Source organism: Cibotium barometz, chromosome 27 (genome assembly GCF_041138505.1).
Source record: "Cibotium barometz isolate CiBa-2024 chromosome 27, ASM4113850v1, whole genome shotgun sequence".
NCBI classification, from domain to species: Eukaryota; Viridiplantae; Streptophyta; class Polypodiopsida; order Cyatheales; family Cibotiaceae; genus Cibotium; species Cibotium barometz.
This window is the reverse complement of record NC_141072.1, coordinates 45666422-45738510: the sequence shown is the minus strand read 5'-3', so window position 1 is coordinate 45738510 and position 72089 is coordinate 45666422. Positions and strand designations below refer to the sequence as shown.

At 44.0% G+C, this 72089-nt stretch overlaps 1 protein-coding gene across 1 annotated transcript; it reads left to right on the top strand.

Moving 5' to 3' along the window:
• The first annotated feature begins 16055 nt into the window (after nt 1-16055).
• On the top strand, nt 16056-50864 carry LOC147623443 (bifunctional nitrilase/nitrile hydratase NIT4A-like). Its single transcript, XM_086821604.1, has 6 exons — nt 16056-16154; nt 17237-17403; nt 24652-24831; nt 49441-49734; nt 49848-50129; nt 50319-50864. The coding sequence occupies exons 2-6, from the start codon at nt 17247-17249 to the stop codon at nt 50504-50506; spliced, it is 1101 nt and encodes a 366-aa protein (XP_086677730.1). The 5' UTR covers nt 16056-16154; nt 17237-17246; the 3' UTR covers nt 50507-50864.
• The last annotated feature ends 21225 nt before the right edge of the window (nt 50865-72089 follow it).

The following is a 72089-nucleotide window of genomic DNA, read 5'->3' as shown; positions in this document are numbered from 1 at the left end:
TTCTTCCTTTCCCTAATGCAAATGACCCACTAATGCATTCAAAAACTACCAAAACGCTCCACTACCAACACCAACATGAGAAGCCATAGTGTATGGTTCATTAAGCATACACCAACATGAGAAGCCATAGTGTATGGTTCATTAAGCATATGCAATAGAATTGATTGTTGAGTGTGCTACTCTCTCTCTCTCTCTCTCTCTCTCTCTCTCTCTCTCTCTCTCTGAGTTTTTGGTGTGGTTCAACCCACCTTAGTTATGCTTAATATATGTTTCTAATCACCACCATGATCAATCCCATACTAGGATTCTCAACAGAATTACATGTCGTCGTCTTCTCAGGAGACAATTCTGTAGATCTGACCTAACCGACACAATTTAGCTAACTAGATTGGTGGCAAGATTACAGAGATGAAGCTACAATCACGACTCGTCTATCTACCACCGACGACAAGCTTCACCTACCTAGATCAGTATAAAAGCCTATCTTGTATATGCAGCTTTCTAGAAATATAATCCTACATTATTTCTCCTTCCTCTAACTCTTGATTTGTGCTATGGGGTTCCATCTAGCTGTACTTGGCAAGAATCCCACAATGAATGTTTGTCTTAAGACCTCATAGCTAGCCTTTTCAAGTGGGTTCAGAGATTTAAAGCACTAGCTTGCTTTGCCTTCAAGGGAAAGGCTAAATGATGTGATCATCAATCTTTCCCATGGCTTTGCAAACTTGATAGTTCCATCAAATTTGGGTATCATATTTGAGATATAGATTGGCTTTGTTTTGCCAAACTCCAGCCTCTAGGTGCTATGTTTGTGGTAAGCGCTTTTCCCATTTCAAATACCATCCTAAGCATGTCTCTACATACTCACATGGCAGTGGAACATAAGGGAGTGGTTGCACAAATCCCTTTGTTTTAGGGTTTGGACTTCAAAAATTCATCTTGATTATTCACATGTACAGAGATTCCATGGTGGGATAATGTCATCGGGGTAGCCATAAATGGAACCTCATGTGGGCAACCTCACTACAATATAATCACATCTTGTGCTTATATAATAGAGAAAATGAACCTACAACAATCAGCAACATAGCCATTGTGGAATTCCCTTGCTAGCTTCTTGTACCTAAACTACACTCTTCTCATAGAGGGGTTAGGCACAAGTCTGCACAAGGGAATAGTGACAAAGAAGTGGATCTCTTCACCTTCAATGTATACACAGAGGTTGTGCTTGCCACTCATAAGCACTTATGCAAAATTACTTAAAAATTGGATAACAATTACCTTTACTTGATTTAGACTATCCTGCAAGAGTTGTAGTCGTAGAGACGAGTTACATGTGTGACCATGTAGTGGTCTTCATTCTCACCTTCCTTTTCAGATCCCTCTACCACCTTTTCTAGTTCCCTTGTTTCTTTCATGGATTTCAAAAGAAGCACCTTTTTTTTTAAGACTTAGAAGATCGACTTGGATTTCTTTGTGGAGGTACCCAATTGTCATCTTCTTCTTCTTCTTGCATTGTTTTTATCCTCTTCTTCATGCTTGTTACTTCATGGCTTGCTTGTCTGGTAGTAGTGCTCTTTAAGCGTTGTCCATGCTTTGGATATTTAATTACATGTTAGATTTCTATTGAGTGTGGATTAATGCAAATACAATGACATATACAAGATAAATTAATTTAAGTAAAATATGAAATGACATAATTACCAAGGAAACAACAGATATAAAACACTTACATAATCTCTTGCTGGCCATAGAATAATGTAGCCTTTGCTTTGATTTAATGTGGAGACATCACCATCTTCAAGAGGAAAAGAAAGTGGTACTTCTCCCACTTTGACATCTTCAATCGATACGCCAATGTACCCAAATGACAAAGGAACTCCATGTATAGTATCGATAGTGGAGTTTACATGCAACATGGTATTTTCATACTGTTGAACGTTAAAAATACCCGTGTCCCTTTTTCGAGTTAAGGAGGAACCATATCTGAGAGAAAAGAAGGAGAATAAAGCAAGAGATGTGAAACAAGAGGGAGAAAAGTAAGAGATTGATAAATAAAATGGAAAGAAAGGAGTTTGGAAGAGAAAAGAAAGAGAACAAGAAAACAAAGTAAACAATAATAGGGAGATCAAGAAAAGAGAAGGATATAAATAAAGAAAGTGATATATAAAAACAAAGGAAGAAAGAGTTATAAATAGAGAAACAAGACAAATTTTTAGAGTTTTTGAAAAAAGAAAAGGAAAAAGAAAAAGATATAAATAAGAAAACAAGACAAACTTTTATGATTGCTTATATAGACAAAAGACAGAGGAGAGAAAGAGATTAGAAATGAAAGAAAGAGATAAGAAATAGAAAAGACAAGAGGAGAGAGAGAGAGAGAGAGAGAGAGAGAGAGAGAGAGAGAGAGAGAGAGAGAGAGAGAGAGAGAGAGGAGGCGAAGGAGAGACAAAAGAGGGGAGGTGAGAGAGAGAGAGAGGGGGGAGGCGAAAGAATGAAAGAGAGAGGGGGAGGCAAAGGAGAGGGAGGGAGAGGCGAAGGAGTGAGAGAGAGAGAGAGGGGAGGAGAGGAGGTGAGAGAGAGAGAGACATGGAGGTGAAAGAGCGAAAGAGAGAGGGGGAGGTGAAGGAGAGGGAGGGAGAGGCAAAGGAGAAAGAGGGAGGAGAAGGGAGAGGCATGCCCTTACTTAAGGGTGGTCGCCCTTAGTGAGAAGGGCGACTACACTTCTCATTGGGCTTCTCACACTAAGGGCGACTGAGAAGGAAGTAAGGGCATTCCCCTCTCCTTCTCCCTTTTGCCTCCTCTCTTCACTTAGGGCAACTAGCCCTCCCTTCCTCACTAAGGGTGATTAAGGTCATCCTTACAAAGGGCGACCTTAATTTAAAGGTCATTTTTATTAAGAGTAATTTTAATTTTAATAAGGTTGTTTTAAGAGTAATTTTAATGATGTTAAAATTTTATTTAAAATTTCAATAATTAAAGTTATTTAAATTAAATATAAAGGAATAAAATAATAATATTTATAATTGAGTTAATTTGTATATGGGAGTTAGTTATGTAAACATTTATTATCAAATATTATCATTGAAAACAAATTTTAGACTTTGTGTATTAAAGACATTATTTATAATGAGTGAAGAATTTTTTTATGATTGTTAGAAATAATATATTTTTATGAAAAATGTATCTATTTTTTAAAAGTTATTTTAATGTGTATGGATTTAGTGTTTAAAACTCAAAATTATTTTTATTAGTTTGTTGTGGATTTGTGAGTTATTTTGAATTATTCTAATAATAGGAGAGTCAACCAACACTACAACAAGCACACCAAAGCAAGTCATTATTGATCTTCTAATAGAAGATTCTGCTATAGGCACACCCTATTAGAAGAGTGTGGTCAAATACTTATTATATGAGGAATCTCATGCAGGTGTTCTTCGTAGAATGATATTAGTATGCACGCATATTGAGAAGGTGGAAGAGATTCCTCAAAATTACAATGGCAATGTGGCTTTTTGAGTTATCGAAAGTACGTGATCCTTTAGCCTTTCCAATGCAAGGAATGGAGCAAGCACATGCTAGCCATTTTGGGTAAAACCTATGGAGAGTCACGTAAAGTTTCCTAGAGTAGTCCAAAAAAATTCTTATGGAGGATTGTTTGAGTGCACTCATGCCTTGTGTGGAATCAGGACTACAAACGACACACTGAATATAACATCATGGATTGGTAATCTTATTATCTTAGCTCAATTTCAATAAACCTTGATTACTAAGAGTAATTATTGAGACTTTTCATTTGTTAAAATAATAGGCAAGCTCACATAGAAGCTACCCTCATCAGTGGGCTTATTATCTTAGCTCAATTTCAATAAACCTTGATTACTAAGAGTAATTATTGAGACTTTTCATTTGTTAAAATAATAGGCAAGCTCACATAGAAGCTACCCTCAGTGGGCTTAACATCGGATGGATATGGCTATTTGGCTTGTTTCTACTGTAAGACCAGACTTGTATGTAGAAGCATGTGTGGTGCTACAGTGTACTATTGTGTGCTTGATGACCCACATATGATCAGATAGATTATACATCAAGGGAAACATTTACATGAGGTGCAAAGGGGCACATTAAGACAAGCATTGCAAAAGATAAGAGAACTTGTACAAGAGGAAGTTTCAGAGGTGGCTACAAGTGGTCCAAGGAAGATACAAATGGATATCACCAAAAACAACTTGTATTGGATGCAATTGTTAGGAAGCATATGAAGGATGATCAAATATTAGCAACATGGAGTTGTCACTATTATTGGAACACATGCATCCCCTAATTCAATGTCAAAGGTAATTTTAACTCCATAATGCTTCTAGAATCTTAATGGTACAGTGCAAGGTGCAGAGTCCAGTATCCTAAATTTAAAGAGAATGCACTTTTGAGTTCTTCCATGATAGTCGTTTTCTTGGGCAAGCTTTGGGCAAGTCAGAGCGGTGTTACGTGTTTAAAATGTCAACCCCAGAGGGCCCGCATCGGGTTTAGACCTAATGAGCCGTATGCGTCAAACAGGAGACCGTGATTTGAGAAGGGCCTGGGTTTTTTTTTTCACGTCAGGCATGTGCAGGGATGGACAACAATGGCTACACATGTATATGATCCAAGGTACAACTTAGTCTCATAAAATTTCTTAAAAAAATAAACTTCTTTATAGCTAGTTTACAACTGTTATATGATGGCATGCAACTTGTAAGAGCTTATGATAGTTGAAATGAAACAAGAAGACACAGTGGCACAAGTTCTATTATGGGAGATGATTAATAATGTTGTGGTGCGCAAAGGCTCTTCTAAACCAGATTTTTTTTTTGGATGAGGCTAGAGCCAATTGGAGTAAGGACAATCTATAATAATGGACTAGAGAATATATCGGAAGGTCATGAGCAATTGTGTGTTTTTCATTAGAAACAAAGCTTGAACATCCATACAGTTCTATATGTAGTCAGGAATTTTCAAGAAGAGCACAAGCAACTATGCCATTTAATGGCGTTGTGCTGCATTGAGTGAAGAAGAGGCACTTTTGAAATACAGACACATTAGATCATGGTGGATGAATGATAAACCAGCCATAGATTGTTGGCTTAGTTGGCGGCATACTAGATATCCCTATTGGAGGAAGCACCTTGTAGGGGTATAATTTCTTGGTTTTGAAAACACATAGCTTGCATTTAGATTCTCAATTGTTAAGTTAACCTTTTGTTATTGAATATGGTTGGAGCTTATAACTTGGATTCTCATCAGTTAACTTATTGTCGTGTTAGGATATGGATGATGCATCACACGTACCAGCTACCAATCTATCAAAAACTAAACATGCAAGTTGGTTATTAGTAGGAGAGGGTTTCAAGGGAAAAATCTCCTCATATGATGGTGTTGTTTCAAATTTCATGCATTCATGCAAGGTAAATATCACGGAGCAGGCCCTACAATAACAAAGTTGATGGAGAAGGCTAAAACATCAAAAGCTCCAAGCCCGTCAACCACTAGCAGATTGGTGGGGGGAGAAATGAGAGTTGCACACCAATGCATGTGCAACCAAACTATATTGGTGATAACATTATAGTTAGCCAGTGTCGAAAACCCACAGTTATAAACCTTGAGAATGACAACTATCCGGAGTATGTTATAGAAAAGGTAGGAGATTAAATTTTCCACCCACTGTTCCTACAGGTACACAAGGTGGTTAGCACAATGCATAGGGATTTGCAACCGAAATAGAGGTGCAATAAATTATAGAGAATGACATACATAACTCAATGTGGGCTATACATTGAACACCTCAACATAACAAGGTCACTTGCCAGGGATGGTTAGGTGGACAAGATGGCAAGTGTAAGAAGAGCATCAAGAACTACATGAAAGGTGTTCTAGCTCCATCTTTCTATGGTATGAGAGAGTGGTTAAGGGGCCAGAGGCATTAGTTCATGTGGTTTTGTAACAACAATGTGGATCATACTTGGAGAGTGTGTAATACTATCGGCGGTTGTATGGCCAGTTGGACGAGGTACAAACCTTAGTCGAGATGAGATCCAAGTATTTGAGGCTCGTGGATTTGTGTTGCAAAAGGGACTACACCAAGAAGTAAATGATGGAGCCCATTGGTCAACAAAGTATAGAAGTGGCATATCGGATATGGCAGCCAAGAGAATAGATTCAGCAATTTCAAATACAGCTACGCTCTTTGAGAATTTGGTCATTGAGGTTGGGAAAATGGAAGTGTTTGTAATTGAGACCGAGGAATCACTATTGTGTAGTAAAAAATACAAGGTGACTATGGGATATAATCCATCATGTACATGTCTCAATTTTCAAATCAGGGTAGGGACTGGTAGACCATATTGTGCATGCAAGCAACTTTATTTTGTTTATTTGTGTATTTTTGGGTTAGATGTGAACCATAATATGTTTATACATCAACCTACTCTAAAAAAGAAGGACCTAATGAGAATGTTTAGCAGTAGGAGAACAATCTGAAAAGGACCTTTAGGTTGCTGACATTATATTGTTATTTTGAAAATGTCCTTCATTTTGCGATGATAAAATGTCCTTTATATCATGGTTCTTCCAACTCTCTATAAAGGTCTACTTACTTTTCATTTTTTTAATGTCTTGGTAGGATAATCAATATGGTTGTATGTCGATGGTGATTGGAATATCTTCATTTATTATTTTAAGGTCTTCTCAATGTTGATGTCTATATCGTTTTATACATTATCAATTATTGGAATTAATTTTCTTTAATATAACATTTATTCATACAATTACTTTTCCTACATAAACCACTTATCCTACATGTAACCACTTAGGAAATATACATGTAACCACTTTTTGCTTTTAGCATGATGTACCTATATATATGACCCATTGGCTCTTACTCTAACCCTCACTCCCATATCTCATTGCCTCCCTCTCTCTCTCTCTCTCCCTATTTATCCTTCTTTACTTCACTCTCGCTCACCCTCATTCTCTACCTCACCTACTCTCATTCTCACCCTTATCTTCTCCCTCATCCTCTATCTTTGTGGATTTCATCATGTCTTCATTAAATGCCCACAACTCTACTCTCAAGGATACCCTTGAAGCTATTTGCAAGGATTTGTGCAAGAAGTCGGATAGATGTGCGTAAGAACATCTCAAAATTACAATAAAGGCACATAATCTTTGGAGCAAGCTTCTAGTAGATGAGCCCATCGATTCCAGAGATCTATATGTCTAGAATATGAAGATTGGAACCGCCATCGACACTTGGCAAAGTTACGGCTACATTGTTGAAGAGAAGGAGGAGCTTCTTTTTGAGAGGAATTGAAGAATAAAGTAGCCCATAAAAGCACATAGGTGTAGGAACCCTTATGTAGTTATGTCAGGTTATCTTTAGTGTTTAAGGATGTAGCTCTTACAAGTACTTAGTTGTAGGAACCCTTATGTAGTTACGTGAGGCTGTCATGTCTTTGGTAAACAGTATGCAAGGATGTAACAATCTTTCTGAAACAAAGTCTTCTTTGAACTATAATTCGCCTTATCATTCTTATTATTTGTCTTGTCAAATTTTACATTGTTTGTTGTTTTTAAGAAATAATATGTGATCCTGATGTAATTTCTTTTGGGGAATAAAATTATCTTTTGCCCACAATTGGTTGAAATATTAACCTTTTCAATTGTACATTATTCATTGTTTTTTATGACATGAAGTCACATGTAAAGGCATGCAATGACATGTCACATGCAAAGGCATCTGATGACATGCAATGACATGCGTAGGCACATAATGATGTGCAATACTCCTAAAGTGCATGCAATGACATGAAATCACATGCAACACTATGCATTATAAATTAGTACTATACAATGACATGCATATGTAATAACATCCCAATGCTATGACATGCCATAAAATGCAATGTATTGTAATGGCTCATACATGCATTGGCATGCGGGATAGAGTAAGTAGAGAGAGATAGTAAGACGAGGAGAAATATAGAGGGAGGATTGGAGAGTGACAGAAAATAGTGGGAAAGTGACAGGGAGAGAAAAAGGAAGAGGGTGGGAGAGGGAGAAAAAAATGTCGGGTGATAAGGAGAGAGAGGGAAGGACAGAGAGTGAGATGGAGGGTGGGACAAGGAGGAAGAGTGAGAGAGAGGGAAGGAGAGATTATGTATAGGGAGAGAGAGGGCAAGGAAGGAGTGAGGGTAGAGGGTGGGAGGAAGGAGAGAGAGAGAGAGGGAAGAGAGTGGGAGAGGGAGAGGGAAGATGGTGGGAGAGGGAGAGGGAGAGGGAAGATGGTGGGAGAGAGAGAGAGAGAGAGAGAGAGAGAGGGAGGAGGGGTGGGAAAGGGGGAAACATTGTGTGAGAGAGAAGGAGAGATCATGCATAGGGAGGATGAGAGAGGGATAGGGAAAGGAAGGAGAGAGAGAAGAGGGTGGGAGAGGTAGAAGGAGAGGGAGAAAGAAAAAACAAGGTTGGGAGAGAGAGAGGGAAGGAGAAAGAAAAAACAAGGTTGGGAGAGAGAGAGGGAAGGAGAGATTATGCATAGTAAGGGAGAGGGATAGAAAGGGAGAGGCAGGGAGAGATTATGCATAGGGAGGGTGGGAGAGGGAGAGGAAGAGGAAGAGGGCAAGGAAGGAGAGAGGGAAGGGGGAGGGCCGGAGAGGGAGAAGGGGAGAGAGAGAGAGGGAGAGAGAAAGGGAAGAGGCTGGGAGAGAGAGAGAGAGAGAGAGAGAGAGAGGGAAGGAGGGTGAGTGAGAGGGAGGGTGGATAAGGGAGAGGGAGTGAGAGGGGGAGATGGAGAGAGGGAAGAGTGTGGGAGATTGATATATAGATAGATAGATAGATAGAGAGAGAGAGAGAGAGAGAGAGAGAGAGAGAGAGGTGCTAAGTAGAGAGGAGAAAGTGGGTTGGGCCTTCTAGGTGGTGGAGGTTGTAGGAGGTAGTGGTGGGTTGGGTTGGAGGTAGTGGTGGAGGGATTGGAGAGAGGATGTCCACATTTTTAAGAGACAAGAGTTGCTAGTAAAAGCTCCCTCCATCAAGCTTTCTCAAAAAACACACTTGGTAATGACCACAAAAAATAGTCTAGAATAAAAGCTTACGCTTGTCGACATGGGTGCTATCCATAACCTAATGTCCCACATGACGTGTGTGTGCTGCAACAACCATTGTTGACATCCATAAAAGTAAGGGTGGAAGGAGTAAACGCATTCAAAACCCCATGCAAATAACCCCTTGGAAGGGAGATTCTATGTTATGCATGTGTAGGTACCGTACGTGAAGAAGTGCTTCTCAAACAAGGATGGATTGGGGCACAATCGCAATGCTAAAAAGACTTGGACTCACTAAGTCTACTACTACCTATAGCTAGTTGCGGATGGGTAACTATCCTAATGACAACTGAGGAGCCCATTTCATGCTAAAAAGACTTGGACGACTCACTAAATCTATTGCTACCTACAACTAGCTGCAGGATGGGTAACTATCCTAATGACAGCCGAGGAGCTCATTTCTTGTCAAACTTCAATACCAAAAAACCATTCTCCCATCAAACAAGTGCTCCAATATATCAAACATCCAAAGGTACACCCCACACTCTAGCCAAGCCGCTTTAAAAGAGGCCTATTCTATACTTCACTGTAGGGATAAGTGACCAAGATCCATTAAAGCCTCGCCTAAGTAGGATTGACCTCCTTAGCCATCGAGTATCACCCTGACACAAGTGACCTCGCCAAAAACTAAACTAACCAACATCAATATTGCTAACATTTCTAACTCTATAGAATCAAGACTGCCAGTGCCACACATCAGTCTCCCTAGAAACACCAATGTTTCCATGGTAAGGGTGACAAATGGTGGGTACCAAAAATAATGCTCTGGGCACAAGGTTACTATGAAGGGCAAAGGAAAATCTGGGTACCCAAGAGGAAGGTCTAACATACACTACTAAAAGACATGTCACCAACAATAGGACCACGTAGCAAAACACCAAATCCCAACCCCAAACCAAAAACATGGTTTATCAAAATAGAGTTGTTGGAAGCCCAAGGGTACTATGCTAGACAAAAACAACTTTGGCTACCCAAAGCAACGCAATCACCTATCAAGATAACCCCGACAAAAATACACCACCCAAACATGGCAGAGACTAGACACTTTTCTAGTAGCCCGAGGTTATTATAAAGGTAACAGAAGCATTCGGGTCCCTAAAGTCATACCAACGTTTCCCCCAACCTGTTCAACAACAAAAAGAACCAAGGAGATATGGCAATGGTAACACAAAGCTACCAACACCATGGAAACCCCATGTGCAACCCTAGTAAAGGGTAAGGAAAAAATTGACCCATTCGTGAAGCCCCACCATGACCATCTTCAAACACACCATGAATAGGATATTCCCTCCAAGTCAAACTTAGAAGTGTATACAATTGATGGTCCTGGACCAACCATTTCCCTATTGTAATCGACATCCCTCTCAAGTCTCACTATGCCAGGGCCAAAAATTGATACCTCACCCTTGCTAGATGATGAGGGATACCAATAAAAAAACTAATGAAAAATGTCAAAGAAAGCAGAAAAAAGAGGCAAGGAAAACAGTTGAGTAGGGACAAAGAAGAAAGCAGTTGAGTAGGGGCAAAGAAGAAAGCAGTTGAGTAAGAGCAAAGAAGAAAACAGAAAGATAAGAAAGCAGAGAGATGGAGGCTTGCTGTAAGGAAGCCAATTCTATTGCAAGAACGCAGCAACGAAGAAAACAAAAAGATAAGAAAGTAGAGAGATGGAGGCTTGCTGCTGCAAAGAAGCCAATACTATTTATGTAAAAAGGTTCTCGAATCACTAGCCTTCTAGATACATCTCAGGATGGGGGGGCCGTGTGGCAGGTGAAAACCTAGTCTATGGTACAACCCATTGCCCTGATTGCTAGTGATTAGAACACCATCAATAAAGGCATTTCATAACGCATGGCCTGACACCGTACCTGCATATACACTAAAGGCCTGAACAAAAAAAAAAACATGCGCAAGTATGTTAACACCTACGCATGCACATTTCCATATTCACATATGTGCATACACGTTTCCACGTTTTTACAGCTACGCACACATGTTCACTTTTGGGCCGCATGTATGTTTCCACATTCACATCTCTACATGCACGTTTAGACCTACAAATGTACATATGCTGTTTTACATGTGCATGTTCAGACCTACAAATGTACATATGCCATTTTACATCTACGCATGCATGTTCACTTCTGTGCCACATGTATGTTTACACATTCACATCTCTGCATGCACATTCAGACCTACAAATGTACGTATGCCATTTTACATGTGCACGTTCCCAATAATGGTATGGAAACATACATATGTGTTTTGTGTATGCACGCATGTTCCCAAGAATGGTCCTGTGAACATATGTACCCACCTGCATACATACGTTCCTAGGCAAAAAACTATATGAATAGGGGGCCCTCCTCTCATTTCCACTATTCACTCTCCAACTAGCCAAATTCTTGCCAATTTTCTCTAAAATCCTCCCAGCCCTCTACCTCCTCCACTGTCATCATGGCAACTATAGTAGGGGCATTAGGAGACATCCTCGGATACAGTCCTACTCGCACACCCGCCAAGAAGAGGAAGGCTACAAAGGTAGCCAAGCTCTTGGAGTACCAGGTAGATGCCACACTAACTTCTCTCTCTCCATTGGGAGTGGAGCTACTTTGGGAAGTTAGAGACCACATGATCCATAACAAAATCCAGTCCAAGAAGAAGGTGGAGTACAAGCTCACCTATCACACATAGGAGTGCTCCTAGGTTGCCAAAAGACTAGAAGTCATGGAACACGTGGATAGACTCGGACTTGGCGGGATAGCCACTCTTTAGGCTCGGAGAGGACAAGACCTCACCACCTGATTTAGATTCATTTCCTCTTATGACACCCACCTCAATACTGGCATAGTTTGTGATTCTATAGGTGCTGACTTAACCTTGGCCCTCACTATGGATATTGTTTGAGAATCCTTACACCTACCTCGAGCTACAGAGCCCTACCAGAAACTGAGCAGAGCACAAGATCAAGGACATCATCAGAGGCCCAGTCTCAATAAGGATGGGGTCAAATGGGAGGATATGTCTTGACCTGACCTACTTACCCTAGCCTGCATCCTCACTAAGCTAACCATCCTCTGATGGTTGGACAGATAGGTATGATAGGTGTAACCTCTTCTTCCTAGCCCATCCCAGATAGGGTTTGCAAGTGAAGTGGGCTGACCATTTCCATCATGAACTCCATAGCATATGTGGAAACCCGGATGGAGGGGCCATGGTCTTCATGAAGGTCCGTTATTATGCTACAAGATGGGAAGAGCTCCCCGAACTATACAGCCACTAGAGTTTGCCCCACCCCCGAGCAAGCCTCTTCTGTAGTAAGACCCCATAGCCCCCTCGTCTAAAGATTCTCCTACACCAAAGAAGTAAAGGCTAGATTAGAAGACAAAGGCCTTTGCAATTTTTTTGGATACAAACCAGATGGACACATGCACAGAGCATGTGGAAATCGGCACGTGGTAGCCAGGCCCCCGAAGAGCAAGCAATGTTTGGTGGCCCACCCCACAGATCATTCCATAAGGTTGAGAAAGTACGCCAGGTGAGCAGTTCATTTTGAGGGTAATATATTCCCTAGTACATAAGAGGCGCAGAATTTATTGAGACACACATGTGAATCCAAGATGGAAATCTCACCTCTGCCCTGAAAGCTTCTCCCATGCCATTCTAAACTCACCTTTGCTAAAAGCTTCTCCCAGGCCATATAAAACTCTTAGGCCGCCTTGTGAATTTTAATGTTGCCTTCTCCGCTATGATCCAAAACTTTGCTAGACACATGTATGACTTCATGATGCACCAAAAGGAGTAGGTGGATGCAGCCCAGTAAGCACTCCTCCTCGCGCATGCCAACATTGCCCAATTGGAAACTCAACATTGTTGGGCACATGTACGACTTCACGACCCACCAAAAGGAGTAGGTGGATGCGGCCCAGTAAGCACTCCTCGGTGTATGCCAACATTGCTCAATTGGAAACTCAAAAGAACGACACCACTGGAGGTACACTGAGGTTGAGGGGACTAGAGCAACTAGAGTACAAACCTAGGAGGAACTCAGCCTACATACCGTAACACTCCGTAGGGCTGAGAGACCATGGCATGCAATAGGTAACATCAACAGCTTGTGGGGACAAGGTCCACCACTAGATGTCCAAGCATCATAAAGATTTTTAGAGGGCCATCAACGCAAAGGACTTGGCCATCACTCAACTAGAACAACATATTGCAGAGCTGAAAGCTAGGCCCCAACAAGAGCACATCGCCTCTTAAACAGAGAGGAAGGTCGACAACCTGATGGATGCGACTACCAACCTACCCAAACTTGCCATCCCCCCCCCCAAACCACCCTCTAGCCTCCTCAAACTATAGCACCAGACCCTCCATCACAACATTTGCATCAATAAGGAGATTTCCCACCACCACCTTTTTCCACAATCCTCTCCAAAGTCCCTTACGCTTCCCACACCACCCTCACCATGCTCTTCTTCCCCAGAACACGATCTCCTTCACTTAGCCCTCCACCATCTTCTGTTTCCCTCACCATGTCCTTTGCCTAAACCTTTAGTCATGGTGCCAGGTCCTTAACTTTTTCGATCGCTTGGATGAGGGCGACTACATCAAGCTCTTTGTTCCGGTTGAGCTCTGCCCATACCCCACATCCATGGATATCATCAGTAGGGAAAATCAATGGATGCACACACATGGTTGGCATGTTGTGTATGAGGCCTACCACCATCTCATCACAGAGGTCAACACTGTCTATGCGCCCATCATCAGCATCCTCGTCCTGTATCATAGAATTTGGAAGCACCTGTTGTAACTACATCAAGCTCTTTGTTCCCGTTGAGCTCTGCCCATACCCTGCATCCATGGATATCATCAGTAGGGAAAATCAATGGATGCACACACATGGTTGGCATGTTGTGTATGAGGCCTACCACCATCTCATCACAGAGGTCAACACTGTCTATGCGCCCATCATCAGCATCCTCGTCCTATATCATAGAATTTGGAAGCACCTGTAACTTATGAGCACCAGCAAACGCCACCTGTTCTCGACATTGTGCATGTGGCCCACCCCCACGACATCTTCGATGAGAATAGGAGGTGCACATTATACCGGTAACATAAAATTACACTAGGAAATTAGCATAAAAATTTGGGCAGCCAGGCATTGTACGAATGAGTCTTGTATATAAGATATTTTAACAAGTGAGAAAACACATAATCCCATTCTTACAATTGAGGTTGAGTTTTCTTAATCTTGTGATTGAAGTTGTTTGTATGCTCTCTCTTCTTCTTCTTTTATTACATGCATTCTTAGGGATTGTGTGGGCAAGTAATGGTGTTGATGTATGTTCTCTTCTCCCTCTCTCCTTCTCTTGACTACTCTCTCATGCTTTCCATAACTCTCTCTCTCTCTCTCTCTCTCTCTCTCTCTCTCTCTCTCTCTCTTTGCTCCCCATACATTTGCAAAGCTCCTTTGTGGTGACAATGAAGGAGACAAGGTTGAGGACCCTAGCTCTCCACAAGAGAGGGTTACTCTACCAAGAGTGATAGCTAGTAAGACCCTTGCAATCACTAATCTCTCACATAAAGTGAGCAAGACAATACATCATTTTACAGTTCAATGAGCATTCATTGCTCTTTGAGACCTACACATAGTCCATGTGTCTTGTGACTTTCATATAATGTGTTATCCCTCACATAATAAATACTACCCACTTCCAGTTTCCCTCAACAACTTACATATACTAATGTCCAAACAACGAACCATGGAATTTAGGGACCTTCACACACATGCATCCAAATTCAAGGAGTATACTCTCATTTAGTCACGCAATGTTCGCCATCACAAATTTTAACAGCCCCCCTTGGCGATGGAGCTCCCTGTCGTCACGCTATGGGCATGCTCATCCCTATATTCCAAATTCTTGGCTTGAGCAAATTGGACGAGTTGCTTTAAGTTCCGGACCTTCCCCAAACCTTGACCACCCTCAAACACAACATGACCTCTTATATCTACGGTGGGAGCAAATTGGACATGAAGGATCGGAGCCGTATCATAATTTGAGAGCAATTCTTTAAAAAAATATAATCTAGTGTAATTTTACGAGATAAAATTAAAGAAAATAGGGTTCCTAGTCTTTTTTAATTGTTTTAAATACATGAAAATGCGATTCAATATATGGTCTTGAGTCACCTGGATGAGATGAAAAAAGCAATCCTATGCTAAGGGAGTTTTACAAATATGGCTTGCCCTTGATTGTTTTTGCTAACAGCCTAGAAAAGGAGGAGATTCTCCCCCGCCCATCACTTATGGATGGGGAGTCTTCCCCTGTCCATTGCTCGGATACCGAGAAAAATAGTTGATAGCTTGTAAACACCCAATAGGGCACCAAAATGTTGTTTTGCATTTTCATTAAATATATTATGTGAGATTTTTAAGAATAAGAGTATTTTTCTAAGGTTTCATTTTAGTATGTAATTATTAATGCTTGAAAAAGTGAATGAAATGATGACCCTCCTTGCCCTTTCTATTTGCATGCATTCACTAATATTCTTTCTATTTAAGGTCTCACAATTCTCTATAAAAAGCCTAGAAGGTCTCATTCTAAAAATAGAGGGAGGGAGAGAGAGAGGAGGAGAGGGACGAGGTGGCGGACCAAGATTGTATTAATTAAATGCGACACCAAGATTGTATTAATTAAATGCGACGTCAGTGGCATTTAATTAATACATATACACATATAAAAAATTAGCCAAAGAATAATAACAAGAATTGTCTGAATATACATATCAAAAGCTAAAGAATAATATCACTTAAATCGTCAAAAATGTGAAGAAAAAAACACTAAAACTTAATTTAAAGTTATGTATTATTTTTTGAGAGAACATTATAAAATACTTTTACTTATAGCCAAACAAAGTATTATTTTTTGAGAGAACATTATAAAATACTTCTACTTAGAATCGTAGAGGCTCTTTGTATGAACTTCAAGGGACACTCAGTCGGTTCCGACAGGAAAACAGGTGATCACTCCACCACACAGCAGTTTGTATTGTTTTAATTCTATAGAAGCGTGGTTTGCTTTGTTTTGATTCCTTAGAACCCACAGCATAATTACACAAATCCTCGGATATTTTACCTCTAATCAAGCATTTAAACATGTAAGTTAGCTTGTTAACTTCATAAAAATTCCGCCAAGGAAAAGATAAGGTTACATTCCACGGCTTCAAGCATCAAACATTAAGGAGGCGGTGCCATCTTCAAGACCTGCCGAAGTCAGGATACATTCCACTTGCACAGAGGTTGGACAGTGCATGGGAGATTATTGCTAGCATTGCAGCTTGGCACATTTGAAAGGCTAGATGCACTGAGGCAATTGAGAGCCCTTCGGTATATGATACACAGTGCATTTGCAGGATTTGGAGTGATATCATCCACATCCTCATGTCCACTTGGGCCAGAATCCCTGTGAAGTGCGGCCAGTTTATGAAAGAGTGGGATCATGGCATCTTTTTCACTACCACTCATATGGGACCTTGTTGGTAGCACAAGGCACCTAATTGGTTGAGATTCCCCCTTCTTTGGTTTGAAATCTCTCTTTTTTCATATTAATAGAAATCTCTTTTCTTGGTGGGGGGGGGGTAGGGACATTTTGGGTGCCTATTGACTATAAAGTTGTCTTCTTCATATTAAAAAAAAAAGATAGGGGTTGGGGGTTCAACCTCATAACTTTTTGTCATTATGATATATATTTGCCTAGAGATACTCCCACATGATAATCTTGAACAGACCCTAAGTATGTGTGATGTATGCCTTTGTGCTTGTATGTATGTGTGCATGTGTATACTTGCACACTTTAACCAAACCCCTGCAAGCACTCGTAGACATATTTTGAATGAGACAGCCACTAGGAAAAACATAGACATATGTATACTTCCATATCTGTATGAATGAAGATTATTGTGCAAGCTTGGTAGTTTGGTGAAGATCAGGGCAAATGTTGGCATTCGTGATTTGTCTGTTTATGTGTCTTGAACATATTTTCCATAAGTAATCAGTATCTTTGAGCTGATTGTTCCCCTGTTGTGCGTGTTCTTGTTTACAGTTGAAGGTCAATGCAGACTAGTGCGGAGGGCTCCATAGTAACAACGGCTATGACAGACATTCCAGTGATGGCAGATATAGACATGACTGGTTTTGCACCAACTCGCAGCATTCGCGCGACAGTTGTACAGGCATCAACTATATTTTATGATACGCCTGCCACACTAGGTACACACTTGTATACCTCATTTCCCTTTTACATCAGCAGCAGCTTTTAAGAGCTTAATTTCCCCTGTAGGCATGTGGTACATGAGGTCATTACTTAAACTTAGCAAGTATCTTTAAACTCAAGAACAGACATTTTGTTAGTCAAACCAATTGAAAGATGCTCTCTCTCTCTCTCTCTCTCTCTCTCTCACACACACACACACACACACACACACACACACGAAACGCTCTTAGGGTGTTGGTTGCTGCTAATTAATCTTATACAGAGCAGTGCATCTGTGACACTGCACATCTAGCGCCCACCACTTTACAGATGAGATAAGTCTTTTACTGTCATAGCCCAGCCAGCAGATCACATTTGGTGGGTCCCAAAAACCACTTACGGCCATCCACCTTTCAATGCATTTGCTTATATTATGGAATTGAGATATGTACAATACAGATTTTTGACCATGACCTTTTGATGTCTCCTTCCTTTCCTTTCAATGCATTTGCTTATATTATGGAATTGAGATATGTACAATACAGATCTTTGACCATGACCTTTTGATGTTGTTAGAAGTCATCTCCTGTCTTTACCGAGACACTAGGGCCTCTGTTGTGGGTGTGCCCGCCCTTGTAGGTGGTGTTCTCATTTTCCTCACTCCCCGTATTTTTTCCCATATTTTTCCCATTTTTTCTGTGGCTTGGGGGGCAGTCCTATGGTGGCAGGTGGACCTCTGATGGTGGCTGACTGCATCTGTTCATGTTGGAGGTGGCCAACTGTCTTGGACAGGTCGTGGACCTTTTTTAGATGCTGGCCGACTTGGGATATCTGGCGGACTAGTGATTTCTGCTGGTCGTGGGATATATGGTCCAGTCGGCTGCCTTTGGAGCTGGCGGACTGCCACTTGGGGGCCATATAAAATGGCCTCACAGCCCCTTGCCATTCTTATCTTGTATTCGGGATCTTCTTTGTGTATATAGAGCAGAGTTACACGCCTCTATCTCTCTCCTTCTTTTGTGCTGTTTTTCTGCACTGTGTTTGCTCTTGTGTTCCCAGATTTGGTCATTTGGGGATTGAACGAACCCTTGGATACACTGGTCAAAAATGCCAAGCCAGTGTCCATGGCACAAGCTGTCAGAATGGCGAAGAACTTTGCCAAAGCCTTCATCGTAAAAGTCCCACCAAAGCTAACTCCCTCATCCTTAAAGAGATTTCAGACACCGAGAAGTTCTTCCAACTTTCTGCCTCCAAAGAGACACCAAGGTCCTAACCAGAATGTGGAGATGGGAAGCTTCAGAAATGAAGGAAGACCTTTCCCCCGAAGTACATTCTCAGGAACTTCGGATCTCTCCAGAATGCAAAGGGAAGACCTTCGAAGCGATAACAGACGCTTCCGATGTCAGGGACTTGGGCACCAGCTCAAGGATTGCCCATCTCCTTTTGTGGGGGGCCATCATCTCCGCTGCGTATTCTGACATGGTATCAGAGCCCTAGGCTCTTGATAGTTCTTGGGAGTTGTGTGAGCAAGAGGGGGACTGTTGTGTTGCTGATTGGTGGAGTGTTTGTGTTGGATAAATGTAATCCCAACTCCTTAGTCCAATTTAAATGTGGTTGATAGGCTAGTGGTCAGTGGTTGGTGTGTAAAGCCTACAAATGGTTGGTGCATGTTGTTCATGCAACTCATGCAACTAAAAATAGGGTAGAGGAGTCTCTAAATAAGGTACAAGTCGTGATCAAGTGATTATGTAAGTTTGGTTCATGTCTAATCACAATTAGTGTCTTCTTGTGTTAATCTCATATCAATTTTCTGCATATATCAGATTTTTGTCCCTCATATTCATGATGTCTTGTACAATCTTTGAACCACCTTGAGTATATTTTGATCAATCTTCATAGCTTAGTTATCATATCCAACATTTGGTATCAGAGCTTGACTCAATTAGGTTTAGTTGATTAGCAAAAATCTTAATCAATTTCTTAATCACCATAGCCAGTTTTTCTCTGTTTGAACCACATGCTGTAGTTTGCTTCCATGTGTGCACCTGAGTTGATTATACCCCAAGATCTTGATATAGGCTCTTAGCTTTGCTCCCACGCTTGCTACAGAAGCTCATCGCTCAATTTTGACGCAGTCGTGCGAATTTCTCATCGCCATCAGCGTAGCCCGTTTCTTGTTCAGTGCAGCAATTCGCCTTCGTCGCTTCGAATTGAGCCAATTCCTTTGAGGTGATGTAAGTCCATTATGTGAAGATTCAGCACACAAAATTTGGAGGCATATGGTCCACTGTAGCAGCTGCACGCATCGTTTTTTCAGTCGCCTCTTTTCTGCAGTTTCTGTTCCAACTACATGGTGATACCTATTTTGATTTATATTGATGATATTTTTACTATTTGGGCTTAAATCATCTATGTGAGCAAGTTCTCAACATTAATCATCATATTTCATCATCATGAGTTCCGAATTTTCCGACAAATTCAACAGAACTGATATCATACCTGGCAAAATCGAGGTGAAGGGCTACCTCATGAAGAAAAATCTGTGGAGTATGGTCAAGCCACTTACTGAAGATGAAGCAGGTATTTCTGCTGCAATTACAAGAGCTACAACGGCTGCACTTCAAGCAAAAGATGAACAAGCAGTTGGTATTATCATTACTGCTTTAGAAGATGATTTTATTCATTATATTGATGATGTTGAGTCAGCTATGGAAGCTTGGGAATTATTAGAACGTACTTTTGGTGCAAAGGCAAAGCATTCCAAGATCAGTTTGAAGATGCAACTCTTTGATCTAACCATGGAGAGTAATGAAAATGTAGCAGCTTTGATTAACAGGTTGAAGAGCTTAATGACACAGTTGGTTTATGTTAAATCTCCTCTTCCTGAAGAAGATGCTATTGCTATCCTGCTTAAAAGCTTACCTTCAAGCTTTAGACAAATTGTGACGGTACTTAAAGAGAAGGAGCCAGTCCTTTCTTTGGAAAGTATCATAAATTCTTTGTAGGAAGAAGACAAGAAGATTACAAAGGATGTGATAGATCCTTATGCATATACTGTTACTATGACATCGGCAAAGAAGAAGTGTACTATTTGTGGTCGTACAAATCATCTTACTAAGGATTGTTTCTCCAAACATCCTTGTGAGTATTGTGGAAAGACGAATCATCCATCCTCAAAGTGCTACCAAAAAGATCAAAAGCAAGCAAAGGCACATGTGGTTGAAGAAGTCAACCAACAAGAAGAAACAAATCTTTGTTCTAGTCTCAGTATAAAAGATGTAGATGAGGAGTATGCTTTTTAGATTATGTCATGTATGTGGTTGAGTCAAGACTTATGTTGTTCCAACTTGACGAGTTGTAGAGGAGAGTATACTACTCTATGTTGTTGTTCAGGGGGGACTCTTACTCATTGTGTCAAGGAGGTTTGTTAGACTTGATTCATGTTTTGTAAGAAGTTGGTCTTAAGGGGGGATTGTTGGATAAATGTAATCCCAACTCCTTAGTCCAATTTAAATGTGGTTGATAGGCTAGTGGTCAGTGGTTGGTGTGTAAAGCCTACAAATGGTTGGTGCATGTTGTTCATGCAACTCATGCAACTAAAATAGGGTAGAGGAGTCTCTAAATAAGGTACAAGTCGTGATCAAGTGATTATGTAAGTTTGGTTCATGTCTAATCACAATTAGTATCTTCTTGTGTTAATCTCATATCAATTTTTTGCATATATCAGATTTTTGTCCCTCATATTCATGATGTCTTGTACAATCTTTGAACCACCTTGAGTATGTTTTGATCAATCTTCATAGCTTAGTTATCATATCCAACAGTTTGGGACTGTTTGGGAAGAGGAGAAGCAAGAGGACGGCAGGCTGATTTGCTGGACAGCCACTTGCAGGTGTAAGTTCTTCTTTGCTCCCACCCACGTACCCTTTCTTGAGAGTACATCCCCGCAATTACAGATTTGTTAGAGATGGCCGAGAGGCATGTGAAGATCCCTACACTCCCCACGTTCCCGGTGGACCGTCAGTTGGACGGGAACAACTACGGCATATGGAAGGTTATGATGGAATCTGTTCTGGAGTCTTACGACCTTGCTGATTTCATCGTTGTTGGGGTTCCACGGCCGGAAGTAGAGGAAGGGGAGTTACCGTCGATTCGTAAGGACCGGGACGCACAGGCACAGTTGTGGGATCGTGTCAACGCTAGGGTCCGTTCATTTATCTTCCTCAACTGCACACCGCAGGTAATCAATCATATCAAGTATATGACGTTGGCCAGAGGTATATGGCAGCATTTGGCTTCTCTTTATAATGGGGTATCGCTCATGAAGAGGATTTCCTTGGAAGTACAGATGCGGGTTATGAGCCCTGCAAAGTCGTCAAGACGATGCGGGAGCATATTAACAAGCTGCAGGCTCTTCAGCAGGAAGTTCTCCAGGCCGGGAAGGAGATATCATTGGAGGACATGGCCATAACGATGCTGTCGCATTTGCCCTCTCAGTACTCAGCATTCTACTCGTCTTTGATTACCAGTGGTGGCAGGCTCAGTACCATTACTTGGGAGAAGCTTGTGCCTATGGTCTTGGACCAGGAGGAAAGATTCTCGAATCCTCCTCAGGGTGGAAGTTCGGAGGCCTTTACTGGCCAACGGTCGAAAGGCCGCAACACGGGCAAAGGGAAGGCAGGCTCTTCAGCAGGAAGTTCTCCAGGCCGGGAAGGAGATATCATCGGAGGACATGGCCATAACGATGCTGTCGCATTTGCCCTCTCAGTACTCAGCATTCTACTCGTCTTTGATTACCAGTGGCAGGCTCAGTACCATTACTTGGGAGAAGCTTGTGCCTATGGTCTTGGACTAGGAGGAAAGATTCTCGAACCCTCCTCAGGGTGGAAGTTCGGAGGCCTTTACTGGCCAACGGTCGAAAGGCCGCAACACGGGCAAAGGGAAGGCTTCATCGGAGAAGTCTTCTGAGAAGAAGTCCGACACTGACCACATTCTTACTGGGGATACATCCACTATCCCAGTTCACAGTGAGGGCAGGTTGGAGATAGTTTCCGATGTGGCAGAGGGGGGAAGCATTCCTCCCAGGTGTTGTATGTTCCGTCACTTGGTTTTCATCTGTTGTCAGTGCAGCAGGTTTGTAAGACAGGTGTACGGGTGGAGTTTGATGAGCATTTTGTTGCTCTCCGGGACAAGGCAACAGGCCAGATAGTTTGGGAAGGCGGAATGGAGAATGGAGTTTACAAGCTTTCAGCACTCTCTCTCCCAAGTCCTCAAGTTTGTGATGAGTGGCAGTCTGGTAATGGCCACTTAAGTGTGGTTACGCTGCAGGTGCAGGCTTTCCAGGACCAAATGGTGGATAGCTTGCCAGTTGATGGCAGCAGTTGGCAGGAACTTTCCAGTACTGATGTTGGTGGTTCCTTGTGTTCGTCAGTCAGAGGAAACTTTACAGGTGACCTATGCTCTGATGTCTTGTAGCATTCGGGACAAAGAAACTCCTGTAGATGAGGATGTTCTTTTCATGGGGGCCTCTTGGAAAGCGAGGCAGGTGGCAGTTGATTACTTGCAGAAGGAGGTGGATGTTGCGCACTCTCCAGGCTTTGTGGTTCCGGATTCAAAGGGGGTGGTTTGACAGGTTTCAGAAGGCCTTTCGTGGTCTTCATCAGCGGGTTTCCAGGACTTGGCTTTTCACCGTAACAGGTGTTGATCCTTGTGAGCAGTGTGATGCCTCTTTGACTCGGAAGCAAAATGGTTCATTGCTTTGGTTGATGGATACCAGATTGGACGGGAGCTTCCTGATGAGGCAGTTGAGCTCATGGTTGCAGATGACTCTTTGGGAGGCAGGATTGCGTATCTTTTGGCTTCTGCGGCATGCGAAGGATCATGGACTCTTTTACATAGAAAGGGGATTGATGGATGGAGTCCGACTCCATGGTTGGAGTGACTCAGATTGGGGAGGAGATCCAGATACGAGGAGATCTACTTCAGGCCCAGGAGGAGTTTTATGGAGCAGTTTGAGGCGGTCATCTTTTGCCTTGTCGTTGATAGAGGCAGAGTACCGGGCTGCTTGTGATGCTGCTTGTGAGGTGGTAAGATTGAAGAGGTTGCATGGCAGGATTGGGCTTCCACCGGAGGAACCCACGGTCATCCAAAGGCACTTTGTTCGTGAACAGTTCGTTGCCGATGACATCTTGCTAGAGTTTTGTTCGACGGAGGACAATACAGTGGACCTCTTCACTCACGAAGTCGCTATCTCAAGATTTGCTCAGGCGGCACCCCAGCTCCCTGTGGTTGGTTTCACAGCCAGGAGCTGAGAGGGGGTGTTAGAAGTCATCTCCTGTCTTTACTGAGACACCAGGGCCTTGGTTGTGGGTGTGCCCGCCCTTGTAGGTGTTGTTCTCATTTTTCCTCACTCCCCGTATTTTTCCCCATATTTTTCCCATTTTTTATGTGGCTTGGGGGGCAGTCCTGTGGTGGCAGGTGGACCTCTGATGCTGGCCGACTGCATCTGTTTATGCTGGAGGTGGCTGACTGTCTTGGACAGGTCGTGGACCTTTTTCAGATGCTGGCCGACTTGGGATATTTGGCTGACTGGTGATTTCTGCTGGTCGTAGGATATATGGTCCAGTCTGCTGCCTTTGGAGCTGGCCGACTGCCACTTGGGGGCCATATAAAATGGCCCCACAGCCCCTTGCCATTCTTATCTTGTATTTGGGATCTTCTTTGTGTATATAGAGCAGAGTTACACGCCTCTATCTCTCTCCTTCTTTTGTGCTGTTTTTCTGCACTGTGTTTGCTCTCGTGTTCCCATCATCTCCGCTTTGTATTCTGACAGATGTCTCCTTCTTTTCCTTGACTATAGCCTATGGTATACCCAAACTCACCAATAGCGACCCCCGGTTGAAGTGGAGTCCCACATTGTTTGTCTTTGATGCCCCTACATGCTTCTGTTGATACCAGGGGCCTGCCCCTTGAGTTGGTTGTCAGCTGCCTGAATTGGAAGTGGAGGGGCCTGTTTATAGGAAAATCCTAACACTAGTCGGCCAGTCAGTCATTGTTGATTTGATATGTGAAGTCTCTTCTTTTGTAGACTTCTAAATTCGGTCCCAACCTACTAACGTGTCCTAATGTGGACACTATGCATGATGGACTTAATGCTCTAAAGGTTTATGATAAGACACTTGCAAAGTCAAGATTGCACCCATGCTCTTATTAGGTTTTGGAAAGTAACCTAAACTTTTGTCCCACGTATGCTTATTTGAATGCAGAGAAAGCAGAGAGGCTAATTGCAGAAGCTGCGGCTCTTGGGTCACAGCTTGTCGTGTTTCCAGAGGCTTTCATCGGTGGATACCCTCGAGGAGCTACGTTTGGTGCTGTGATTGGGAACCGATCTTTGAAGGGCCGTGAAGATTTCAGAAAGTACCATGCATCAGCTATTGATGTGCCAGGTTTGTTATTTCTATCTTATGCAAATAGAGTATTGTGGAAATTAGGCAAAGATGTCAATTTTTGGTTTTGCATGAAAACTGCATACATGCCACCCAGATGGAACGATTTAACTTACCATGTGTGGACTACACGGTTTGCAGATTCCTGATTAATAGCATTTCTCTATTTGCTCTTTTTTCTGTGAAAAGCTTGGTTCTTTAATTAGAGGGAATTAGTGGTCTAGCTATCTTTGTAATCAGAAAATGTGAAGAAATACCCCCTTTGAGTTCAGGAACAGTGGACAGGGGACTGTCGTTCAGTCAATGTTCTAAGGGCACATGCCCAAGATGGAAACTTGCTGCTGGCCTTGTGGTAGGGGTGCAGCCAGTCTCATTGGTGCAAGGAAGGTGAGCTGTGATTCAAATATGCCTTTGTGTGTGTGTGTGTGTGTTTGTTTGTTTTGGGGGTGGGGGGGGAGACAAGCTACTTTTAACCCTTTATTCATTGGTATCAGAGAGAGAGTTTGATGCAGAGCTAGAGCCCATCACATCCTTTGTAGACGTATTGGTTTTTCTCTGACAATAATGTGTGCCCACCAGCAACCAGCACTGTGGACATGAGAGTAGAAAAGCGGGAAAAAGAGAGACTATAGGTCATGACACCCTGATGCCTTATTCGTAGTAAAACCACTATCACACATCATTCTAGCAAAGTTTGCAAGCGTCTGCTATACCCCAACATGCCTAGGGCTAGGGCTAGGGACATGTACTAACCTAGGATTAGGGTTAGGATTAACCCAAGATTACGGTGAAGGGCCTAGTTGAGGCATGGGGACCTGGATGGTCAAATGATCCTTGGGCGTGGTCTGCGGAGACCTTACATTGGTATTAGAGCATGGACCTGACAAGTGCTAGAACCCGAGGCATGGAGGATGTACATGTTATGTACCTAGAGCTAATCCTTGGATTTATAAAGGTGCGCCCATATTTTAAAATGGAAAACCATTATATTCATATACATATATTTAAAGCTTGGACTGCCACCTATTTAATAGAGCACATAGTCCTTCTTCAATCAGCAAACCTTGGAGTTTCCTTACGTTTGGCATGGGACAAAACAATGAGGAGCAGACAACACACCTCTCTTCTTGTACACGGAGCTTGGGAAACCTTTGGTAAGTGATTTCACGTGATAGTCTCAAGCTTTTTACCTATGGTTGACACTTTTCTTCCCTTGCTTTTTTGAAACTTCAGAATCAGCACATGTTCATCTCCATGTTTTTTTGGCAGTTACAGACGCCATTGCTTTGTTCTCTTCCATCTCTTATACCCATGGCGACACCCCAGCCCAACCAGGCTAGTGAGATAGCTAATCTTTGCAAGGAGATTATTGCCTTGCATCGGCAGATCACTATTCTGCAGAGGTGGCTTTCAGGGGAGAGGAAGGAGAGAACCCAAGAAGTGGGTAATGCATGGTTAAATTGGTGGAATCTCGATATTGAGTTCCATCCTCTCCGGGATGCTCGGAGGATTCAGATGGTACAGGGCCTCCTGAAAGGGAAAACCTTGTCGGGGTGGAGAGAGCTTCGGAAGAACAAGCCTACTGCTTGGGCTAGTTTCGAGCAGATGTTCAGGGATGAGTTCTCTAGGCGGAGGATGAGTATGATGTGGTATCCAAGTTTACAAAGCTGGATATGAAGACCATGTCCTTTGACATCTTTTTGCACAAGTTTAGAGAGTTGCAGGCGAAAGCGACACATATGGATGCAGTCACCATGCTTGGTTATTTTATGTGGGGATTGTCTCCCGATCGATCGGGATTGTCTCCCGATCGATCTGTAGGTGAGGAACAATAATTGCAAAACACTTGAGGATGCTATCCGTTTTGAAAAGATTTATGAAGAAACAAATGCCGACAAGAGTAAGAAGAATGTTCCTCAGAAGCAGAAAAGCTTAGGCAACTTCGAACTAGAATCATCAGCAAACTCAGAATCGAGCAGGTCCTCACCCCGGACTGGGAGCTGGAGTCCTCTCAAACCAACCTCCTCTGCTGTCAGATACATGCTCAAAGCCTCTGCAAAGAAGAGAAAAAGGAACGGGGCGAGCAGGCATCCCTGGCGGACTGATCTGGTCAGCTCAAAACTCGGCCCCCGCCCTCCTGCCATCAACACCTGGCTACGAGCTGTGGAATGTAGAGCCGCCACTCCTCGAATCCAGTCTGGCTCAAAACCCAGGCGAAGCATAGTGCCCTCTAGGAAACCCCAATCGACTCTATCATATGCCTTCTCAAAATCGAGAAGCATCACGACCAAGTTCTCACCGAGAAATCTAGCTCGGGCCGTCACCTCCCAGAAGGTGAAAATGTTGTCAAGGATACTGCGCTCCTTGACGAATCCTGTCTGGGTAGCATGAATCATCTCCCCAAGGAAGGGCTGGATCCTCAAACTCAAGGCCTTTGCTAAGACCTTGTAGACAGTATTGAGGATCGTAATAGGCCTCCAATGCCGAATATCATCTGACACTCCCTCCCCCTTGGGGATAAGAAAGATCAAGCCCTCTGAAAAGCTCTGGGGCATCACCCCAGTGTCCAAAACATACTGAAAGCCCTTGCGGAGGCCTGGCCCCAAAAGGTCCCAATAGCGCATAAAAAAGGCAGGCGTCAATCCGTCCTCCCCAGGGCAACTATGGTGCGGAAGGACCCTCAAAGCCTCAACAAGCTTATCCTTTGAAAGGGGCGCACCCAAAACTGTGCGCATACGGTCTGTGACCCTCCTCTGCACATGGGCCCACACAGTCTGTCTACAAGCATCACGTGCCTCCGTGGCTGGCTCCACTGAAAGCAGGTCTCTATAGAACTCAATGGCAATGGCTCTAATCTCCCCGGGCTCAGTGGCTAAAGATCCGTCCTGCCTCCTGAGCTGGCGTACTCCTGCTCGAGCATGGCGGGGTCCAGTAATCTCAAAAAACTCCCCAGTCACTCTATCACCAAGCTGCGTCCACTGAGAGGCCTGGCGATGATAGTAGAACTCACGTCTCTGCTCCTCTGTCTCTCTAACCTCTTGGCATGCCTGGCTCAGCTGGGACGCCACCCACTCACATGTAGGCAGCTGCTCCTGAAGACGCTGGAGCGAAGCAAGGCTACGTCTCAAGCGATGCTCCCGCTCTCGTGTCTGTCCCAGCCGTGTCAAGGTTGTTAGCGTGCAAAAAAGAGCTGAGCTCGATGAGTCCCTGGGCGCACTGGCCTGCAGCATCTAGGTCAGAGCTCTGGCTATCATGCCATATCCTCTCAATGTCCTCAGAAAGACTGGGATCTGTAAGTATCCTCTCTGGGATCCTCAATTGCAAGCTGGTCTCCCGTGTCCTCTCCTCAAGTGTCAAAATAATTGGCGCATGGTCTGAAAAAGAGGTGCTAGCGAGAATGCCCACGGAGCCACCACGCTCCCCGAACGTGTCGCCCACATAGAAGCGATCAATCCGTGATAGATTAGTCCCTCCCTGCCGGCGATCCGACCGAGAAAAACTAAGACTGCCCTGAGAGCGGGAGAAAGCCTCATGCTGCCATGCATCAATGATCCGCAGTGTCATACAAAATCGCTCCCAAGCTGCAAGCTCCGTGCCGTGCACTGTAACATGATTGCCTCCCACCCTATCGGCCGGGTCCTCAAGCATGTTGAAGTCTCCCCCGATACACCAATGTGCGGTCTCGGGCAATGCATCTGTAACAAGGGTCCAGAAATCAACAATCTGCTCTGGCACTAGCATGGTTGGGGGCATAGACATTGAGCACACCAAAGTGCTCATCGTGCATCCTCAGAATAATATACTGTGCTCTACCAGGCACAATGACCCCGCGATCCACAATGGCCTGCCGCCATACATCTGCAATGACCATACATACTCCTCCCTGCCCACCCAAAGGGCCAAACCCTGCAGACCAAAATGTGTCCCATCTACCAGGCATCACCGAACCATATCTCCGAATCCTACTCTCACTCAAATGGTGCTCGTGCATCATCAGAATATCAATACTGCCCCCAACCAGGCATCTCTGTAGCTCCTGCCTCAAGCAGCCACGATAACGTACATAGTGTGCGCCGCCAAGGCCCTGTACGTTCCATGAGATGATCCTCATGGATGACCTGCTGAGGTGGAGGCTGTCTCAGCCATACGGCGGGCCTTCGCAAGCGGCTTGGATGGAGAGTAGTCCCCATTGGAGCGACTACGAATCTGCCCACCCGGTGTGCTGCAAGAGTCTCGGACCAAATGCCAGTGGTGGCTGTCCCATGGCGACTGCCTCCCGCTCAAAGAGAGCAACCTCATGTATGCATACATAGCTAGGGTTGCGTGTTAGGTCTGCCACTATGCGAACCACCAAATGTCGAGTCCCGGAGGCATCCGCACTCCCGGTATCAAAGAAATGTGCCAACTCCCAGAGTCGGCCTATCACGTCTGTCATCTCCAGATCGCTCACATGGTGAGAAAACTCAACTGCCTGAGTCTTCAAAATACTAAGAGCGAGATCCAGAGTCCACTCCCGGTCGCTAGTGCCACAGAGAGGGAAGGAGAAGGCCACCGCTGAATCAAGTGCCTCCTCCCCTCGGGCCGGGGTATCACCACATGAACTCTGATGGGTGCTGGCTCATGGGGGCCCTCTGCTCCAAAGAGGCATGTGAAGGAGTAGTCGAAAGCCTCCGAGCGCTGTCTAGTGTCGAGACTACTCAGCCGACTGCGGATAGAGGATATCCGTGAAGCACGAATCGGCATGGTAGGTCTCCTCTGTGGTGCTCGAGCAAGGTCGGTGCTCAGTGCCCGTCGGACTGCAGGTGAGCGCCAGGGTACTGCCAGTGCCTCCCGGGGAGCTGAAGCGAGCGCAGGGGGAGGGGGGAGGGGGGAGGAGGGGGGGGGGGGAGAAGGGGCCGCTGAGAAAGCGGGAGCGGGAACGGGAGGAGGCGAAGGTGGAAGCGAGGCGGGAGGGGGGGGTGCTGGCATCTCCTGATCCGCAGTCTGCGCTGGGGTCTCCTCCTGGAGGGGAGCAAAGCTGTTCCTCACGGGAACCCAGTGATGTTGAGGCTGTGACTGCTGTGTCGGCGGTCTCTGGGCATGCTGTTGTGTCTGTCTCCCTCTACGGCGCCCCTGTCCAGGCTGCCAATCCGAGGTCTCTGTGGGCTGAGCAGGTGTCCCGGAGGCTGCCTGCCGAGCCGCATCTGTGGGCGGGCCATCGGTGGTCTGTTGCTGCGGTGAGGGTTGGGGTCTCCTGCGAGGGCAGGCCTTGGCTAGGTGGCCGACCTGCCTGCATATGAAACACTGGTTCGGGAGCCCCGAAAACTCCACTCTCTGATCGATCCATCCCTCCCCTATCCTAGGTAACTGAATGACCTTCGGAAGGGAGGAGATGTCAGGAACCAAAACTCTGACCGAAGGCAGGCCAGCTGCTCTAGCCACCACTGAAGCTGTTGTGGGGCCAGTCTCAAGCACCGAGCCCACCAATGATCCTATCCTAGAAAGGAGCGGAAGGTACTCGCGGCGGAGTCCAGGGAAGCAAACTGTGACATGGAATAGGCGCTCTCCCTGCTCGGCCGCTGCTGGGTCGAAACCATGCTGCCAAGGTCTGAAGAAGGCCCGAGCGCCCCTGATGTCAAGGGGACTCATGGCTAGGACCTGGGCCACGCTCTGGGCTGTCTCGAACTCGATCTGGTAGTGTCCGCGGCCTAGTAACTGAACGTCCAGGATCTTGCCCACATCTACAAGAAGGCGGGCCTGGAGAAGATCGCGGATCTCCCCTCTGCTGGGGCGAGTGCCAACTATACGGCAGATGGTGGAGTGTGCCTGGAGGCGTTCCACCTTTGCGGCGAGGCTCGCTTCCTCTTCGGGCGAAAGAGAAAGCCTGATGGGGGTATCCTCAGGGGCGGGCGAGGGGGCTGCGGAAGAGTCCCTCTGAGGTGGGGCGGGAGGAGCCTCCATCAGAGTTTGAAGCTGAGTCGAGGGTGAAGCGAAAAAAACGGAGGGTCCTGCAAGAACCGAGTTGCACAAATAAGATAGAGTGGGGAGGGAAAAAGGGGAAAAGGCGGAAGTCAGAGGGGGATGGGAGGAAAACAGAGGGGAAGGGGCGGAAGACAGAGGGGGGCAGAAAAAACAGAGGGGGAGGGGCGGAAGGCAGAGGCGGAGAAGAGAGGGGGGGCAGCGGAGAACACAAGGGGGGGGGGGGGGGGCAAGCGCGAAAAGGGGGGGGGAGGGGTGGGGGCAGGCAGGGGCAGCGGGGGGCGGAGGAAGGGGCGGGAGCGGGGGGCGTGAAGGTGACGGGGCAGGCGGGCAGGGGGCGACGGGCGCGAGAAAGGCGGGGGATGCGAGCAGCACAGGGGCGCGGCGAGGGGGGGGTGCGAGCAGGCGGGGAATGCAGTCGTGAGGGTGGCGAGGGGGAGTGCGAGCAGGCGACTCGAGTAGGGGTGGAGGCGACAACTTCAGCTAGCAGATCTTCGTGCAGAGCAACTATTGTGTTCCGTGTGATATCTATCCAGAGTTATTCGATATATATAGATTTTTTGTTGATGAATCTAGATAGGGTAGACATTATTATAAAGAATGGTTTCGTAACCATGATGTCCATGTAAACTGGAAGGATCATACGTTGTCTTTTTTACTGGAAGATGCTCTAGTTTGTTTGAAGGGTGATTTTGGAGTCCCAACCTCTACTCTTGTAAACTCTGCAAAACTTCATAATATTATACAGGGTTCGTATTCTGATGATGAAGTGTTCCAATGTGTGCTTGATCATCTTTCATCTAATGTTACTTCACTTCTGATTTTAAATGGAGTGAGTTAAATGTTTGGGAGACACGAGAGTAAGAAAACATTAAAGCAGAGTTCAATGATGTTTTCCTTGCAGTGTTACCTCATGGTTTACTGCCCAGTCGGTTAGTTGACCATAGGATTGAGTTGATTCCAAGGTCTCAACTTGTAAGTATTGCACCTTACAGGATGAGCCTGCTAGAAGAGGATTAGATTGCTTGACAGTTGTCGGAATATCTTAGGATGGGACAGATTCACCAGAGTAAATCCCCTTGGGGAGCTCCAATGCTTTTGAAGCATAAAAAAGATGGAACTTGGAGGATGCGTGTCAACTAAAAAAAGTTGAAAAAAGCTATAGTCAAGAATAGATACTCCCTTCCTAGAGTGGACGATCTGATCGATAGGCTCCAGGGAGCCAAGTATTTTACGAAGATTGATCTTCATATAGGTAATCATCAGGTCCAGATAGCCGAGGAGGATGCCTTTAAGATGGGTTTTTGTAACATGTGGAAGCTTGATGAATAGAATCGGTACCTCAATGGACAGAATTCAGTAGTCTTTTGTGATGAAGATAATGCACAAGATAGAGAAATATGTGTAGAAATATATATATAGAGAGAGTGAGTCCGACATAATATTGGGTCCTGAATACTCTCTGTAGGGCCCCCACCATGGATGGTGTATTTGCTTTATTAGAATGATGCAAATCTGGAAATCTTCTGATTCTTGACCTTTCCCCTTCACCTCGGCTTGAGGATTCCCTTTGGCTGTCCTGGACCTTGGAATTCTTCAGCCCCTTGTGAATTGTAAGATGCCTAAAAGACTCTCTAGCTTATGCTTATATAATCTTTTCATCTTCTGGTCGGTGGGTTCATGAAGGTGTCGGTCTGCTGATTTTTCTCCCACGACGTGTTCTAAATGCATAATTCAGGCGCCTTCTCACACCTATCAACTGGCCGCCTCTGCTATGCTGTCCAGCCAGCGCATGGCTGCCCATGGGCAGCCGTGGGCTAGCCAGCAGTCTGGCCAAGCCATAAGGCTGGTCGACTGGGCTGCCCAGGCCATAGGGCTGGTCGACAGGCTGGCCAAGCCTCAAGGGCTGTCTGCCTTGCTGTCCAAGCCTCCCTAGGGCTGGCCGACAGCATGCCCAGCCATGCTGGCTATAGGGCATTGGTCATGGGCCTCCATGGCCCCTAGATTGGCCCACAAGGAGTATCCCCTTGATATGCAAGCCTGTCCAACCAAGATCTCCTAAACACAGTCCAACACAAGATTAGAGAAACGAAATAGAAGGGGTGCGGGCAAGCTCACCACCCAACCATAGAATCATTACTTTGATCTACCCCCGAGCTAGGGGATAAGGTCCCACTCCAAAGATACATGCCAGTCAGCACTACCTAGCGCCCCATAGCACGGGCACCTGCCCATAGGGGCCCTCGGCAAGACTATCTGTGATGTGCCATGTCCACGGCAAGAGTAGAAACTTTGGTCTAGGCACAGACCCATCAGAAGTGCACCACACAATTGACTCCCGAATAATAACCCAAAGCATCACTTATATAGTGATAAGTGCCGCTATAAATAGCTAACCTACTAAAGATAACTAGTAGCCTAGTTTACTAATTCTGAACCTTAGCCCACTATATTTGCCTGTGCTATCTCCTAATCCCAGGGTCCCATAACCCTGTTGGATTAGGCTTGCTAATCCGAGGATTATCTCTAGGTACATAACATACTTTCCCTCCTCAGACATTTCCACTCTTGGAAACAAACTTTGTCTAAGAAAGAAAACCGGGGAACCTATGCTCTATACTAGCAACTATCTCCCAAGTCAAGTCCTCCTTTGCCGTGTCTTTCCACTTAATTTTATACTCAAGGATCAACTTGCCTTTCCCTGAAATCAATCACAGCTTTCGGTTCATGTGGAATATAAGACAAGTCCTCAACCTCAACAAGTTCCTGAGGAGTCACAATGCTATCCTCAGCTCCTAGCAGCTCTTTCAGTTTGCTGACATAAAAGACTAGATGAACTTTCACATTTTGCACTATTGGGCACTGATGACGTTAGTGGGGATGTCGTAGTATCTAGTCCATACTATGCATGATGGAGTTGTTGGTTTATTTTCTTGTGGATGACTATCATGAGGTTATAAATTGCTCTTTCATATAAAGTGAATTTGGGCATGTTCCTGGATTCATCTAGGTATATATATAGGCTGCCTCTCCGATTGTTTTAAGGATCCGAAAAGGTCCACAATACCTAGGGGATAGCTTCCCATCCTTCCCTGTCTGTAATGTCTCCGAACTCTCGGGTATTTGCAAATACACCAGCATTCCCTTGGATAACTCCCTCGGCAGACGCTACCTATCAGCATAAAACCGTGCTCTATCCTTAGCACTCGTGATAGAATCTCTAGCTTTGGCTAACATCTCTTAAGAAATCCCTAGCCGCATCATTCTGAATACCCTCAAGTCCCATAGCTACCGGAGATCTAGGTTGGTATCCATACATCACCATAAACGGATTGTAACCAGTGGCCGCATGCTTACCATTGTTATGGAGAAACTCAACCATCGGGATGTACCTCCCCCAGTCTGATGGTCTCTTGGTGACATATGCGTGAAGCATATCCTCCAAAACCTGATTCACCCTCTCCGTTTGCCTGTTGGATTGAGGATGATCAAAGAAACTCAAACTTAGCTAGGTCTCCAATTCTGGAAGAGTAGTTGCTAGAAGTGTCCAGTAAACTTGGAGTCTCTATCACTCACTATGTCACAAGATAAACCATATAACGTAATAAGCTCAAGTGTCAATTCAGGAGCCGTTACTATTTCCTTGTGGGTAAAAATCTTGCCATCTTTGTCAATCTGTCTACCACCACCCAAATGGCATCTTGCCTCTTGTGAGTGTGTAGTAATCCGGTGATAAAATCCATGGAACTACTTTCCCATTCAATATAAGGGATCTCCAGAGGATGTAGTAGTCCTCCAATCTTAAGGCGCTCAGCCTTGTTGACTTGACAATGACAACACTTTACCACATAGTCCTGGACTTCTACCGGCAGCGGTTTGAACTACGAATGGTTTGACAAGATCCAGTATGGCTCAAGGTAGGATAAAAAACACATCCTAAATGATATAGGACGTTTTGAACTATCAAATGTTTAAATACTTTTTATTATTATATAAAACTCTCAATTTGTTGTTTTTTCAACTGGCATGGTTCAAAACGTTTTAAACGTTTAAAATATTAAAAACGTTTTAAATTCTCATGTTTTCATAAGAAATGCATTGTTTTGAATGGACAAAAAACATGTGCATAAAACGTTTTTTAATTTTCTCTCTTCTCTGTGCGTAGCTTCTGCGCTGGCCACATGAAACGTTTGCATAACTTCATTAAAAAACGTTTTCTTCTCTTTTCATAGCCTTTGTGTGCTGCCCAATGATTTCTCAATAAGGGCTACCTTATTCCATGAGGGTTGACTTGTGGCTTTTGAGAGCAAGAAGCTTGATGATACCCAAGTTTGTGTGCCGGATAGTGCTGAGATTCGGATGAGGATCCTTTATGATTGTCACGATGCTCCTACAGCAGGTCATCAGGGTGTACAACAAACCTATGATTTGGTAAAACATATGTTTTACTGGCCCAAGATGAGGGTTGAATTGGCTTAGTGTGCGGACGTGTACAGGAGGCCGCTTCACATTGAAAAGTACTTTAACATTTACGTATTTTATTGTTGTCAACGTTCTGTACCACGTACTAAACTCGTACGTTTCGTATGTTTGGAACTATCTTGGTATGGCTAGAACGGGTGCATTTCTCACCATCAGCTTGATTCTTTTAAATGCTTGATCAAGCCTCTCAGTTGAGGTAATAGGAGTGTTAGACTTTTGTCCATGTCCTTTGAGAAAGTTCGAAACGGGAACGGTTGCATCTGAATACTTAGAAATTCGATGACCTAGGCATGTGATTTCTTTACAAAAGAATTCACACTTAGAGATTTTTGCATACAGTCGTCACGCATGAGAATCCCCAAAACGTGTCTAAGGTGCTCTACGTACTCCTCCAAAGAACAGCTATATATCAAAATATCGTCGAATAATACCACAACAAATTTCCCTGAACAATCCCGAAAGAGATCATTCATAATCTGCTGAAAAGTAGCAAGAGCATTCGTGAGCCCAAAAGGTAATATGAGAAACTTGTAATGATTGTAATGATCATATCATCTAAGAATACCACAACAAATTTCCCTAAACAATCCCGAAAGAGATCATTCATAATCTGCTGAAAAGTAGCAAGAGCATTTGTGAGCCCAAAAGGTAATACGAAAAACTTGTAATGATCATATATCATTCGAAAACTGTCACGTGCACTTTGATGCCACGTGGACATATCTATATAGCAAGTGCAGGACCTGGAGTGGAAACTGGTCCCTTTTGAGCCCTAGTCCGAGGCGAGTGTCAAATCCCCAAGGGTCTCCTCGTAGAGCAATCCTGAAACAAGACCCGAAGCCTGCAAAACAAAGCCATAAACTGTGAAGGGGGTGCAAGCCTGACTCACCACTCAACCATGACAGCCCGACCAGTCTCTACCCCATGACGTCCCGTACCGCCACGGAGCTACCCTCGCGGGCCTCGAGATTGCTTCCGGCCTTGGCTGCATGAAGCAAGTGCATGCCTGCACTAGATCCAGGCTCCTGATCGCTGAGCTGTCGCATAGCCTCGCGAGACTCTGACCAACTGACTGACCCGAGTCACCCTTTTATAGACTCTTGGCCGGTCATCGGGCGTCCACACATGGGTGCCCGCGCGACAGTCCATCCCTAGCCCAGCTTGCCAAACTGCCTGCCTAGCTCCAAGCTACTCCAAGCCTCAAAGCTAGTCTTGTGTGCGTGCTGCATACGGTAGATGCACTCTATGCATATGACATACTCTCCTTTCTCTAAGAGCTCATTCTTGAGCTTAGTAAAAACTCAGGGTGATCCCTCTGAAGAGTAGTCAATGTCTCCCATGTAGTGTTCTCCTCAACACGATCCTTCCACTTGATCTTGTATTCTGTGAGAGTAGCGTATGCCGCAATCGTCTTTCACGAAGTCCAAGAATCTTTTCCGGTTCGTATGGCACAAATGTCATATCCTCGACATCTATGATTTCTTGAGGAGTAACTAAACTGGTCTGCTTCACCCGATACTTCCTTTAGTCTACCGACATGAAATACGGGATAAACTTTCACATGAGAAGGCAAGTCCAATTCATATGCAATTGAATCGATCCGGCGTTTAACCGTAGTATCTAGGGGATAATTTCGGAGATCGGCATGTCCGTAAAGTCTTAGAATCTTTTGAAACTCGCAAATACACCATCGTTCCTTCAGAGAACTCTCTCGGTAAACGATGTCTATTAGAATAAAATCTGTCTTTGTCTTGAGCGCTTCTAATAGATTCTTTCGCAACTTGTAACATTTCTTGCATGTCTTGTAAAAAAGTACGCGCTGCATCATGCTAAAGTCCGGAAAATCCCACGGTAACAGGTGATCTAGGTTGAAATCCGTACATAAGCATAAAAGAACTAAAACCGGTACTCGTATGCTTAGGACTGTTGTATGCAAATTCTAACATAGAAAGATAATCCTCCCATGAACCTTGTCTTTTGGAGACATGCACGAAGCATGTCTTCCAAAGTTTGATTCACCCTTTCAGTTTGGCCATCAGATTGAGGATGATCTGAGGAACTCAGATTCAAAGTTGTTTCTAACTTCTCAAAAACAAGCCTCCAAAAGTCACTTGTAAACTGAGTCCCTATCACTGACTATGTCTTGCGATAAACAGTGTAGTCTAAACAATTGCTCGATAAACTGCCTTGCTAATTGCGTAGCTGTAATAGTCTTTCGTGTAGGTAAAAATCTAGCCATCTTTGTCAAGCAGTCTACCACAACCCAAATAGAATCGTGGCCTTGACGTGTTCTTGGCAATCCGGTAATAAAATCCATGGAAATACTTTATTACCTAGGATTTGCAAAGGATGCACCATCCCAGCTTGTCCAAAGCGTTCAACTTTATTCGCTTGACAAATCTGACACTTGAGGACCTAATCTTCTACATACCCTTTCATCTTTGGCCAATAGAAAGTGTGTTGCACTAAAGCTAATGTCCTGTGTATCCCGGGATGTCCAACAGAAGGGGCGTCGTGACACTCCTTAAGAATGGACCTAATGTCCGGGACCTGTGGTACATAAATTTTGTCATTACGGAGCAGTAAATCATTCGGAATCATCCACTGGCCTCCCGTAGCTTGAATCGTAGGTTGTTCAGTCACCGAGTCTTGGTCAATCAATGATCTCCCATCCTGGATCCTCTGCCAATATGGACCGAAATAACTGTTAGTCCTCTCAGTGACTGAAATAAGTTAGTAGAAATCTCGATGAACGACAAAATATTCACCTCTCTGATCCGACTAAGCACATCTGCTACACTATTCATGGACCCCTTGTTGAGTGTCGTCTAGCTTTCGACTCTTGAAAGCAACATGTCTACTATCTTGGAATAGAGCAATCCCTATCGTATAGTCACTCGCACGAACATAAGGTCAACTAGGATCGGGTAGTGCTAAGGTACGTGCTTTCTTGATTTTATCTTTCAAAAGTTTGAAGGCCGTATCCAAATCGTTATTCCAAGAAATAGGCTGATTCGACCTATGTCCACAACCTTTCAACAAGTCGGTCATCGGTAGTGTGAGCTGAGAGTACTCCCGCACAGATTTATGAAGAAAAACAACAAAACCGAGAAAAGAACGAAGTTGTCTCACCGTCTGCAGTATCAGCCAAGCCAAAACCTTCTGCACTTGGTCATAGTCAATGCTCAACCTATCTCGTATGATCTTGTGTCCCAAGTAAATGATTTTTGTCATAAAAAACTCACATTTACTAAATTTAGCATACAGTCGATTCTTTCTTAAGATAGTCAAGACAATCGTGAGGTGTCTAACATGATTCTCAAGAGTACGACTGTATACTAAAATATCATCCAGGAATACTACGAACTTCCCCAAATGTTCACAAAAAAGATCGTTTATCATTTGCTAGAAAGTGGTTGGAGCATTGGTCAGCCCAAAAGATAATACAAGAAACTCATAATGGCCATACCTAGTCCGAAAGGCGGTTCTTTTGACGTGCCTTTTATGCATACGTATCTAGTGGTAGCCAGTATGTAAATCTATTTTCGTGAAATACTTCGCTTCCACTAAACGGTCAATTAGGTCATCTGATTTAGAGAGAGGATAGCGGTTCTTGATTGTCACTTTGTTCAGTCTCTTGTAATCTACATACATTTGCCAGGTGTTATCCTTCTTTCTCCTAAGTAACACAAGTGCACCCCAAGGTGATTTACTTGGACGGATTTGGCTTAGCCAACTCATCTTCCTCAGCCTGGCTCATCCTGTATGGCCGAATGCTAACAGGTTGAGCACCAGGGACTAGATTGATATGATGATCAACTACTCTGTTGGGTGGCAAACCCGATGGTAGCTCCTTAGGAAATTGTCAAATCCCCACGGATCCCCTCGTGATCGATCTTGGTTCGAAACTCGAATCCTGCAAACAAACGAACAACAAACAACAAAGGGGGTGCAGGCCTGACTCACCTCCCAACCATGACAGCCGTGGGCGAGCCCACAGTCTTGGCTGTCCCCACCGAGCCACGAGCTGAGCTAACTAGGTTGACGTACCGACCAATCTCCTCCTTGCGACGTCCCATACCGCCACGAAGCTGCCCTCGTGGGCCTCGAGATTGCTGCCGGCCTCGGCTGCACAAAGCAGGTGCACGTCTGCACTAGATCCAGGCTCCAAGACCATAGAGCTCTCACAAACTCGCGAGACTCTCTATAATCAATAACTAACCTTGGCCACCCTTTTATAGGCTCTTGGCCGGTCATCGGGCGTCCACACTTGGCCGCCCGCCCGTCCATACTTAGGTGTCCGCCCGTTAGTATATCCCTAACTCAGCTCGTCAATCAGCCTGCCTAGTTCCAAGCTTCCCCAAGCCTCGAAACTAGTCTTGCATGCGTATAGCACACGGTAGATACCCACTGTGCACATGACATACTCCCCTTTCTCTAAGAGCTCACTCCTGAGCTCACTAAAAAGCCAGGGTAATCTCTCTGAAGAGAAGTCAATGTCTCCCATGTAGCGTCCTCCTCAACATGATCCTTCCACTTGATCTTGTATTCCGTGATAAGCGTATGACGCAATCTTCGTTCACGAAATCCAAGAATCTTTTCAGGTTCGTGCGGAACAAATGTCATGTCTTGGACATCTATAATTTCTTGAGGAGTAACTAACTGATCTGCTCCACCCAGTACTTCCTTAAGTCTACTGACATGAAATACAGGATGAACTTTCACATGAGAAGGCAAATCCAATTAATATGCAACTGAACCAATCCGTCGTGTAACACGAAATGGTCCATAGTATCTAGGGGATAATTTCGGAGATTTTTCTGTCCGTAAAGTCTCGGAATCTTTCGGAACTCGCAAATACACCATCGTTCCTTCAGAGAACTCTCTAGGTGAACGATGTTTATTAGAATAAAATCTGTCTCGGTCTTGAGCACTTCTAATAGATTCCTTTGCAACTTGTAACATTTCCTGCATATCTTAAAAAAAATTACGTGCTGCATCATGCTGAAGTCCTGAGAATCCTACTGTAACAGGTGATCTTGGTTGAAAACCGTACATAAGCATGAAAGGACTAAACCCTGTACTCGTATGCTTAGTACTGTTATATGCAAATTCTAACATAGGAAGATAATCCTCCCATGAACTTTGTCTTTTGGATACATATGCTCCAAGCATATTCTCCAAAATCTGATTCACTCTTTCAGTCTGGCCATCAGATTGAGGATGATCAGAGGAACTTAAATTCAAAGTTGTTTCTAACTTCTCAAAAACAAGTTTCCAAAAGTCACTCGTAAACTTAGAGTCCCTGTCACTGACCATGTCCTGCGGTAACCCGTACAGTCTAAACAATTGCTCGATAAACTGCCGAGCTAATTGCGTAGCTGTAATATTCTTCCGGGTCGGTAAAAATCTAGCCATCTTTGTCAAGCGATCTACCACAACCCAAATAGAATCGTGGCCTTGATGTGTTCTTGGCAATCCGGTAATAAAATCCATGGAAATACTTTCCCATTTATTACCTGGGATTTGCAAAGGATGCAACAACCCAGCCTGTCTAAAGCGTTCAGCTTTATTTGCCTGACAAATCTGACACTTCAGAACATAATCTTCTACATACCCTTTCATCTTCGGCCAATAAAAAGTGTGTTTCACTAATGATAGTGTCCTGTGTACCCCAGGGTGTCCAGCAGAAGGGGCGTCGTGACACTCCCTCAGAATCTTGGACCTAATGTCCGAGATCTGCGGTACACAAATTTTGTCATTACGGAACAGTAAACCATTCCGAATCATCCACTGACCTCCTGCAGCCTGAATGGTAGACTGCTCAGTCACTGAGTCTTGGTCAAACAATGAGCTCCCGTCCTGGATCTTCTGCCAAAATGGACCAAAATAACTATCAGTCCTGCAAAGCCCTCTCAATGACTGAAATAAGTCAGTATAAATCTCGGTGAACGACAAAGAATTCACCTCTCTAATTCGGCTAAGCGCATCTGCAATATTATTCATGGACCCTTTCCGATAACGGATCTCAAAATCAAAATCTTGCATTAACTCTGCCCAACGAGCTTTCCTGCCTCTCAAATCATCCGCATCACACACATACTTGATTGACTGATGATCAGTCAATACGACAAACTTGGAGCCATATAAATAATGTCTCCAAACCTTGAGAGCATGAATCACAGCATAAAGCTCCTTCTCAAGGGTTGGCCAACGAGATTGAGTGTCGTCTAGCTTTTTACTTTCAAAAGCAACCGGTCTACCATGTTGAAATAAAGCAGCCCCAATAGCATAGTCACTGGCATCAGTTTCAAGAACATAAGGCCGACTAGGATCAGGCAATGCTAAGATAGGGGCTTCCTTGACTTTATCTTTCAAAAGTCTGAAGGCCATATCCAAATCGTTATTCCAAGTGATAGGCTGATTGGACTTACGTCCACGACCTTTCAATAAGTCGGTCATCGGTAGTGTGAGCTGAGAGTACTCCCGTACAGATTTCCTAAGAAAAACAACAAAACCGAGAAAAGAACGAAGTTGTTTCATTGTTCGCGGTATAGACTAGTCCAAAACCTTCTGAACTCGTTTATAGTCAATGCTCAATCCATCTCTAGTGATCTTGTGTCCCAAGTAAATGATGTCGGTCATAAAGAACTCACATTTACTCAACTTAGCATATAGTCGATTCTGTCTTAAAATAGATAAGACAATCATGAGGTGTCTGACATGATCCTCAAGAGTACGGCTATATATCAAAATATCATCCAGGAACACCACCACAAATTTTCCCAAATGTTCACGAAAAAGATCGTTCATCATTTGCTGGAAAGTGGCTGGAGCATTGGTTAACCCAAAAGGTAATACGAGAAACTCGTAATGGCCATACCTAGTCCGAAAGGCGGTTCTTTCGACATGCCTTTCATGAATACGTATCTGGTGGTAGCCAGTACGCAAATCTATCTTCGTGAAATATTTCGCTCCTGCTAACCGGTCAATTAGGTCATCTGATCTAGGGAGAGGATAACGGTTCTTAATTGTCAACTTGTTCAATCTTTTGTAATCTATACACATTCTCCAAGTATTGTCCTTCTTTCTCCTAAGCAACACAGGTGCACCCCAAGGTGATTTACTTGGACGGATCTGGCCCATCCTCAAATAATCTTCGAGTTGTTTAGCCAACTCATCTTCCTCAGCTTGGCTCATCCTATAAGGTGGAATACTCACAGGATGAGCACCAGGGATCAAGTCAATACGATGATCTACTGCCCGTTCAGGTGGTAAACCCGATGGCAGTTCCTTAGGAAATACATTTTGAAACGAATCAAGTATCTTCTGTAATTCTTTGCTTTCAAACACACTTAATTCATTCACATCCATGGAAGGGATGAGAAAAGAAGAAAGTGGAATCAATACACAATGGAAAGCGGTGTACAAAGAAGAATTCATTATATTTCCAAAATCAATTGTATTTACAAGAGGTCCTTGAGAGGGATGGATACAATCACCTAAAATACTATACTTGGTGTCCCTATGCTGAAAAGAAAAAATATGACTAGACCAATCTATCTGGACATCAAGAGTCTTAAACCACTCAATCCCTAATAACAAGTCTACATTTTCCAGATGCATGACATAGCATTCCAGAGTATCTTTGTAGTCCTGAATCTGGATTGGAAGCATCTCCACCTTGCGATCCCAAACTTGTCTGCCCGCAGGTAGACGTACCTCATAGGTATGGTCGCTGAGTGTCGTATCAAGACTCAATTTCTCCACAAGTTTGTAGTTAACAAAGTTATGCGAACTGCCAGGGTCTAAAAGAATGTGAATTTTATGGCCATTCACTTCTCCATAAACTCGGAGAAGATCATGCATGCCAAATACCTTAGAATTGAACAGACAATCATAACAAGTACTAGGGCGAGAAAGTACAGTAATTGACGTACCTGTCAAAGACAACTGGTTAGCTGTCTTTGGCTTGGGTCCTGCGTTTGACTTGGTACCCTTTTTCTTCGGGCACTCATTACGCATGTGTCCTTTTTCTTCGCAGATAAAACAACGTCCTTCCTTCTTGAGCTTCAAAGCCCTAAGGAGTCGTTTCTTCTTCGCTGGTGTCGCGAACTTGTATTCTTTGAAGGTTGGTCCGAAGACTTGCCTTCATTCGTGTTAGCCATAGGTGCGGAGAACTTTCTTTTATGCTTGTTCCCCTGCTCGGTCACGGGTTTTGACTTGGAAGAGACCATCGTATCATCATAGATACGAGCTGAATGAATGGCCTCGTCCAAAGTTTTACATTTGTTATTTTTAACCTGTAATCGGTACGAGTCGGGTAAACCAGCTACGAAAAATCCCAAAAGAGTAGTGGGATCCATCTTTGTAGCCTTCATCTGCAAGTCACGAAACTTCTGGAGGTAGACCTCATAAGTGAGATGTTGTGAGGTCATGGTCAAAGCTGAAAACCGGGCAACAACATCATAATCATCCTCTTTCTTGAGGAATTCTTTCTTGAAAATGTCTTCGAATTGTGCCCAAGTTGTTGGCTTTGGGTTCAGTTCCTTCCACCAAAGCAAAGCTTTGCCGGACAGGAAACCTGCTGCTAACTGTATCTTCTTTCCATCATCATATGGATGAAACTGAAAGTGAACTTGTCACTTGTGTAGCCAAGTGTCCACGATCTCCTTGGTTCGCTGCTTTTGCTCGCCCCCAAACGGTTCCGGAGTAATATTGGGGCCTAAAGCTGAAGCCAAGGTATCCATTCCCGAGAAAGTAGAGAGGGTAGTGGTCAAGAGAGCGATGGAGTTCTGCAAAGCCTGCATCTGGGCTGCGCTGACGTTCCGACGAAGAAGCTTCGAGAGCTACTTTGAACTCTTGGAAATCTGATTTTGACACAAACTCATCAAAAAGATCGGCATCAGTGCCTTCCGTAGCCGGCAAGCCTTCGCGTTCCACGAGGGGCTCCAACTCTGATTCTTGGGTCGACATCGTGAAGAGGGTACGCGGAGAGAAAAGTCGATCTTTGCACAATGAAAGTGCGAGCGAACTCGAGAGCTTGAGAGCTCGAAAACTTGAGAACTTGAGAACTCGAGAAGTCGAGAGATGTGTGGCAAGAAGCCCTCTAGAGGGGTTTATAAAGGTTTCCCAAAAGCCAAAAAAAAACTCGAAAAGCTAGGCTTAGCTTTTGCTTTAGCTTTTGTGTTTTTTTTTTCCCGTGAATAAATATAAATATAAATATATATATATATATATGGATATATATATTCTCTTGTCTTAAAAAAATAAAAAACCTTGGAAACCTTAGAGAGGAGAGAACTTTTAAACCTTCTTTAAAAAAAAATAATTTAAACTCCCTCTTAAAAAAAACAAAAAACGAAAGCACTAAAAACGTATGCTTCCTTGCGTTTTTGTTTTTTTTCTTTTTTCCTCCTCCTGGATTAACCCGTTTTGGTGAACTGCCGGTGTTTGCTTTTGACGTCACCCATGGCTGCCTGCGCGAATCTTCCTGCCGGCGCCACCCTGCCCGCCGTCGGCTGCTGCCAGCAGCTGCGTTTCAGTCGGTGCCGCCTGTGCGCACGGGTGGCCTTTGCCAAACTTGCCTGCCCGCCTGGCCTAAGCGCCGACGTAGGCCTGGCCTGGGCACCAACCCGCCTGGCCTAGGCGCTGCGTAAACTTGCTGGCCGCCTAGGTATGAATGGCCGCCTGGCTACGTGGCTGGTTGCCCTCGCACACTGAGCCGCCTGCCAACTTTATCGCCTGCACAGACTCGCCCAAACGACTCGACCAAACGCCTGCTCACCAGCGTTCAACCAACATGCTTCAACCGCTTCTTTCTCTCTCTCTCTCTCTCTCTCTCTCTCTCTCTCTCTCTCGTTCGATCAACGAAAAGAAACGAAAAGCATCATGCTTTTTTTTTTCTGTTTTTCTGTTTTCTCTCATGCGACTGCACAACAAGGCCTCTTCTTTGCAAAGCAATCAACCCTATTAAAACTACCATCTCCCATCATCAACATGGGTTTCTTTGATGAAGAAAAAACACATACCAAACTGAAAACTGCAGTATGAACAGAAAAAACAGCAAGTTTTTTTAACACATACCGTTCTTCAACCTCTTCTTCTCTACCTACCGACTTGCTCGTTCACGAGGTATGCTCTGATACCACTGTCAAATCCCCACGGATCCCCTCGTGATCGATCTTGGTTCGAAACTCGAATCCTGCAAACAAACGAACAACAAACAACAAAGGGGGTGCAGGCCTGACTCACCTCCCAACCATGACAGCCGTGGGCGAGCCCACAGTCTTGGCTGTCCCCACCGAGCCACGAGCTGAGCTAACTAGGTTGACGTACCGACCAATCTCCTCCTTGCGACGTCCCATACCGCCACGAAGCTGCCCTCGCGGGCCTCGAGATTGCTGCCGGCCTCGGCTGCACAAAGCAGGTGCACGTCTGCACTAGATCCAGGCTCCAAGACCATAGAGCTCTCACAAACTCGCGAGACTCTCTATAATCAATAACTAACCTTGGCCACCCTTTTATAGGCTCTTGGCCGGTCATCGGGCGTCCACACTTGGCCGCCCGCCCGTCCATACTTAGGTGTCCGCCCGTTAGTATATCCCTAACTTAGCTCGTCAATCAGCCTGCCTAGTTCCAAGCTTCCCCAAGCCTCGAAACTAGTCTTGCATGCGTATAGCACACGGTAGATACCCACTGTGCACATGACAGAAATACATCTTGAATAACTTCTTTAATTCTTTGCTTTCAAACACACTTAATTCATTAACATGCAGTATGAGAAACGAAGAAAGCGGAATTAAGACACAATGGAAAGCAATATACAAAGAAGAATCCATTATATTTCCAAAATCAACTGTATTTACAAAAGGTCCTTGAGAGGGATGTATACAATCACCTTAAATGCGAAAGTGGGTGTTTCTATGTTCAATAGAAATAGAATGACTAAACCAATCTATCTGGACCTTAAGGGTCTTAAAACACTCAATCCCTCTAATAGCAAGTCTAGATGCTCTAGGCGCATAACATAGCACTCTAGAATATCTCTGTAGTCCTGAATCCGGTTTGGTAGCTTCTCCACCTTTCGATCCCACACTTGCTGACCCGCAGGTAGACGTACCTCGTAGGTATGATCGCTAGGCGTCGTGTCCAGACCCAATTTCTACACAAGTTTGTAATTGACAAAGTTGTGTGAGCTTCCAGGGTCCAGAAGAATATGGATTCTATGGCCATTCACTTCTCCATAAACTTAGAGAAGATCATGCAAGCCAAAAACCTTAGAGTTGACCAGACAATGAGAACATGAACTAGGGTGAGAAAGCACATTGATTGAAGTACCTATCAAAGACAACTGGTTGGCTGCCTTCGTCTTGGGTCCTGCGTTTGTCTTAGCAGCCTTCTTCAGGCACTCGTTACGCATGTGTCCTTTTTCTTCGCAGATGAAGCAACGTCCCTCTTTCTTGAGCTTCAAAGCCTTGAGGAGGCGGTTTTTCTTCGCTGGAATCCAGTTAGAATTCTTCGAAGGTTGGTCCAAAGACTAGACTTATGTTGTGCGAGTCATCGGCGTGGAGAACTTCCTTTTGTGCTTGTTCCCCTGCTCGCTTGCGGTCTTGGTTTTGGAAGAGACCATCGTATCATCATAAATACGCGAAGAGTGAATGGCCTTGTCCAAAGTTGTGCACTTGTTTTTCTTGACCTATAAACGGTATGAGTCAGGTAATCCTGCTACGAAGAAACCCAAAAGAGTAGTAGAACCCATCTTGTAGCTTTCATCTGTAAGTCTCTAAATTTCTAGAGGTAGACCTCATAAGTAAGGTTCTGCGAGGTTATGGTTAAACTGGCAAACTGAGCAACTATGTCGTAGTCATCCTCCTTGAGGAACTTCTTCTTGAAGACTTCTTCAAACTGCGTCCAGGTGGTTGGTTTAGGTTTGAGTTCTTTCCACCAGAGCAAAGCCTTGCCCGAGAGGAAACCTGCTGCCAATTGAATCTTTTTGTTATCGCCATATTGATGAAACTGGAAGTGGACCTACCACTTATGTAGCCACGTGTCCACAATCTCCTTGGTATGCTCAATAAAGAGATGGAATTCTGCAAAGTCTACATCTGCACGGTGACCTGTGCCTGATGCTCCGTGAAAGAAGCCTCGAAAGTAATTTAAAACTCCCGAAAATCAGATTTAGTCACAAAATCTTCCAAAAGATCGCCGTCAGCGGCCTTAGTAGCCAGCAGGTCTTCAGGTTCAGTTATAGGGTCCATCTCCGATTCTTGGACGGACATCCTGGTTGAGGAGAGGCAAGGAGCAACTAATTGGTCGAGAACAAAAGCTCCCGAAAATCAGGAGGGAACCCAAGCACAAAAGGCTCTAGGAGTTTGCAAGGGTCCCCGCTACTAAGAAAATAGAGAACGAGAGGCTGTGGGAGTCTGCAAGCCGATGCTGCCCACGCAGAGATGTTGGAAGCCCAAACGAATTTAGAAAAACGGGCCTGTTGGTCACGTTTTTCAGCCTCCTTGGTACGTCTTTTTTTTAGACATGCGGGTTACGTTTTGTTTTAATTAGCCACACTACTTACGTTTTTTTTTTTGGTTTTTTTTTTGGCAAGTTGCGTTTTTTTAAATAAAATTGGTCACGTTTGCTGTCAAAAAACGGGGAAAGCTAAAAAAAAATGCCGAGGCAAAAAAAACACGTTACCTTGGCTGCCCACCGCTTGCCAACAGCAGCAACGAAAAAAAAAACAAGTCGCCTCGATTCTCTCTCTCTCTCACGCACAGCCGACAAGCTCGGCTTTCTTCTCACCTTACCCAACTTTCTTCATGCTGTCCAAGTTGACCCTTTCCATGATCACTACCCAACTTGGGTTCTAGCGATGCAAACTAAAAAAAAACCACCGAAGATGCTGTATTACAGAGACCGCTTTATGAGCATCTCAGGGGATGGGTTTATACAGCGACCGCGGTACATGGATGTATACATGCCACACAGCTCTCGCGTTGCTATTGGACAGCTACGAGTCTCATCACATAAGCTAGAGATAGAGGCTGGGAGAGCGGCACGGGTTCCCAGAGCTGAGCGGATATGCAGATTGTGCCGCGAGGAGGTGGAGACTGAGGATCACTTTGTATGTAGATGTAGAGCCCACCAGGGGGTAAGAGATAGATATGCAGAATTGTTTGAGGAGCACTCTTCACTACATCAGTTGATGGAGGCCTCGGACCAGCGACAGCTTGGCAGACTACTACTAGACCTTCATAGTTCTCAAGAGAGACTCCTCTAGACACCCGCTCCCACTAGGGGTGGGAGACAGTCCCAGCTCACAGATTTCTTCCAGAGAGCTATGCCAGTGCCAGCTGATGTACCACGTGGGGTGACCGCACAGAGAGCAGAGGAATTGAGAGCCCGGAGGAGACCTAGACAGACTCGACATAGAGCACCCAGACTCCGTCACCGAGAGATAGCAGCTATCCGAATGAGACACCAGATGGAGACACAAGAGAGGCTAGCTCGCTTTCATTCAGACTCAGGGTACATGTTCACGCCATTCACAGACTCAGCATCGGCGATGTATGATATCTTATATCCCTCTTATGGCACTGGATGGAGTAGACATGGATCTGCATAGCATGCTTGTACTACCCCTTCAGCATATAGAGATGCATCTTGCCTTAGCACTCCATCCACATCCCCACCCCCCTTTATATTGTTTGTATATGGGCTCCACCGCTCCATGATGATTCACAGTTGTATCCAGACACATGCACACTTTTTCTTTTCTTTCTTTTCTTCACAAGATCCTCAATTACGAATAATTCCGCTGCAGGTTACAAATTGTGCTTTGTGCTGCCCCATGTCCTCAGCTGATGTGTTTGCATCACTACCACAAACGAAGTCTTGGTATCTGGAAATGATGGCTGGTGCATAAAATGCATGGACAATGTCATCTAATGACCTAAGTACATTTGTCACCTCAAAAACCATGATAATTAGTATGCATACATTTTTTAAACGTGTCTGGCATTGGTATTCTATGTTGTATTCAGTGCTTAATGAGTGTATCAAACTCCTTTTAAGATTTCTGGCTTTGATATCCTTGCTTTAGAGTTGTTTATCTTTCCTTTTTGCCTCTTTGTAGAAGGTCCATAATCCAGCCTTCCTACGCTATTTTTGCAGGACCTGAGGTTGAAAGGTTAGCAAGTGTTGCAGCCAGGTACAAAGTACATCTGGTTATGGGAATTATAGAACGAGCTGGTGGTACTCTTTACTGCACCGTGCTTTTCTTTGACACCCAAGGGCAGTACTTGGGAAAGCATAGGAAACTCATGCCAACAGCTTCTGAACGGGTGATCTGGGGTTTCGGTGATGGCTCTACACTGCCTGTATTTGAAACCCAGGTGGGGCGCATTGGAGCGTTAATCTGCTGGGAGAACAGAATGCCCCTTTTAAGAACAGCGATGTATGGAAAAGGTCAGTTATTGGGTTGTGTGTGTTCTGAACGTTTCTGATGATTGGATGCTCTTACTTCTCAGGGAATGTTGATTGAAGCATGTAATGATGACCTTGAGGGATTTGATTGGCAGGCATTGAACTATACTGTGCACCTACAGCAGATTCAAGAGGGAGCTGGCAAGCATCGATGACACACATTGCATTGGAAGGGGGATGCTTTGTTTTGTCTGCAAACCAGTTTTGCCGCAGAAGAGATTACCCTCCCCCACCAGAATACATATTTGGAGGATTAGAAGAGGAGCCACTACCTGACGCAGTGGTATGCTCAGGCGGGAGTGTCATCATTTCTCCATTAGGAACTGTGTTGGCAGGACCCAATTATGAAGATGAAGCACTTGTATCTGCAGATATTGGTGAGTGGAATAAACACGTATGTATGCACAACATACATATAAAATGCAGGCTTTAGGGGGCTATCCTGATGTTTAAATTAAAGACTTAAGCTACACTTTGTATAAATAATAACCTTTTAGTACTGTAAAGACTTTTTTAAAGAATCTTCATTGTCACATATTGATAAGGTTGAATGAAACCTCATGCAGATTTTGGAGAAATAATCAGGGCAAAGTTTGATTTTGATGTGGTGGGTCACTATGCTCGCCCTGATGTCCTTGGACTCACAGTGAGAGATCATCCACTCCCTGCAGTTTCCTTCACCTCCAAATTGACTCAACAACAATTGGAAACTGATACTGTTGCAGATCTGAAAAGGTTGAGCTTGTCCAAGTAATGGCATGCATGAGTAGCTGATATTCACAAGTGTACTTAGTTCAAAAGTCTACACAATGTGGCTTTATATAAACCTAAAAAATCAATGTAGAAAGAAGGTGACCATTTGTGTTTAGGCCTCATTCCCTTCATGTTTGCTCTGGCTTGGCTCGGTTCCACCGGGCAATTTCTTTGAACTGGGCTAAATGGACTCATGGGCAAGAAGATTTATGTATCTTGCCATTAAGTGCCCCCCACCAAGTAGGGAACCTAACGTGCTGCTCGGAAGAAAGCTAGTTCTTCAAAGGCACATGCACTTGGGGTTAAGAAGGTATGCTTGCACTGTACTTGTGCTTAGAAACATACTGTTTGCACTGGCATGTGTGATCCCATTAGGTGCCAATGACAGATGAAGTGCGCCCACGTTATAGGGGATAAATTTGACATGGTGAGCCATCTTGCCTAAACTAGCATTGCTTCCACTGTGTAACAACCTTTTGCTATCTTGCTCTCTTGGACTAAGAAATGGCATATGGCATGTAAAACATCATTTAACCTATTTTTATATTATATATAAACAGAGTTACAACTTATGAGTTAGCATGTATCTACCAAGTATTTTCATTGTAGGAATAAAGTAGATTACAAGCAAGTCATGCCACACTGAAGCCATAAACTGTTTTGAGTTAGGCTCAATATTTAGTACAAGCCTTGCCACACAGAAGTCATGAACCGTTTTTGAGTTAGGCTCAATATTTAATATGTGGTGCATTACCTTTCCTGGTCAACAAACTTTAAAAGGCAGCGTTTTCAATTGTAACATATGTTGCAAAGAATCTTGAGGTGTGAAAAAGGTTGTACCCATATGTGTATCTTTAAAAGATTTTAGATCTCTTGCCCACATAGATTACAGAAGAAAATGCACATACATATACCTTGGATAATCAATACATAGATTTGAAATCAATTTCTGTTTCTGGGCTATAACATACAATGCCATGATAATATTTGGAGCTTATAGTATAGCAAATGCATTATAGGCTTCAAAGTTTGAAGTTAGTTGTTTATGCTATTGAGGATATGGATGGTGGCTCATTAAAGAACAGGTGCCCAAAATTAGAGCTCTATTTTATACAAGCAACACCTCATGGTAATGTCTAGGAGGAATATAATCTAGTTATCATCTTGAAAACTTTTCATCCTTGAAAGGTTTTTACATACCACTAGACTAAGCTCCCGTGGGCACTTAATTTGTGTTTCAACATTATCGGTTGATCATGAAAGAGGTGATTTTTTCATGGAACATCATCACCATCTTTCTTGATCATAGAAATGGCAAGAAAGGAAGAGAGGTGATTTTTTTCATGGAACATCATCACCATCTTTCTTGATCATAGAAATGGCAAGAAAGGTAGAGAAGGCTATCGGTTAATAAAGAGGTGATTTTTTCATGGAACGTCATTACTATTCTTCTTAATCGAAAAAATGGCAAGACAGGTAGAGAAAGCTATTGTAAGAAATAGAACACCCATATGACTTCTTAACAAACACACCTTCCGTGCCTTCTTTTCTTTGAAAGGTCTCTAAATACAACCACCACCTACAATGGTTGTGTGGCATGGAAGGGAAGGAGCCCCAAAGGATGCTGTCTCATGTGCACTTGGCCATCTTTATGAATTGCTAAAGTACACCTCCCCAAATCCACCTTATGGTCTACTTGCAAATCTTGTGAACTTTTGATCTTAAAGAGAGACATGCGCTTCAACCTACACACTCCCTATTGGAATTATCTGAGCCTCAATGGTGCGGGGTATGTCTAGGTTGTTTTGGTGTGAACACCCTCTTAGGTGTGAACGCTCCTTAGTGCTTAAAAATACATTGCACATGGTGTGAGTATTATCATTCATGATACAATCATTGTGTTTATCACTTGAGTTCAAGGTTGACGACGTCAGGCACTTGAGTTCAGGGTTGACGACGACTTGATGATTGGCAATTTTTTGACAAGGCAATTGTTGTTCTTGGTGTAAGCCACTACAGAGGGGGTGGTCTGCTCTCTCTCTCTCTCTCTCTCTCTCTCTTTCCTATCCATGTCTGTGATTCCACATGCCATGGCTTGATCTCTCCACCTCTCCTTCCACTCTCAATCACTCCCTCTTGGGCCTAGCCATGTTTCTAAGATGGTATCAAAGCTAGGCTCCATTCCATCACTACGTTTCACCTTCTCCCCTTCTACATTTTTAGGGTGTGTTTTTTCAAGGTTTTTGCGTTTTCAGCCCTTCCATGATCATCTGTGCGTTTTTCTCTTCATGAGCCACCCCCTTCATATGTTACATTTTTTTCTCCCTTCACATGCACTTTTTGATCTGATGCGCCTTCGTCTGCTGTGCATTTTTGATCTCAAATGGCAGGCCATATATGTTGCGTTTTTCTCATATGACCAGCATATGAGATACATTTTCTACTTAGTTCTTATGCTGTGTTTTGTGTTATGAGCCGCCTCTCATCATGCGTGTTATATGATGCGTTTTCAGACCAACAATAACCAACCCATATAGTAGCCTCATCATGGTGTGTTTACCTAGCTTGTTATCAATGTTTTTCTCTCATGAAGTGTTCCTTGCCATGACTAGTATATAGTTAGTGCTTTCTTCATTATGAGGGCGTACTCCTATGCTTTTACACTGTCGCATAAGGCAATCACGGCTGAGTGTGAGCGCCAGAACCCTGTGTCCACCATATCTTTGAACATGACATGTATGTAAGCTAGAAGACACCTTAGACGATGGTAATACAACATCATGCCCCGGTCAGATGAGCCTTGATTCATGTCGAACTGCAGGTGCTCAACTTCATAGCCATCATAGGGCTCTTTGGGTTGATCAATCAGGACCACGAGCAATTTCAAAAATCAAACACTTGCCACGATTGCTGGGTCCGAGATACGGCGTCATGCTTGTATCTAAGTAAGCATTTGTTTCCTTTGTTCCCATATGTCTGGAAAGGATGCTAGCATGAAGACCAGGAAATCGTAAACAGACATGGGAGTCGCGCTGCTTGGCCTCTTGAAACTCCAGTGGAGTCCATCTTCTCTTAAGGGGCATGTACAATGGGTCAACCCACTGAGTTGGTTGCGCGCACATATAGACTTGGCTGTACTCTGGAATTGTTAAGTATTCTTTCCACCAGTCTGGTTGTATTCCAAAATCCTCTAGTTTGGGCTGTGCCTCATCTGTGGCAATTGTGGCATAGCCGCCTCTTGTGTGTGCGGGGTGAGCCTTTCTCCACCTGCGAAAGCAATAGCTAATCATGAAAGTGACAATCCCGATTTCCAGCAGGTCGGCCAATTGGGGATTGGCCAATTTCATGTGCCATGCCACATTAGTCCACAATATGCCCTCTCCAGCCAAAGGAAAGTAGTTCTTCTGGATGAGGTGCTCGTAGAGGGTATGGCACATAAGGTTGTTTTGTTGGTGTGACCTCGGAGTAGGCTTCTGGTAGAATCCTTTGAGTTGGTTCAAAGGGTGTTACTTGCATTAGCACTTTGAACATCAACTTGGGCTTTAACATAGGATTGCCAGTGCAAATTAGGCCCTTATATTCTGCACCAGACAATGATTCCAAAATTGTATCATAAGTGAAAGCTTCAATATTGTCTTGGGGAATAGGATAACGTACCTCATGAGGTTGTCGTTTGGGGAGATGGGTGAGGTGCCTGTATCTCCTCGGGGGCAAGAGGGTTAGTGGAAAAATCTATCTGCTAAGGAGTGAGAGTAGATAATATGCAATCGGCCTGAGATGTGTTAGTAGGTGTGGGGCATGAGGATAGGGATTAAGGAGTTCACTAGTGACATTAGAATATAGGGGTAAGTGGAAACTAAAGATGAAGACAAGGCTTCTTCTTGACCATGACCTATGCTAGGGGGTGGGTGGCTAGGCTTGTGAGATTTCATAAACTCTTGTAGGTCAAGGATATCCTTAGGATTTATGGTAGGATATTCAATATGAGTGGCATCAAATTGTAGAGTACATTGGTTAACATGGATTCTAAATGTTGTAGATATTAGAGTATAGTTTTAGAATTCCAAAAGGGTGATATAAGGTAGACTCACATAAGTTGAGATGTTGGTGAGTATTGTAAACTTCGAGCCACCCATGGCTTATAATCCATTGATAGCTATGTGCTACCACCTCGTAGTTGGCTGGTGTCTAGGGAATGTCATGTGGAACAAACAGGTCTAATTTTTTGACACTGTTGTACAGAATTTCAGAATTTTGGAGTACCCGACACCAACTACGAAGGTTTAACACAATAGGATGTAATGGTGGATAAAAGAAGATATCTTGTGGATTAGTTAAGACTATGTCCCCCCATAAAATTTCCATTATAATCGTGGGGTCAGCATCGCGTTTAGTATTCTGCTTAATGAGGATTAGTTCACCTAGGCCGAGGTCCTCAGATAGATTTATATCGTATTGAAGTAATAAGGAGAGGGTTAGTGTAGGCAAAAATAGAGTAAGAGTTTGAGGAGGGGCTCGAGGAGTTATTGGCAACTCCGAGGAACGCTCAAGGAGTAGGCGCATGTCATCTGTAAGCTCTCTGGCCATTGACTTCGATCTTGTATCGCCAACTGGCGTTCCAACTCTTGTAGATGAGAGTCATTATTGCTGAGGAGGTTTGATATTGTGGTTTCACGGACCATCCTTGCAGCATCCAACTCCTCGAATCTCCGGGTTGCTTCCTCTTGGGCATGCCTGGCTGTTGCTTCGCTTTCTTGAGCTTCTATGATTCTTTGGAGCCTTTCGGTAGCCAGCCTCTGACTGTCTTGTAACTGTTGTGTGATTTGTGCCATAGCCTCTTGGTGTGCTAATACCATCCTTTGCATCTCGCGACTTGACTGGCACTGATGGCGTCATTAAGTGCTCTCACTTTCTCTGCATGTGCCTTGTTTGATTGTTTTCTCTCTTGCTATAAGTGAGTGGCTTTGTCTTCTTCTTCTTTTAGATTTGAGGATAACTGTTGGATCTATCGTTGTTCCTCTTCTTTGGCCATGGATTTATGATGGAGTTCTTGTACTTGCTGGGGGGGCATGAAGGGCTATGAGCTCGTGGTTGTGAGTGACCTCCTTCTAGAGTTCTTGTACTTGCTAGGGGGGCATGAAGGGCTATGAGCTCGTGGTTGTGAGTGACCTCCTTCTAGAGTTGCTCTTTAGCATGTTCCAACTTTGCCTTGAGGTCCGTATTTTCTTTGATTCTCTGAACAATAGTTTGGCTAAGGACCACATTATTGCTTTCTAGTGCCTTGTATTTGGTCTCTTGCTCCTCCGTGGCCTTCTAACTTTTCATTATGACATCCCGATGCGTGGCCTTTGTATTTGGTCTCTTGCTCCTCCGTGGCCTTCTAACTTTTCATTATGACATCCCGATGCGTGGCCTTTGTTGTTGCTGCCAAGTGGTCCTTTAAAGTCCGCACTTGTGTGTTTGACTCGTTAATCTGCTTTTCCAAAGGGCAACGTTACGATCATGCAGCATGTGTGTTGTGAGGAGGTGGCAACGCCATACTTTTTGCTCTTGCTCCCATGGTGCACTTGTGCTTGCGCTTAAATCGAGTCCAGCATGTGGTAGGTTTAACAGCTCATCCAACCCTTCCATAATAGTGTCCTGCATGAACTGTTCATAATCGACATTCTGCAGCAGCAGCAGGAAGGAAAGCTGGGGTAGCCTTTCTTCATTTTCCAGATGTCGTCTTTTGCTCGGGCTTGATGGCTCTGCACTTCTTGGTCTTTTGCCTATATCTCTATGGGCTGCTGGATCATGCACTAGGGCCGTTTTGCTGTCTCAATGCCTTGCGATTCTTTATCCCGGCATTAGAATTGATGCTGCTGGTGCTGGTTCTATCTCTGCAAGTGTGTCTACCAAGGCTGAATCCTTAAGTGAGGACAGGTTTGTGAAGATCAGCGCTGCGCTGTGCTCGTCGAGGGAGTAACTTGTTGGGTTTGCTCTTGAGTGGCATGGCTGGCTGTGGCTTCTTGCATTGTCGATGCTTCCTGGTATGATCTGATTTCCTGTGCAGCTCAGCCTCTAGTCTTTGTGATTCTACAGCTGCGTTCAGGATGACGCCCCTCATTTCTCTTTCTGTCTTTTTCTTCCTCCCTTTCTTTATCTCCTTCATAATGGCTTGTGTTTCCACTAGGATAGCTTGGCCCTCTTGCATTTCTTCAGCCTGTTAGTGTTGGTTGCTCTGGCAACAATGCTAGTTGCAGCTGTTCTTCTGGCTTGGGCTCTAGGAGAGACCTTTTTGCCACATGATTGAGGACTTGGGTCAGCAGGTACGGGTTGCATATTTTGCACTGGTGGGCCTTTAGATAGTTTTTCATTTCTCAATGGATGTAATATGCCCAATCCTCTTCCTTTTATTCATGCACTTTAGAAATCCTATTCAATAGGACCCCGTTGTTGTAACAATCCAATCGCTTCACCTACATTATCAGTGACATAGCTATGCATGATTTCTCCATGACCTCATCTCGAATATTCTCATACTCTGCCCCATTGGAGTTATATGAACTCCTCTTCAGCATAGTGTCCAAAGGCATTTTGTCAAAGGTATGGGCACAGACTTTAACTGGCTGGTGGGAGCTGCAGAGCATCACGGATGAGTTCTTCTGTGATTAAAATCTGCTCTGTTGTACTATCGGCCTTTGTGATGGTGCCACGCTTGGTGCTTTTGTCATAAGTCTTGATATATTGGACACAGAGCTCCGTGTCGATGTTCCTTGTTGGGAGTATCTGCGCCATTCTCCCTAGGCCCACTTTCTCCAACTTCTCCTTGACCTCTACCTCTTCCAGGATTTGGAGGCACTAGGGCTGTGATAATGCAGTGGGACCTTTCCATGGGCTATAAGGATCTCCTTGGCTGATGATGGCCCCATAGAAGGCTTGGACATATGGGCCCAAGTAGTTCAGTTTTGGTACCCGCACTGGTTTCTTCTTCTGACTTGCTGGGGGGAGCTTGTAGCGTTGGCTTGGGTGACTGCGGGGGTCTCTACAGCTTCTGTTTTTCAGGCCAACATATGTACATGAAAAGAACATCAGTCTCCAGACTGGGTGGGGTAGGTACCATTCCTTTTCTTTTCCTTTCTTTTTCTCCTTTTTTTTTTGGTGTTAATGGTAAACTGGTTAGTTGAGATGAGAAGTGTGTTAGTGTAGGAGCAATAAACAAGGTGTGTTAATTGTTGACAGGGTAAATGTTGTGGCATGAAGGTGCATGGTCTTGGTAGTCCCGTGAACCTGTAGGTCGTGAGAGGAGTTGTCATGTGAAAGGTGGTTACGTGTGAAAGGGAGTTCTGTGAGAGAGAATCCCGTGCGATGTTGTTTCGTGAAAGTTAGTTTCGTGAAAGGGAGTTCAGTGAGATGGAATCCCATGAAAGGTGTTTACTTGAAAGGGAGTTTCGTGAGACAAAATCCCGTGAGATGTTAGTTTCATGAAAGGGAGTTCTGTGAGATTGAGAGTGTCATGTGAAATGTGGTCACGTGAAAGGGAGTTTCGTCAGACGACGGAATCCCGTGAGAGTTAGTTTCGTGAAAGGGAGTTCCGTGAGAGTTAGTTTCGTGAAATGAGGTTCCGTGAGAGTTTTTCACGTGAAATGTGGTTACGTGAAAGGGAGTTCCATGAGAGAATCTCGTGAGATGTTGTTTCGTGAGAACTATAAGTTCCGTGAAACTACAGTGAAGTGTGTGAAGTTGCAGGTTTTGTTGTTTCGTGAAGCTACAGTTTGGTGGCAGTTTCGTGAAACTGTAGGTTTTTTGTGATTTTAGCGTTTTTATGTTTTTGTTTATCAAAATATGCAATGTGTGCAAGTGATGATACTAAAGGAATTTTTAGAACAAACATAGAATATGGACGATACTAATGCTCATGATTATGAGCATGATATTGATTGAACATAAAAATAAAAATAAAAAAGGAAAAAAGAATAAGAAAAGAAAATGAGAAATGGTCTAAGCTTCCACCTTAATCGATGACTATCGATTAGGGTTGGAAGAACCAAGGAAGACAATGCATGATCGGAGACAGAAGCTCAAAGTGCTTTTTGCGATGGAAACACATGATGCGAAATGACGAAAAAGGAAAGAATATTTGAATTTACAACACAACCCTCGGATAGGGCGGCTGCCTTAATGAAGAAAGCCACGTTGCGTCTTATGATTGGCTCGTGAGAAGTGACCATTTCACGGCGTGAACTTTTTTTGAACCAGTTCATGGCGTGAACTGCTTTGAATTAGTTCACGGAGTGAACCTTTTAGGATTGGCTAACGGCTTGAACTTTTTAAGATTGGCTCACGGCGGCATGAACTCTTTTGGATCATGAATGTGCAAGATTGATACCTTCTATTTTTTTCTTCATGCTCAGTCATTCAAACATGTATTAAATTAGTGAACGATATCCACTTTTACCTTGTATCCATTCGGCAACAAATGGATACCTTCATCTTTTATTGCCATGAAAACCAAGGTGACACCTTGGCACTTCTGGGTAGGTGTTGCTACAAGTGTTTTAGCTCTGTGTGGGAGTTTTGATTCTTCCTTCCACCCAACTGAACAATGTTGTTACTGGGTCCTGTGGGTGGGGACTTTTATCCGTGTCCCTTGGCTAAACTTCTTTGTTTCTTTTAGGGTATTTGTCCAAGTTGAAGTGGTTACTAACATTGCTTTGGCAATCCTCAACCCATCTTGTTGAGTTGTTTTCCTCCTCCATACCAATGTTTGTGTAGTTTTAGCATTGGCTTTAGTTGGGTGTTGGTGTGCTGCATGATTTTACTACCCTTTCATTCGTTACCGGAACAGCTTGTGAGAGTGGCCACTAAGCGGGGTTTGGGTACCCACACTACCGTATTGCCTTGGTAGTATCCTTGCGCTCCATTCAAACCCATTGTTTATGAAGGCCTTGTGGGATGTTGGTATGTTTGGAGTACTGCCAACTTGTGAAGGCCAAGTCTAATTTTTGGCTCCTTTGTGAATCTTTCTTACTGTCTCCGTATTATCCTCCTTCTCCTTCTTGTGGGGTTGGTTTTTGAGTTGAACCTTGGGCACCCATTTCTATGTACCTTGCGACTTTGGGTATTGTTTGTGTAGGCTTTGTGGGACTGATGCTTGTTCTATTTTATGAGTTGATGTTACTGTGCTTGGTCTCGTTCTTTCCTCAATCATGATACGTTTTCCTATGTTTGTCAGGCTCCATAAGGGTATGGACATGACATTGTCGCCCTCGTTCAACAGTGTTATCTCCTTCTTCGATTGGATATTACATTTGCTAGTGCAAATCCAGGATCGTCCTAGGATCATTTCCTCTTTCCATGGAACCTCGAGGCATGACAAACACTTTTCCAACCAAGGAATTATTTCTGATGGAAATGTTAACACTTAAAAATCCCTCAGCTTTCATAGTTATCAAGTGCACACGACGTACTTGTGCATCAGTGGGTTCAAGGTGTGGTCTATTTAAGGCTACCCATGTCATATGAGATCAAGTTATGACTTGATCCCGTATCTATTAGTGCAATGCTCGTTGCATGGTCTTTAGTTGTAGTGAGTTCCATCTTAAGCTCAATGTTGTTCGAGAGAGTCAAGGAAGCCATGTTGATGTGTAACATTCTCTTCTGGAGTAATTGTTTAGCTTTGGCCTCCCTTGCCTTAGCCTCTTCTTGAGCTTGTTGGATTTTTTCCTCTACAAGCTGTTTTTGTTGTTTTAAGAGATGTTCTTGTAAGATCATCTCTTGGGTCACTGGTCTAAAATATTTTTTGAGTTTGCTTCCATTGACATAACCCTCCATCTGTATGCCGTCAATTGTCTCAATTCTAACTGACCCCTGAGGTGTGATCTCAGAAACTTAGAAGAGTCCCAAGCCTCTATATTTGAGTTTCTTTTTTCTGGTGCTTCCTACACCATACATAAGGACAATGTCCCCCGTTTCCAGTTCTTTTTGTTTCAAATTTTTGTTGAACCAATGCTTCTTATGTAGTTTCTCAACCATGAGTTCATGCGATGCTATTAGCCTGGTCTCATCAAGCTTCTCTAAATCGATTAGCCTTTCAGCTAATACATTCTCCGTTAGGTGTTCTTGCACTGCAATCCTTAAGCTCGGAACTAGGTATTCCATAGGCATTACTACCTCAACACCATAAGCTAGACGGAAGGGAGTGTATCCCATGTGTCGCTACCTTATATGATGTTCGATATGCCCATAGGGCCGCTGTCAGCTTATGTTCCCATTCCGTTCGACTTGCTTCCAAGATTTTGGTCAAGATAGTACACAAAATTTTGTTTGTACTCTCTCCTTGACCATTAGCCTGTGGATAATAAGGTGATGATTTTCGATGGACCAACTAAGAATCCAACAAGAAATGATCAATCATCTCATTAATAAAACGTGAGCCGCGATCACTTTCTAATGGGCAGCTGAACCTTGAGATAATTTGCTCATATAAGAATTTTGCTGTTGTTTGTGCATCAGCTTGCTTCAAGGCTCTAGCTTCTGCTCATTTGGTGAAATAGTCCGTGGGGCACGATCACATATCGGGCTGATGATGGATGTGCCGCTGGACTAATAGGTCCAACAAAATCTACTCCCCATTTTTCGAAGGGTTGTCTTACAATAATAGGGGTGAGCGGCATCTTGTCCCTTTGTTGTGGGATAGCAAAACGCTGACATTCTTCGCACCTTTTGACAAATTCTATGACATCTCCGAACAACATGGGCCACCATAATCTTGCTTGAAGCACCTTGCGAGCCGTGATTTTCCCAGCAAAATGCCCCCCTGCTATCCCTGAATGAGCTTCATCCAATATCGGACGAACTCATCTTCTCTCACACATCTTCTTAGAACATTGTCTTTACCCAGATTATATAGTTCTCCCGTAATTAATTGATAAGGTGCATCAAGCTTGATAAGCCGCCGTGTTTTATCTTTGTTCAAGGGTGTTTCCGAAAACCATAAGCTAGATAATCAGATATCTCCTCACTCCATTTGGGTACCATGTCCTATTTGAACAGATAAGCATTAGGGAGATCATCTTCAACGCCCATTTGCTAGTTCCCCATTTGGAATTCTTGACATATGATCAGCTAACACATGCTATGTCCCTTTTCTTACCATAACTGTAAAGTCGAATTCCAACAGTAATAGCAACCATCGTGTGATTCTTCCCGTGGTGCAAGGCTTATTCACTAGGTACAATAAGGCTTGATGGTCCATGAATAATACGGATTTGTTGGCCAATAGGTAGTGTTGATACTTCTTGACAGCGTAAACCATGGCCAATCCTTCTCTCTCTGTGGTGGTGTAGTTCACCTCTGCATCATTTAATTGACGACTAGTGAAGCAGACTGGATAGTCCAATTTGAACTCACTGGGCTCAGCTAGTACGCATCCAAGAGCAAAGTTTGATGCATCAATATGCACATGAAATATGAGGTCCCAATTGGGGGGTCGTAGAATTGGCGTGCTAGTCAATGCCTGCTTTAGTCGATCATATGCTTCTTGGCATTCCTCAGTCCATTCAAAGACAATGAGTGGCTTGTATAATGGCTTGGCGATTTCAGCATAGAAAATGATGAAGCAATGGTAATACCCAACGTGGCCCATAAACCTTTGCACACCTTTGTAGTTAGTGGGTGGTGGTATCTCTAATATCAACTTGACTTTGCTATCATCCGTGGATATACCGTTCTTTGAGACAATGTGTCCCAATATCACACCATGCTTGACCCAAAGTTGGCACTTTAAAGGGTTCAGGGATATACTGTTGGGGTAAAGGCGTTATGCCCACCCTTATAGTGTGTACAAGCCCATAAGTTATAGTACATAGTACACTTAGTACTTTTAATGTACTAAGTGCACTATGTGTACTAGTGCAATATACATGTGTGATAGGGGAGTCACACACTCACTTGATGAGTTGACTTATCCCCACAACTCTCTCTCTCTCTCTCTCTCCCTTGTTCTTCTCTGTGTATGTCTCCCACACAAGTGAAACCCTAACTGTTTCTCCCCATCAAATGGTATCAGAGCCATTTTTCCCGCCGACACAAATACTACCTCCTAATGCTGCAAACGATGTAATCTGATCAAGTCGTGCAAGGTCGCTAGCAAGCGAAAACTGAACCATTGACAGCATAAGATAGCTGGCTACGAAGGGAACCCAGGCGGCAGCTTTGGTCGACTAGGGGAAGGATACAGAAAGAGGCGTCATAAACTAACCTGGTTGATCGAGCGACCAGTAACTGGCTGCGGACCAGAACCATAGACGCCACAAGAACGCCTTTATGCACTCTTCATAGCCACGCGTCAGCGCTTGCAGCAAACGAGGCGTTGGTCCAAAAAGTTTAGCGCTACTAGGTGGCGGGTAGGCGAAGGCTGCAACGTCGGGAGGCGCATAAGCATCAGCTCCACGTCAGGCGACACACCTACGTGGTGGTGGTCAGACTCAGTCACAAGGCGTCAACAGGCAGACGCATAAGCATCAACTCTACTGTACCTGCTGAGGAGAGCTACACTGCCCAGCCATCCGTACATTAGCTACAGCTACAGGAGCATCAGCATCAGCATCAATAGCAGCACCAAATCATCACCCCCTTTTCCTGCAACAACAAAACCCTCCTGCAAATCAGAGAAAAATCAAAAAATTACAAGGTATTTTCCTCAAATTTTTTTTGGGATTTGCAATTGAGCAAGTACAATCAACAATTGAGCAGATACAGGTACCCAATTGCTCAATTTTTGAGCAAAATTGGCAAAATTGGGTGACATTGGTCACAATTAGGATCAATTTGCAGGAAATTGGTCACAATCAGGATCAATTTGCAGGAAATTGGATGTCAAAATTTGGGGCTTTTGATGTAATTGTGCAATTAAGCACTCATACATGCTGTATGATGTGAAAAATCGCACATTTGGGCAAAATTACAGCAAATTGCAGCAAATTGCAGTGCAAATCAAGGGGCTTTTGTGCCGATTTGGTTGATTTGCATGCAGGCAATCGCATTTGATGCTGTGGATAATGTGTTGATGCCTTACAAGCACTCAATGTGCCTGTAAATCAAGGGGCTTTCATGTATTTGATGTATATGTGGCCAGGGGGAAGCATCGTGAACACTCTGGATGCCTTCATGTGCGTCAATGTACCATGTATGATCAGAAATTGATCTTAAATCAAGGGGCTTTTCAAGTTTTTATGCTTGTTGAGCTTGGCAAAGCAGCAGGCAAGACATTTATGCCTTGAATCCTCAAAAATCAGCTTGCAGTCAAGGGGCTTTTGCCCAATTTCTGTTCGGGACTGTTGTATGCAGTGTACGGGACTGTAAAAGTCTGATTTTCACTCATTTGGACAGCCAGGAGAGCATTTATTGCTACTGTACCTGTTGGTACAGATTTGGCACAGCTTTGTGCAAGTTTTGGCATGGCTGTACACTGTTTTGAGTGACCAAAAGGTTCAATTTCAGCTGCTGTACTTGCCGGTACAGGTTTGGTACATCATTGGTGAGCACTTGGTACTGCTGTACAGTACTTTGGAAGGGAAAAAGAGCACATTTAAGGTGCTGTCCAAAATCTGCAGCAACCAGATTTTGATGATTTCATCACATAAAGTGGGAGAAAAGTTGCATTTGTGCTTCCGCAGTGGGAGATAAAGCTTGGGAGAACAATAGTGAGCACTTTGTGTGCTTTTGGTGCAGTGTTTGCACATTTTGCAGGGAGTCAGGCATTGACAGGTTGCATTTTGCTATGGCAACCACATGTGAGAGCTCTTCATTGCTTCACATCAAGAAGCTTGAAGGCTCGCATAATTATGATATTTGGCAAACCCAGTGCTACAATGTGTTGCTCCAAAAAAAGCAGCACAAGCCTATCAAAGAAAGGGGTGTGATGCCCGCTTCTCTTACTGCTGAAGAGTGGGAAGATATGGATGAGCTGGCAAGATCTACTATCATGTTGTCTGTGTCAGACTCTTTACTTTTCAGCATTCGTGAAGAGAAGACAGCTTGGGGAATGTGGCAGAGATTGCAGGACTTGTATGCCCAATAAAGTGCCTCAAGCAAAGTGTATTGGTTGAAGAAACTCATAGGTCTTCAGATGAAGGAAGGGGCGTCTATGACAGCCCATCTAAATGAGTTTAATGGTATTGTCAGCCAGGTCATCAATCAAAAGTTGGCAATGGACGATGAGTTCAAAGCCACTTTTTTGTTATGCACTTTGCCAGAGAGTTGGGACACATTTAGGACAGCCACTAGCAATTCGAATGCTATGATGTCATATGCAGATGTTGAGGGTGCTCTTCTTCAAGAAGAGATGAACAGGAAGAACAACTCTGTTGGAAAGTCCAATGCAATGAATGCACGTGGGAGATCCCAGCAAAGGGGGAAAAGCCAAGAAAGGGGAAGGAGCAAGTCTCGCTCCAAAAAGGATTTGGAATGCCATTATTGTGGCAAAAAGGGACACATTAAAAAGCAATGCTACAAATGGAAAAATGATCAAAAAGAAAAGGGAAAAGGCAAAGACAAAGAGAAGGATGAAGCCAAAGATGTAAAGCCAAAGGGCAAAAGTGGAGTCAAGATTGAAGAAATCAATGTGTCACATGCAGGTGGCAGTGAGGATGAGGTCCTATTTACTTCTTCACTTGATGCCCATTCACTTCTTACAGGTGGTCATGGTATGCACTCATGGATCATTGATTCAGGTGCCTCCTTTCATGTCACAGGTTGCAGAGACTTGTTTGTCAGGTACACTGCTGGCAATGAAGGAGTGGTTTATTTGGGTGATAACCATGCATGCAAGATTCTTGGCAGAGGTGATGTGAGGCTTGTGTTTTCAGATGGCTCACAGCTTATGCTTCATGATGTCAGGCATGTGCCTGAGATCAAGAAGAATTTGCTTTCTACTGGACAGCTTGATGATGCTGATTATGTTACCACATTTGGTAGTGGAAAGTGGAAAATTAGTAAGGGCTCACTGGTTGTTGCCAGAGGCTCTAAGGTGGACACTCTTTACTTTATGCATGCAGGTGTTTGTCACCATGCTAATGTAAATGCAACTGAGCTGCCGGAAATCTCTATGTGGCATAGCCGGTTGGGACACATGAGTGTCAAGGGAATGGAGCAATTGTCTCATTTGGGTTACTTGCCTTCTCTAAAGTTTTCAAGTTTTCAATTTTGTGAGCATTGTATATATGGTAGGCAACTACAGTGCCCCCACAAGAAAGCTATTGGACAGAAAGATGCTCAGTTAGAGCTTGTGCATACAGATGTATGTGAGATGCCTCAACTTTCTTTGGGAGGGGCAAAATGTGTCTTTTATTGATGATGCCACACGCAAGGTGTGGGTTCATCCTCTTCGTTTGAAGAGTGATACATTCTCAGTGTTTCAGAAGTTTGTTGCTCATGTTGAGAATCAAACTGGCAAAACACTGAAGGCTTTGTGTTCCGACAATGGTGGAGAGTATATGTCCAAACAGTTTCAGGACTTTTGTGATGCTAAAGGCATCAAGAGGGAGCTCTCTACTCCTTATGATCCTCCACAAAACGGGACAGCAGAGAGGATGAACAGGACCATTCAGGAGAAGGTCCATTCTATGTTGTCACATGCTGCGTTACCTCATGGTTTTTGGGCTGAAGCTGTTATGACAGCTGTTCACCTTATAAACAGGTCACCTAACACGAGGCTTGGTGGGAAAGTGCCAGAGGAAGTATGGACAGGGAAGCCTCCGTCATACAAGCACTTGAGAGTGTTTGGTTGCGTTGCGTACGTGCACATACGCAGGGAAATGCGCACCAAACTTGATCCTAAGTCTCACAAATGCATATTCCTAGGATATGGTGACAGAGGTGAAATGGGGTATAGACTTTGGGATCCCATGAATAGAAAGATCATACGCAGCAATGATGTCATTTTTGATGAAACATGCATTTATAAGGAGCCTGCAAGGCAACAGGAGCCTGGCAGAGTCATCTTTGATGATGATGGACATCATGGACAACAACCAAGGGCTGTAAATCAGCCATTACAGCAGGAAAACCAGCCCTTAAATGGTGCTGAAAATGGTCCAAATGGACAGCCAGATATGGCAGAAGATATCCCTATGGATATACCACAGTTGGAGGAGATACCGGGCATGATTTTTCAGCCTTATGGCATGGAACAGGAGCCACCAATAGGTGATATGCAGGCTGGACAGCAACCTGCAAATGATGGTCATTGGGTACGGAGGTCCACTAGACCCTCCAGAGCCCCTGACAGGTTTGTTCCAGGGGTTGACTACTTGATGCTTACTGACTGTGGGGAGCCCTCATGTTATAAGGAGGCTTTACAGAGGGCAGACAAAGCTCTATGGGAGCGTGCCATGAAGTCAGAGATGGATTCTCTGCATAAAAATGGAACTTGGAAGTTGGTGCATTTGCCTGCAGGCAAGAAGGTTTTGCCATGCAAGTGGGTTTACAGGCTCAAAGTTGCACCAGATGCAAAGCCAAGATACAAAGCCAGGTTAGTGGCTAAGGGCTTCAAGCAGGAATATGGTGTGGACTTTGATGAGATCTTCTCTCCAGTGGTCAAAATGACCACACTTAGAGCTGTGTTGGCTTTGGTTGCGCATGATGATCTGGACTTGATTCAGATGGATGTGAAGACTGCTTTTCTTCACGGTGATCTCCATGAGGAGATATATATGCAGCAGCCAGAGGGTTATGCAGTGAGTGGAAAGGAGAAGCTTGTATGCAAGCTGAAAAAGAGTCTTTATGGGCTCAAACAGGCACCAAGAGAATGGTATCATAAATTTGATACATTCATGAAATCACAAAAATTCAGGAGAAGTGACATAGATCACTGCTTGTACACCAAGAAAGCTTTGGATGGCAGTCTATTGATCCTCATCTTGTATGTTGATGATATGTTGATTGCCGGGAAATCTCGTAAAGAGATGGATGCCTTGAAGCAGAGGCTGCATCAAACCTTTGATATGAAGGATTTGGGTGATGCAAATCACATTTTGGGTATGCGGATACTTCGGGACAGAAATCAGCATGTGTTGTATTTGTCTCAGAAGGAATACATTGGCAAAGTCTTGCAGAGGTTCAATATGGACGGGGGGAAGAAGACTAGTACTCCTTTGCCTCCATATGTGAAACTCAGTGCTATGGACAGCCCACAGTCAGATAGAGACAAGGCTGATATGGCCAAGATTCCGTATGCTTCAGCTTGTGGCAGTCTCATGTATGCCATGGTTGCTACTAGGCCGGACATTGCATTTGCAGTGGGATTGGTTTCTAGATACATGGCCAACCCTGGCAAGAAGCATTGGGAAGCAGTGAAAGGTGTCATGAGATACCTGAAGGGCACACAGGATTTGTGCATTTGCTTTGGCAAACAGGATGCATTAGTGCATGGTTACACGGATTCGGATTATGCCGGTCATCCAGATAACCGGAAGTCTACTACCGGTTATGTATTTACATTCACAGGAGGTGCTGTGTCATGGATATCCAGGATGCAGAAGTGCACAGCCTTATCTACTACAGAGGCCGAGTATATTGCAGCCACAGAGGCTTGCAAGGAGGCATTATGGCTATCTCGGTTAGTAGTTGATTTGGGCTATACAGGGGATATTCCATTGTTGCATTGTGACAGTCAGAGTGCCATTCAGTTGGCAAAGAACCCTATTTTTCATGCAAAGACGAAGCATGTGGATGTGAAGTATCACTTCATCAGAGAGGTGATAGAGAACAAGCAAATTCAGCTTGTTAAGATTCACACGGATGACAACCCGGCTGATCTGTTGACAAAGAGTTTGCCTCCGGAGCGGTTTGCTCATTGCAGACACTTGATGGGCATTGGATGAGGCCAGTTTCAGCCTTGATATGGCCTTGTATATTATCATGTACATGCTGATTTTTTCTTTTCCTTTACTTAAGGGCACTTTGCCTTTAAGTGGGAGGTTGTTGGGGTAAAGGCGTTATGCCCACCCTTATAGTGTGTACAAGCCCATAAGTTATAGTACATAGTACACTTAGTACTTTTAATGTACTAAGTGCACTATGTGTACTAGTGCAATATACATGTGTGATAGGGGAGTCACACACTCACTTGATGAGTTGACTTATCCCCACAACTCTCTCTCTCTCTCTCTCTCTCTCCCTTGTTCTTCTCTGTGTATGTCTCCCACACAAGTGAAACCCTAACTGTTTCTCCCCATCATATACGATATAATCGACATCGCTTGAACACCTTCCTTAAGCAAGCCAGATCGTCTGCCCATCGAGAGTGTGCACGCAGATCATCAATGAATACCTCCAACCACTTCTGCAAGTAGTCTTTGAAGGCAATGCACATCAAGCGTTGAAATGTTGCTGGGACATTGGTGAGACCAAAGGGCATGACTTTGTATGCAAATGTCTCCCACATTGTATTGAAAGCTGTCTTATACTGGTCTTCTGGTGCTATGGACACCTGATTATAGCCGGAGAATCCATCCAAGAAGCTCTAAGCTTCTTCACCAGCCACTCTCTCTAAAACTTGTTCCGTATAGGATAATGGGTAATGATCTTTCCTAGTCGCTACGTTGACCTTTTTAAGATCGACACATACCCTAAGTTTTCCATTCTTTTTTGGCACTATTACGATTGGTGACAACCAATTCTTGTGCTCGATTTCATAGATGAAATCCGTAGCAGCAAATGAACTTGTCTATTTTCTCCTTTACAATCGCCGCATACTTAGGATTCATCTGGTTTGGGTTTTGCCGGTTGGCCTTGATCCTTTCATGATTGGAATGGTATGCTGCACTACCTCAGGTGGTACACTCTTCATCTCCTTGTAATTCTAGGCGAAGCAGTCCTTAAATTCCTTAAGGAGGGAAACGAGCTCCTCTTCTTTCGCCGAAGTCAGGTCCTTGCAACAATGAATACGGGTCTGGCTTCCTCCCTTGGTCCCGCAATATCAACTTCCTTGACCTCCGTTGGGCCATTGTATGATGTGGATAGCCCATTCTCATTAACCCTTGTTGTTACTGTTAGTTGGACCACTTTTCGTTCGTTTTAATAGTGTAGGTTTTAAAGTAGTCTAGTACTGTGAGCAAGTCTGGTTTATCCTCATTCTCACTTTTTATTTTAGCCATGACTTTTCTAGCCTCACGTTTGGCTTCTGCCAAAGCTTTATTCCATTTTCGACGCCCAACTTTTGTAATCTTAGGTGTTTCTGTCTCTTGGAGGGTGACTGTCTCCTTGTGTTTTCCTTCTAGTGATATCTTACTCAACTCCTCATCCCAATTCTTGGAAAACTCATCGTGTACCTTAGTGGCTTGAAGGTATCTCAGCCATTGGGCATCCGTGGGTTAGGGCAGTTTGTTGGGCAATATATCGTTTTTGTTTTCGCCATCTTCTTAGGCATTGAGTGCTGGTAGTTATGGTCCCTTCTATGCTAGAGGTCTCCCCTTCTGATTCTTCATTAATGGTTTGACAATTAACCATACAGACATGTTGAGATATCGAGCTCATCTAGTGAGGCGGTGGATACTGATGACCCGCCTGGGGGATAGGCCCCACACTTACACCACTGGCATGGTTGGTGAGATCATGGGTGATATGCGGCCAGTGAGGTGACAGGTTGTGTGACAGCCATTCTAGAGACTGGCATAGTTATAGTGCCAGCTCATTTAGTTGGGTTCACACTATAGAGAACCCTAGTATGTATTTGGTTGTTGAGTACCTTTTCATATATGTGTACTCTTATCTTAGTATATGGTGTGTTGAGTGTTATGAGTGTTGAGTGTTGAGTGAAGAAGAAGAAGATTTTCAGCCTCTCACCTTGTGTGTTCTCTTTTAGGGTTTTGTGAGTGTGTGTGTGCCTGCAAGAGCTCAAGCTCTCTTCTCCCCTGCATCTTCGAACCACATGACAAGTCATGGGGAGTGGTTCAAGGAGATGAAAAACCTTGAAAGACCAGGTTTTGTGGAAACAGGGGATGACACTGCTCATCCAATTGTCCATGTTGGAGATGTGCCATTGTCTATGCAGGATGGCAAAGTGAAGTACCTTGCAGATGTACTTCATGTTCCGAACATAACAAAGAATCTGGTTTCAGTTGGCCAGATGATTGAGCAGGGTTTGCAGGTTCGGTTTAGCCCTGATGGTTGTCATGTTGAAGACTTTAAAGACAAATGCAGGTTGGTTGCAAAAGGCAACATAGTGGGCAAAATGTTTACATTGAATGTAAACATGCCTGAAGTGAGTGCTGCGATATTTGCAAATGGTTCAGGAATTGTTGCAGACACAGACATTTGGCATAAAAGAATTGGACATGTGAATGTGCAGAGAATGAAGTCTATACAGACTAAAGGAATTGTGACAGGGCTACCAAAGTTTAAAGTTGAAGGTATGCAGAAAATATGTGAAGCATGCCAATTTGGAAAGCAAACAAAGCATGTATTTCCACGTGACAGAAATGTGAGCAAAAATGCACTAGATGTTGTGCATTCAGATGTATGGGGTCTTACAAAGACCATGCCTATGGAAGGCTGCAGGTATTATGTGACATTTATTGATGTGACCACACAAGGAAAGTGTGGGTATACTTCATGAAGGAGAAGAGTGAGGTGTTCACTCATTTTCAGAATTTCACAGTTATGGTTGAAAAGCAAACAGGGAAATATGTAAAGTGCCTAAGGTCAGATGGAGGGGGAGAGTACTTCTTCAATGAGTTCTCTGAATTTTTGAAGAAGAATGGTATTCGGAGACAGTTTACATACAGATACACTCCGCAGCAAAATGGAGTTGCTGAGCAAAAAAACAGGCACATTGCTGAAATTGCACGAGCATTGATGGGAGAGAAGAATATGCCACATAGCTATTGCGCTGAGGCTGATTCTACAGCAGTTTACATCATGAACAGGACTCCAACTGCAGCCATACATGATGTAACTCCAAAGGAGAGGTTTACTGGCAGAAAACCTGATTTGTCTCATCTAAAAGTCTTTGGGGATGCATTGCATATGTGCATGTGCCAGATGAGCTGAGAACTAAGCTAGATCCAAAAGCTAAAAAATGTGTGTTTATTAGGTATTCCCTTGAGCAAAAGGGATACATGTGTTATAACCCTGCTACACGTGAGTTGAGGGTAAGCCGGGATGTTTTTGATGAGATGAGCAGCTGGTATGCTGCTGAAAAAGAAGCTGTTGGGGCTGATGTGAGTGGAAATGTGGTTGTACAGAATGCAAGTCAGCAATCACAGTCTTTGATATGAGTGGACCAGGAGAGTTCTCATCTAGTGGTTCAGTTGATAGACCATAGAGTGGCAGGCTGTGTCATAATACCAATCCTGCAAATGTGATTAGTACATCACATAAAGGCAAAGAGAAAGTGGTTGAGTCCCTTAGTATGGTTGACATTTCTGCAGGGCATTCACATGTTGATGGAGAGTCTAGTGGCTCAGAGATGAGCCTTGATGAGGAGCTTGGGATACCAGCTATGAGAACACAACTGGTGTAAAGAAGGCTATGGAAGCCATGAATGCAAAGCTGCGAAGATCTGGGAGAGTGAAGAATCCTATGCAGAGGTTTACCTATGA

Excerpts from the sequence above, each read along its gene's own strand:
- LOC147623443 (XM_086821604.1), top strand. The coding sequence starts at position 17,247 with ATGCAGACTAGTGCGGAGGGCTCCATAGTAACAACGGCTATGACAGAC. Across the intron at positions 17,404-24,651 it reads TGATACGCCTGCCACACTAG|AGAAAGCAGAGAGGCTAATT; the intron begins GTACACACTTGT and ends ATTTGAATGCAG. Across the intron at positions 24,832-49,440 it reads ATCAGCTATTGATGTGCCAG|GACCTGAGGTTGAAAGGTTA; the intron begins GTTTGTTATTTC and ends CTATTTTTGCAG.